Below are 72089 nucleotides of genomic sequence, written 5' to 3' on the forward strand. Positions count from 1 at the left end.
CTCACAGAGTTACATCTGTATTTCGTGGATCTCTTTGCTAGCCTTATTTCTGTGGAATCTGAGAACAGATATTTCGGATCCCTTTGAAGACTATAGGGCCAAAGGAAATATCCTCCGATAACAAAGAGAAAGAAGCTTTCGGAGAAACTTCTTTGTGTTCTGTGAAATCATCTCACAGAGTTACAGCTTTCCCCTCAAGAAGCCTTTCGCTAAGACAGTTCTTGTGGAATTGGCAAAGTGATATTTGGAAGGCCATAGAGGGCTATGGTGAAAAAGGAAATATCCTCAGATGAAATCTGGAAAGAAGCTTTCTGAGAAACTGCTCTGTGATATGTGACTTCCACTCACAGAGTTACATCAGTATTTCGTGGATCTCTTTGCTAGCCTTATTTCTGTGGAATCTGAGAACACATATTTCGGATCCCTTGAAGACTATAGGGCCAATGGAAATATCCTCCGATAACAAAGAGAAAGAAGCTTTCTGAGAAACTTCTTTGTGTTCTGTGAAATCATCTCACAGAGTTACAGCTTTCCCCTCAAGAAGCCTTTCGCTAAGACAGTTCTTGTGGAATTGGCAAAGTGATAAATGGAACGCCATAGAGGGCTATGGTGAAAAAGGAAATATCCTCAGATGAAATCTGGAAAGAAGCTTTCTGAGAAACTGCTTAGTGTTCTGTTAATTCATCTCACAGAGTTACATCTGTATTTCGTGGATCTCTTTGCTAGCCTTATTTCTGTGGAATCTGAGAACAGATATTTCGGATCCCTTTGAAGACTATAGGGCCAAAGGAAATATCCTCCGATAACAAGGAGAAAGAAGCTTTCTGAGAAACTTCTTTGTGTTTTGTGAAATCATCTCACAGAGTTACAGCTTTCCCCTCAAGAAGCCTTTCGCTAAGACAGTTCTTGTGGAATTGGCAAAGTGATATTTGGAAGGCCATAGAGGGCTATGGTGAAAAAGGAAATATCCTCAAATGAAATCTGGAAAGAAGCTTTCTGAGAAACTGCTCTGTTATAGGTGACTTCCACTCACAGAGTTACATCTGTATTTCGTGGTTCTCTTTGCTAGCCTTATTTCTGTGGAATCTGAGAACAGATATTTCGGATCCCTTTGAAGACTATAGGGCCAAAGGAAATATCCTCCGATAACAAAGAGAAAGAAGCTTTCTGAGAAACTTCTTTGTGTTCTGTGAAATCATCTCACAGAGTTACAGCTTTCCCCTCAAGAAGCCTTTCGCTAAGACAGTTCTTGTGGAATTGGCAAAGTGATATTTGGAACGCCATAGAGGGCTATGGTGAAAAAGGAAATATCCTCAGATGAAATCTGGACAGAAGCTTTCTGAGAAACTGCTCTGTTATATGTGACTTCCACTCACAGAGTTACATCTGTATTTCGTGGATCTCTTTGCTAGCCTTATTTCTGTGGAATCTGAGAACAGATATTTCGGATCCCTTTGAAGACTATAGGGCCAAAGGAAATATCCTCCGATAACAAAGAGAAAGAAGCTTTCTGAGAAACTTCTTTGTGTTCTGTGAAATCATCTCACAGAGTTACAACTTTCCCCTCAAGAAGCCTTTCGCTAAGACAGTTGTTGTGGAATTGGCAAAGTGATATTTGGAAGGCCATAGAGGGCTACGGTGAAAAAGAAAATATCCTCAAATGAAATCTGAAAAGAAGCTTTCTGAGAAACTGCTCTGTTATATGTGACTTCCACTCACAAAGTTACATCTGTATTTCGTGGATCTCTTTGCTAGCCTTATTTCTGTGGAATCTGAGAACAGATATTTCTCATCCCTTTGAAGACTATAGGGCCAAAGGAAATATCCTCCGATAACAAAGAGAAAGAAGCTTTCTGAGAAACTTCTTTGTGTTCTGTGAAATCATCTCACAGAGTTACAACTTTCCCCTCAAGAAGCCTTTCGCTAAGACAGTTCTTGTGGAATTGGCAAAGTGATATTTGGAAGGCCATAGAGGGCTATGGTGAAAAAGGAAATATCCTCAGATGAAATCTGGAAAGAAGCTTTCTGAGAAACTGCTTAGTGTTCTGTTAATTCATCTCACGGAATTACATCTGTATTTCGTGGATCTATTTGCTAGCCTTATTTCTGTGGAATCTGAGAACAGATATTTCGGATCCCTTTGAAGACTATAGGGCCAAAGGAAATATCCTCCCATAACAAAGAGAAAGAAGCTTTCTGAGAAACTTCTTTGTGTTCTGTGAAATCATCTCACAGAGTTGCAGCTTTCCCCTCAAGAAGCCTTTCGCTAAGACAGTTCTTGTGGAATTGGCAAAGTGATATTTGGAACGCCATAGAGGGCTATGGTGAAAAAGGAAATATCCTCAGATGAAATCTGGAAAGAAGCTTTCTGAGAAACTGCTTAGTGTTCTTTTAATTCATCTCACAGAGTTACATCTGTATTTCGTGGATCTCTTTGCTAGCCTTATTTCTGTGGAATCTGAGAACAGATATTTCGGATCCCTTTGAAGACTATAGGGCCAAAGGAAATATCCTCCGATAACAAAGAGAAAGAAGCTTTCTGAGAAACTTCTTTGTGTTCTGTGAAATCATCTCACAGAGTTACAGCTTTCCCCTCAAGAAGCCTTTCGCTAAGACAGTTCTTGTGGAATTGGCAAAGTGATATTTGGAAGGCCTTAGAGGGCTATGGTGAAAAAGGAAATATCCTCAGATGAAATCTGGAAAGAAGCTTTCTGAGAAACTGCTCTGTGATATGTGACTTCCACTCACAGAGTTACATCAGTATTTCGTGGATCTCTTTGCTAGCCTTATTTCTGTGGAATCTGAGAACACATATTTCGGATCCCTTGAAGACTATAGGGCCAAAGGAAATATCCTCCGATAACAAAGAGAAAGAAGCTTTCTGAGAAACTTCTTTGTGTTCTGTGAAATCATCTCACAGAGTTACAGCTTTCCCCTCAAGAAGCCTTTCGCTAAGACAGTTCTTGTGGAATTGGCAAAGTGATAAATGGAACGCCATAGAGGGCTATGGTGAAAAAGGAAATATCCTCAGATGAAATCTGGAAAGAAGCTTTCTGAGAAACTGCTTAGTGTTCTGTTAATTCATCTCACAGAGTTACATCTGTATTTCGTGGATCTCTTTGCTAACCTTATTTCTGTGGAATCTGAGAACAGATATTTCGGATCCCTTTGAAGACTATAGGGCCAAAGGAAATATCCTCCGATAACAAAGAGAAAGAAGCTTTCTGAGAAACTTCTTTGTGTTCTGTGAAATCATCTCACAGAGTTACAGCTTTCCCCTCAAGAAGCCTTTCGTTAAGACAGTTCTGGTGGAATTGGCAAAGTGATATTTGGAACGCCATAGAGGGCTATGGTGAAAAAGGAAATATCCTCAAAGGAAATCTGGAAAGAAGCTTTCTGAGAAACTGCTCTGTTATATGTGACTTCCACTCACAGAGTTACATCTGTATTTCGTGGATCTCTTTGCTAGCCTTTTTTCTGTGGAATCTGAGAACAGATATTTCGGATCCCTTTGAAGACTATAGGGCCAAAGGAAATATCCTCCGATAACAAAGAGAAAGAAGCTTTCTGAAAAACTTCTTTGTGTTCTGTGAAATCATCTCTCAGAGTTACAGCTTTCCCCTCAAGAAGCCTTTTGCTAAGACAGTTCTTGTGGAATTGGCAAAGTGATATTTGGAAGGCCATAGAGGGCTATGGTGAAAAAGGAAATATCCTCAGATGAAATCTGGAAAGAAGCTTTCTGAGAAACTGCTTAGTGTTCTGTTAATTCATCTCACAGAGTTACATCTGTATTTCGTGGATCTCTTTGCTAGCCTTATTTCTGTGAAATCTGAGAACAGATATTTCGGATCCCTTTGAAGACTGTAGGGCCAAAGGAAATATCCTCCGATAACAAAGAGAAAGAAGCTTTCTGAGAAACTTCTTTGTGTTCTGTGAAATCATCTCACAGAGTTACAGCTTTCCCCTCAAGAAGCCTTTCGCTAAGACAGTTCCTGTGGAATTGGCAAAGTGATATTTGGAACGCCATAGAGGGCAATGATGAAAAAGGAAATATCCTCAGATGAAATCTGGACAGAAGCTTTCTGAGAAACTGCTCTGTTATATGTGACTTCCACTCACAGAGTTACATCTGTATTTCGTGGATCTCTTTGCTAGCCTTATTTCTGTGCAATCTGAGAACAGATATTTCGGATCCCTTTGAAGACTATAGGGCCAAAGGAAATATTCTCCGATAACAAAGAGAAAGAAGCTTTCTGAGAAACTTCTTTGTGTTCTGTGAAATCATCTCACAGAATTACAGCTTTCCCCTCAAGAAGCCTTTCGCTAAGACAGTTGTTGTGGAATTGGCAAAGTGATATTTGGAAGCCCATAGAGGGCTATGGTGAAAAAGGAAATATCCTCAGATGAAATCTGGAAAGAAGCTTTCTGAGAAACTGCTTAGTGTTCTGTTAATTCATCTCACAGAGTTACATCTGTATTTCGTGGAACTCTTTGCTAGCCTTATTTCTGTGGAATCTGAGAACAGATATTTCGGATCCCTTTGAAGACTATAGGGCCAAAGGAAATATCCTCCGATAACAAAGAGAAAGAAGCTTTCTGAGAAACTTCTTTGTGTTCTGTGAAATCATCTCACAGAGTTACAGCTTTTCCCTCAAGAAGCCTTTCGCTAAGACAGTTCTTGTGGAATTGGCAAAGTGATATTTGGAACGCTATAGAGGGCTAGGGTGAAAAAGGAAATATCCTCAGATGAAATCTGGACAGAAGATTTCTGAGAAACTGCTCTGTTATATGTGACTTCCACTCACAGAGTTACATCTGTATTTCGTGGATCTCTTTGCTAGCCTTATTTCTGTGCAATCTGAGAACAGATATTTCGGATCCCTTTGAAGACTATAGGGAAAAAGGAAATATCCTCCGATAACAAAGAGAAAGAAGCTTTCTGAGAAACTTCTTTGTGTTCTGTGAAATCATCTCACAGAGTTACAGCTTTCCCCTCAAGAAGCTTTTCGCTTAGACAGTTCTTGTGGAATTGGCAAAGTGATATTTGGAACGCCATAGAGGGCTACGGTGAAAAAGGAAATATCCTCAGAAGAAATCTGGACAGAAGCTTTCTGAGAAACTGCTCTGTTATATGTGACTTCCACTCACAGAGTTACATCTGTATTTCGTGGATCTCTTTGCTAGCCTTATTTCTGTGGAATCTGAGAACAGATATTTCGGATCCCTTTGAAGACTATAGGGCCAAAGGAAATATCCTCAGATAACAAAGAGAAAGAAGCTTTCTGAGAAACTTCTTTGTGTTCTGTGAAATCATCTCACAGAGTTACAGCTTTCCCCTCAAGAAGCCTTTCGCTAAGACAGTTCTTATGAAATTGGCAAAGTGATATTTGGAACGCCATAGAGGGCTATGGTGAAAAAGGAAATATCCTCAGATGAAATCTGGAAAGAAGCTTTCTGAGAAACTGCTTAGTGTGCTGTTCATTCATCTCACAGAGTTTCATCTGTATTTCGTGGATCTCTTTGCTAGCCTTATTTCTGTGGAATCTGAGAACAGATATTTCAGATCCCTTTGAAGACTACAGGGCCAAAGGAAATATCCTCCGATAACAAAGAGAAAGAAGCTTTCTGAGAAACTTCTTTGTGTTCTGTGAAATCATCTCACAGAGTTACAGATTTCCCCTCAAGAAGCCTTTCGCTAAGACAGTTCTTGTGGATTTGGCAAAGTGATACGTGGAAGCCCATAGAGGGCTATGGTGAAAAAGGAAATATCCTCAGATGAAATCTGGAAAGAACTTTCTGAGAAACTGCTTAGTGTTCTGTTAATTCATCTCAAAGAGTTACATCTGTATTTCGTGGATCTCTTTGCTAGCCTTATTTCTGTGGAATCTGAGAACAGATATTGCGGATCCCTTTGAAGACTATAGGCCCAAAGGAAATATCCTCCGATAACAAAGAGAAAGATGCTTTCTGAGAAACTTCTTTGTGTTCTGTGAAATCATCTCACAGAGTTACAGCTTTCCCCTCAAGAAAGCTTTCGCTAAGACAGTTCTTGTGGAATTGGCAAATGGATATTTGGAAGGCCATAGAGGGCTACGGTGAAAAAGAAAATATCCTCAAATGAAATCTGAAAAGAAGCTTTCTGAGAAACTGCTCTGTTATATGTGACTTCCACTCACAAAGTTACATCTGTATTTCGTGGATCTCTTTGCTAGCCTTATTTCTGTGGAATCTGAGAACAGATATTTCTGATCCCTTTGAAGACTATAGGGCCAAAGGAAATATCCTCCGATAACAAAGAGAAAGAAGCTTTCTGAGAAACTTCTTTGTGTTCTGTGAAATCATCTCACAGAGTTACAGCTTTCCTCTCAAGAAGCCTTTCGCTAAGACAGTTCTTGTGGAATTGGCAAAGTGATATTTGGAAGGCCATAGAGGGCTATGGTGAAAAAGGAAATATCCTCAGATGAAATCTGGAAAGAAGCTTTCTGAGAAACTGCTTAGTGTTCTGTTAATTCATCTCACAGAGTTACATCTGTATTTCGTGGATCTCTTTGCTAGCCTTATTTCTGTGGAATCTGAGAACAGATATTTCGGATCCCTTTGAAGACTATAGGGCCAAAGGAAATGTCCTCCGATAACAAAGAGAAAGAAGCTTTCTGAGAAACTTCTTTGTGTTCTGTGAAATCATCTCACAGAGTTACAGCTTTCCCCTCAAGAAGCCTTTCGCTAAGACAGTTCTTGTGGAATTGGCAAAGTGATATTTGGAACGCCATAGAGGGCTATGGTGAAAAAGGAAATATCCTCAGATGAAATCTGGACAGAAGCTTTCTGAGAAACTGCTCTGTTATATGTGACTTCCACTCACAGAGTTACATCTGTATTTCGTGGATCTCTTTGCTAGCCTTATTTCTGTGGAATCTGAGAACAGATATTTCGGATCCCTTTGAAGACTATAGGGAAAAAGGAAATATCCTCCGATAACAAAGAGAAAGAAGCTTTCGGAGAAACTTCTTTGTGTTCTGTGAAATCATCTCACAGAGTTACAGCTTTCCCCTCAAGAAGCCTTTCGCTAAGACAGTTCTTGTGGAATTGGCAAAGTGATATTTGGAAGGCCATAGAGGGCTATGGTGAAAAAGGAAATATCCTCAGATGAAATCTGGAAAGAAGCTTTCTGAGAAACTGCTTAGTGTTCTGTTAATTCATCTCACAGAATTACATCTGTATTTCGTGGATCTCTTTGTTAGCCTTATTTCTGTGGAATCTGAGAACAGATATTTCGGATCCCTTTGAAGACTATAGGGCCAAAGGAAATATCCTCCCATAACAAAGAGAAAGAAGCTTTCTGAGAAACTTCTTTGTGTTCTGTGAAATCATCTCACAGAGTTGCAGCTTTCCCCTCAAGAAGCCTTTCGCTAAGACAGTTCTTGTGGAATTGGCAAAGTGATATTTGGAAGGCCATAGAGGGCTATGGTGAAAAAGGAAATATCCTCAGATGAAATCTGGAAAGAAGCTTTCTGAGAAACTGCTTAGTGTTCTTTTAATTCATCTCACAGAGTTACATCTGTATTTCGTGGATCTCTTTGCTAGCCTTATTTCTGTGGAATCTGAGAACAGATATTTCGGATCCCTTTGAAGACTATAGGGCCAAAGGAAATATCCTACGATAACAAAGAGAAAGAAGCTTTCGGAGAAACTTCTTTGTGTTCTGTGAAATCATCTCACAGAGTTACAGCTTTCCCCTCAAGAAGCCTTTCGCTAAGACAGTTCTTGTGGAATTGGCAAAGTGATATTTGGAAGGCCATAGAGGGCTATGGTGAAAAAGGAAATATCCTCAGATGAAATCTGGAAAGAAGCTTTCTGAGAAACTGCTTAGTGTTCTGTTAATTCATCTCACAGAGTTACATCTGTATTTCGTGGATCTCTTTGCTAGCCTTATTTCTGTGGAATCTGAGAACAGATATTTCGGATCCCTTTGAAGACTATAGGGCCAAAGGAAATATCCTCCGATAACAAAGAGAAAGAAGCTTTCTGAGAAACTTCTTTGTGTTCTGTGAAATCATCTCAGAGAGTTACAGCTTTCCCCTCAAGAAGCCTTTCGTTAAGACAGTTCTTGTGGAATTGGCAAAGTGATATTTGGAACGCCATAGAGGGCTATGGTGAAAAAGGAAATATCCTCAAATGAAATCTGGAAAGAAGCTTTCTGAGAAACTGCTCTGTTATATGTGACTTCCAATCACAGAGTTACATCTGTATTTCGTGGATCTCTTTGCTAGCCTTATTTCTGTGGAATCTGAGAACAGATATTTCGGATCCCTTTGAAGACTATAGGGCCAAAGGAAATATCCTCCGATAACAAAGAGAAAGAAGCTTTCTGAGAAACTTCTTTGTGTTCTGTGAAATCATATCACAGAGTTACAGCTTTCCCCTCAAGAAGCCTTTTGCTAAGACAGTTCTTGTGGAATTGGCAAAGTGATATTTGGAAGGCCATAGAGAGCTATGGTGAAAAAGGAAATATCCTCAGATGAAATCTGGAAAGAAGCTTTCTGAGAAACTGCTTAGTGTTCTGTTAATTCATCTCACAGAGTTACATCTGTATTTCGTGGATCTCTTTGCTAGCCTTATTTCTGTGGAATCTGAGAACAGATATTTCGGATCCCTTTGAAGACTATAGGGCCAAAGGAAATATCCTCCGATAACAAAGAGAAAGAAGCTTTCTGAGAAACTTCTTTGTGTTCTGTGAAATCATCTCACAGAGTTACAGCTTTCCCCTCAAGAAGCCTTTCGCTAAGACAGTTCTTGTGGAATTGGCAAAGTGATATTTTGAACGCCATAGAGGGCTATGGTGAAAAAGGAAATATCCTCAGATGAAATCTGGACAGAAGCTTTCTGAGAAACTGCTCTGTTATATGTGACTTCCACTCACAGAGTTACATCTGTATTTCCTGGATCTCTTTGCTAGCCTTATTTCTGTAGAATCTGAGAACAGATATTTCGGATCCCTTTGAAGACTATAGGGCCAAAGGAAATATCCTCCGATAACAAAGAGAAAGAAGCTTTCTGAGAAACTTCTTTGTGTTCTGTGAAATCATCTCACAGAGTTACAGCTTTCCCCTCAAGAAGCCTTTCGCTAAGACAGTTGTTGTGGAATTGGCAAAGTGATATTTGGAAGCCCATAGAGGGCTATGGTGAAAAAGGAAATATCCTCAGATGAAATCTGGAAAGAAGCTTTCTGAGAATCTGCTTAGTGTTCTTTTAATTCATCTCACAGAGTTACATCTGTATTTCGTGGATCTCTTTGCTAGCCTTATTTCTGTGGAATCTGAGAACAGATATTTCGGATCCCTTTGAAGACTATAGGGCCAAAGGAAATATCCTCCGATAACAAAGAGAAAGAAGCTTTCGGAGAAACTTCTTTGTGTTCTGTGAAATCATCTCACAGAGTTACAGCTTTCCCCTCAAGAAGCCTTTCGCTAAGACAGTTCTTGTGGAATTGGCAAAGTGATATTTGGAAGGCCATAGAGGGCTATGGTGAAAAAGGAAATATCCTCAGATGAAATCTGGAAACAAGCTTTCTGAGAAACTGCTTTGTGATATGTGACTTCCACTCACAGAGTTACATCAGTATTTCGTGGATCTCTTTGCTAGCCTTATTTCTGTGGAATCTGAGAACACATATTTCGGATCCCTTGAAGACTATAGGGCCAAAGGAAATATCCTCCGATAACAAAGAGAAAGAAGCTTTCTGAGAAACTTCTTTGTGTTCTGTGAAATCATCTCACAGAGTTACAGCTTTCCCCTCAAGAAGCCTTTCGCTAAGACAGTTCTTGTGGAATTGGCAAAGTGGTAAATGGAACGCCATAGAGGGCTATGGTGAAAAGGAAATATCCTCAGATGAAATCTGGAAAGAAGCTTTCTGAGAAACTGCTTAGTGTTCTGTTAATTCATCTCACAGAGTTACATCTGTATTTCGTGGATCTCTTTGCTAGCCTTATTTCTGTGGAATCTGAGAACAGATTTTTCGGATCCCTTTGAAGACTATAGGGCCAAAGGAAATATCCTCCGATAACAAAGAGAAAGAAGCTTTCTGAGAAACTTCTTTGTGTTCTGTGAAATCATCTCACAGAGTTACAGCTTTCCCCTCAAGAAGCCTTTCGCTAAGACAGTTCTTGTGGAATTGGCAAAGTGATATTTGGAACGCCATAGAGGGCTATGGTGAAAAAGGAAATATCCTCAAATGAAATCTGGAAAGAAGCTTTCTGAGAAACTGCTCTGTTATATGTGACTTCCACTCACAGAGTTACATCTGTATTTCGCGGATCTCTTTGCTAGCCTTATTTCTGTGGTTCTGAGAACAGATATTTCGGATCCCTTTGAAGACTATAGGGCCAAAGGAAATATCCTCCGATAACAAAGAGAAAGAAGCTTTCTGAGGAACTTCTTTGTGTTCTGTGAAATCATATCACAGAGTTACAGCTTTCCCCTCAAGAAGCCTTTCGCTTAGACAGTTCTTGTGGAATTGGCAAAGTGATATTTGGAAGGCCATAGAGGGCTATGGTGAAAAAGGAAATATCCTCAGATGAAATCTGGAAAGAAGCTTTCTGAGAAACTGCTTAGTGTGCTTTTAATTCATCTCACAGAGTTACATCTGTAATTCGTGGATCTCTTTGCTAGCCTTATTTCTGTGGAATCTGAGAACAGATATTTCGGATCCCTTTGAAGACTATGGGGCCAAAGGAAATATCCTCCGATAACAAAGAGAAAGAAGCTTTCTGAGAAACTTCTTTGTGTTCTGTGAAATCATCTCACAGAGTTACAGCTTTCCCCTCAAGAAGCCTTTCGCTAAGACAGTTCTTGTGGAATTGGCAAAGTGATATTTGGAAGCCCATAGAGGGCTATGGTGAAAAAGGATATATCCTCAGATGAAATCTGGAAAGAAGCTTTCTGAGAAACTGCTCTGTTATATGTGACTTCCACTCACAGAGTTACATCTGTATTTCGTGGATCTCTTTGCTAGCCTTATTTCTGTGCAATCTGAGAACAGATATTTCGGATACCTTTGAAGACTATAGGGCCAAAGGAAATATCCTCCGATAACAAAGAGAAAGAAGCTTTCTGAGAAACTTCTTTGTGTTCTGTGAAATCATCTCACAGAGTTACAGCTTTCCCCTCAAGAAGCCTTTCACTAAGACAGTTGTTGTGGAATTGGCAAAGTGATATTTGGAAGCCCATAGAGGGCTATGGTGAAAAAGGAAATATCCTCAGATGAAATCTGGAAAGAAGCTTTCTGAGAAACTGCTTAGTGTTCTGTTAATTCATCTCACAGAGTTATATCTGTATTTCGTGGATCTCTTTGCTAGCCTAATTTCTGTGGAATCTGAGAAGAGATATTTCGGATCCCTTTGAAGACTATAGGGCCAAAGGAAATATCCTCCGATAACAAAGAGAAAGAAGTATTCTGAGAAACTTCTTTGTGTTCTGTGAAATCATCTCACAGAGTTACAGCTTTCCCCTCAAGAAGCCTTTCGCTAATACAGTTCTTGTGGAATTGGCAAAGTGATATTTGGAAGACCATAGAGGGCTATGGTGAAAAAGGAAATATCCTCAGATGAAATCTGGAAAGAAGCTTTCTGAAAAACTGCTTAGTGTTCTGTTAATTCACCTCACAGAGTTACATCTGTATTTCGTGGATCTCTTTGCTAGCCTAATTTCTGTGGAATCTGAGAACAGATATTTCGGATCCCTTAGGACAATAGGGCCAAAGGAAATATCCTCCGATAACAAAGAGAAAAAAGCTTTCTGAGAAACTTCTTTGTGTTCTGTGAAATCATCTCACAGAGTTACAGCTTTCCCCTCAAGAAGCCTTTCGCTAAGACAGTTCTTGTGGAATTGGCAAAGTGATATTTGGAAGGCCATAGAGGGCTATGGTGAAAAAGGAAATATCCTCAGATGAAATCTGGAAAGAAGCTTTCTGAGAAACTGCTTAGTGTTCTGTTAATTCATCTCACAGAGTTACATCTGTATTTCGTGGATCTCTTTGCTAGCCTTATTTCTGTGGAATCTGAGAACAGATATTTCGGATCCCTTTGAAGACTATAGGGCCAAAGGAAATATCCTCCGATAACAAAGAGAAGGAAGTTTTATGAGAAACTTCTTTGTGTTCTGTGAAATCATCTCACAGAGTTACAGCTTTCCCCTCAAGAAGCCTTTCGCTAAGACAGTTCTTGTGGAATTGGCAAAGTGATATTTGGAACGCCATAGAGGGCTATGGTGAAAAAGGAAATATCCTCAGATGAAATCTGGAAAGAAGCTTTCTGAGAAACTGCTTAGTGTTCTGTTAATTTATCTCACAGAGTTACATCTGTATTTCGTGGATCTCTTTGCTAGTCTTATTTCTGTGGTATCTGAGAACCGATATTTCGGATCCCTTTGAACACTATAGGGCCTAAGGAAATATCCTCCGATAACAAAGAGAAAGAAGCTTTCTGAGAAACTTCTTTGTGTTCTGTGAAATCATCTCACAGAGTTACAGCTTTCCCCTCAAGAAGCCTTTCACTAAGACAGTTCTTGTGGAATTGGCAAAGTGATATTTGGAAGCCCATAGAGGGCTATGGTGAAAAAGGAAATATCCTCAGATGAAATCTGGAAAGAAGCTTTCTGAGAAACTGATTAGTGTTCTGTTAATTCATCTCACCGAGTTACATCTGTATTTCGTGGATCTCTTTGCTAGCCTTATTTCTGTGGAATCTGAGTACAGATATTTCGGATCCCTTTGAAGACTATAGGGCCAAAGGAAATATCCTCCGATAACAAAGAGAAAGAAGCTTTCTGAGAAACTTCTTTGTGTTCTGTGAAATCATCTCACAGAGTTACAGCTTTCCCCTCAAGAAGCCTTTCACTAAGACAGTTCTTGTGGAATTGGCAAAGTGATATTTGGAAGGCCATAGAGGCCTATGGTGAAAAAGGAAATATCCTCAGATGAAATCTGGAAAGAAGCTTTCTGAGAAACTGCTCTGTTATATGTGACTTCCACTCACAGAGTTACATCAGTATTTCGTGGATCTCCTTGCTAGCCTTATTTCTGTGGAATCTGAGAACAGATATTTCGGATACCTTTGAAGACTATAGGGCCAAAGGAAATATCCTCCGATAACAAAGAGAAAGAAGCTTTCTGAGAAACTTCTTTGTGTTCTGTGAAATCATCTCACAGAGTTACAGCTTTGGCCTCAAGAAGCCTTTCGCTAAGACAGTTCTTGTGGAATTGGCAAAGTGATATTTGGAAGCCCATAGAGGGCTATGGTGAAAAAGGAAATATCCTCAGATGAAATCTGGAAAGAAGCTTTCTGAGAAACTGCTTAGTGTTCTGTTAATTCATCTCACCGAGTTACATCAGTATTTCGTGGATCTCTTTGCTAGCCTTATTTCTGTGGAATCTGAGTACAGATATTTCGGATCCCTTTGAGGACTATAGGGCCAAAGGAAATATCCTCCGATAACAAAGAGAAAGAAGCTTTCTGAGAAATTTCTTTGTGTTCTGTGAAATCATCTCACAGAGTTACAGCTTTCCCCTCAAGAAGCCTTTCGCTAAGACAGTTCTTGTGGATTTGGCAAAGTGATATTTGGAAGCCCATAGAGGGCTATGGTGAAAAAGGAAATATCCTCAGATGAAATCTGGAAAGAAGCTTTCTGAGAAACTGCTTAGTGTTCTGTTAATTCATCTCACAGAGTTACATCTGTATTTCGTGGATCTCCTTGCTAGCCTTATTTCTGTGGAATCTGAGAACAGATATTTCGGATCCCTTTGACGACTATAGGGCCAAAGGAAATATCCTCCGATAACAAAGAGAAAGAAGCTTTCTGAGAAACTTCTTTGTGTTCTGTGAAATCATCTCACAGAGTTACAGCTTTCCCCTCAAGAACCCTTTCGCTAAGACAGTTCTTATGAAATTGGCAAAGTGATATTTGGAACGCCATAGAGGGCTATGGTGAAAAAGGAAATATCCTCAGATGAAATCTGGAAAGAAGCTTTCTGAGAAACTGCTTAGTGTGCTGTTCATTCATCGCACAGAGTTACATCTGTATTTCGTGGATCTCTTTGCTAGCCTTATTTCTGTGGAATCTGAGAACAGATATTTCAGATCCCTTTGAAGACTATAGGGCCAAAGGAAATATCCTCCGATAACAAAGAGAAAGAAGCTTTCTGAGAAACTTCTTTGTGTTCTGTGAAATCATCTCACAGAGTTACAGATTTCCCCTTAAGAAGCCTTTCGATAAGACAGTTCTTGTGGATTTGGCAAAGTGATATGTGGAAGCCCATAGAGGGCTATGGTGAAAAAGGAAATATCCTCAGATGAAATCTGGAAAGAAGCTTTCTGAGAAACTGCTTAGTGTTCTGTAAATTCATCTCAAAGAGTTACATCTGTATTTCGTGGATCCCTTTGCTAGCCTTATTTCTGTGGAATCTGAGAACAGATATTTCGGATCCCTTTGAAGACTATAGGGCCAAAGGAAATATCCTCCGATAACAAAGAGAAAGAAGCTTTCTGAGAAACTTCTTTGTGTTCTGTGAAATCATCTCACAGAGTTACAGCTTTCTCCTCAAGAAACCTTTCGCTAAGACAGTTCTTGTGGAATTGGCAAAGTGATATTTGGAAGGCCAAAGAGGGCTACGGTGAAAAAGAAAATATCCTCAAATGAAATCTGAAAAGAAGCTTTCTGAGAAACTGCTCTGTTATATGTGACTTCCACTCACAAAGTTACATCTGTATTTCGTGGATCTCTTTGCTAGCCTTATTTCTGTGGAATCTGAGAACAGATATTTCGGATCCCTTTGAAGACTATAGGGCCAAAGGAAATATCCTCCGATAACAAAGAGAAAGAAGCTTTCTGAGAAACTTCTTTGTGTTCTGTGAAATCATCTCACAGAGTTACAGCTTTCCCCTCAAGAAGCCTTTCGCTAAGACAGTTCTTGTGGAATTGGCAAAGTGATATTTGGAAGGCCATAGAGGGCTATGGTGAAAAAGGAAATATCCTCAGATGAAATCTGGAAAGAAGCTTTCTGAGAAACTGCTTAGTGTGCTGTTCATTCATCTCACAGAGTTACATCTGTATTTCGTGGATCTCTTTGCTAGCCTTATTTCTGTGGAATCTGAGAACAGATATTTCAGATCCCTTTGAAGACTATAGGGCCAAAGGAAATATCCTCCGATAACAAAGAGAAAGAAGCTTTCTGAGAAACTTCTTTGTGTTCTTTGAAATCATCTCACAGAGTTACAGCTGTCCCCTCAAGAAGCCTTTCGCTAAGACAGTTCTTGTGGAATTGGCAAAGTGATATTTGGAACGCCATAGAGGGCTACGGTGAAAAAGGAAATATCCTCAAATGAAATCTGAAAAGAAGCTTTCTGAGAAACTGCTCTGTTATATGTGACTTCCACTCACAGAGTTACATCAGTATTTCGTGGATCTCTTTGCTAGCCTTATTTCTGTGCAATCTGAGAACAGGTATTCCGGATCCCTTTGAAGACTATAGGGCCAAAGGAAATATCCTCCGATAACAAAGAGAAAGAAGCTTTCTGAGAAACTTCTTTGTGTTCTGTGAAATCATCTCACAGAGTTACAGGTTTCCCCTCAAGAAGCCTTTCGCTACGACAGTTGTTGTGGAATTGGCAAAGTGATATATGGAAGGCCATAGAGGGCTATGGTGAAAAAGGAAATATCCTCAGATGAAATCTGGAAAGAAGCTTTCTGAGAAACTGCTTAGTGTTCTGTTAATTCATCTCACAGAGTTACATCTGTATTTCGTGGATCTCTTTGCTAGCCTTATTTCTGTGGAATCTGAGAACAGATATTTCGGATCCCTTTGAAGACTATAGGGCCAAAGGATATATGCTCCGATAACAAAGAGAAAGAAGCTTTCTGAGAAGCTTCTTTGTGATCTGTGAAATCATCTCACAGAGTTACAGCTATGCCCTCAAGAAGCCTTTCGCTAAGACAGTTCTTGTGGAATTTGCAAAGTGATATTTGGAAGCCCATAGAGGGCTATGGTGAAAAAGGAAATATCCTCAGATGAAATCTGGAAAGAAGCTTTCTGAGAAACTGCTTAGTGTTCTGTTAATTCATCTCACAGAGTTACATCTGTATTTCGTGGATCTCTTTGCTAGCCTTATTTCTGTGGAATCTGAGAACAGATATTTCGGATCCCCTTGAAGACTATAGGGCCAAAGGAAATATCCTCCGATAACAAAGAGAAAGAAGCTTTCTGAGAAACTTCCTTGTGTTCTGTGAAATCATCTCACAGAGTTACAGCTTTCCCCTCAAGAAGCCTTTCGCTAAGACAGTTGTTGTGGAATTGGCAAAGTGATATTTGGAAGCCCATAGAGGGCTATGGTGAAAAAGGAAATATCCTCAGATGAAATCTGGAAAGAAGCTTTCTGAGAAACTGCTTAGTGTTCTGTTAATTCATCTCACAGAGTTATATCTGTATTTCGTGGATCTCTTTGCTAGCCTAATTTCTGTGGAATCTGAGAACAGATATTTCGGATCCCTTAGGACAATAGGGCCAAAGGAAATATCCTCCGATAACAAAGAGAAAAAAGCTTTCTGAGAAACTTCTTTGTGTTCTGTGAAATCATCTCACAGAGTTACAGCTTTCCCCTCAAGAAGCCTTTCGCTAAGACAGTTCTTGTGGAATTGGCAAAGTGATATTTGGAAGCCCTTAGAGGGCTATGGTGAAAAAGGAAATATCCTCAGATGAAATCTGGAAAGAAGCTTTCTGAGAAACTGCTTAGTGTTCTGTTAATTCATCTCACAGAGTTACATCTGTATTTCGTGGATCTCTTTGCTAGCCTTATTTCTGTGGAATCTGAGAACAGATATTTCTGATCCCTGTGAAGACTATAGGGCCAAAGGAAATATCCTCCGATAACAAAGAGAAAGAAGTTTTCTGAGAAACTTCTTTGTGTTCTGTGAAATCATCTCACAGAGTTACAGCTTTCCCCTCAAGAAGCCTTTCGCTAAGACAGTTCTTGTGGAATTGGCAAAGTGATATTTGGAACGCCCTAGAGGGCTATGGTGAAAAAGGAAATATCCTCAGATGAAATCTGGAAAGAAGCTTTCTGAGAAACTGCTTAGTGTTCTGTTAATTTATCTCACAGAGTTACATCTGTATTTCGTGGATCTCTTTGCTAGTCTTATTTCTGTGGTATCTGAGAACCGATATTTCGGATCCCTTTGAACACTATAGGGCCAAAGGAAATATCCTCCGATAACAAAGAGAAAGAAGCTTTCTGAGAAACTTCTTTGTGTTCTGTGAAATCATCTCACAGAGTTACAGCTTTCCCCTCAAGAAGCCTTTCACTAAGACAGTTCTTGTGGAATTGGCAAAGTGATATTTGGAAGCCCATAGAGGGCTATGGTGAAAAAGGAAATATCCTCAGATGAAATCTGGAAAGAAGCTTTCTGAGAAACTGCTTAGTGTTCTGTTAATTCATCTCACCGAGTTACATCTGTATTTCGTGGATCTCTTTGCTAGCCTTATTTCTGTGGAATCTGAGTACAGATATTTCGGATCCCTTTGAAGACTATAGGGCCAAAGGAAATATCCTCCGATAACAAAGAGAAAGAAGCTTTCTGAGAAACTTCTTTGTGTTCTGTGAAATCATCTCACAGAGTTACAGCTTTCCCCTCAAGAAGCCTTTCGCTAAGACAGTTCTTGTGGAATTGGCAAAGTGATATTTGGAAGGCCATAGAGGCCTATGGTGAAAAAGGAAATATCCTCAGATGAAATCTGGAAAGAAGCTTTCTGAGAAACTGCTCTGTTATATTTGACTTCCACTCACAGAGTTACATCAGTATTTCGTGGATCTCTTTGCTAGCCTTATTTCTGTGGAATCTGAGAACAGATATTTCGGATCCCTTTGTAGACTATAGGGCCAAAGGAAATATCCTCCGATAACAAAGAGAAAGAAGCTTTCTGAGAAACTTCTTTGTGTTCTGTGAAATCATCTCACAGAGTTACAGCTTTCCCCTCAAGAAGCCTTTCGCTAAGACAGTTGTTGTGGAATTGGCAAAGTGATATTTGGAAGCCCCTAGAGGGCTATGGTAAAAAAGGAAATATCCTCAGATGAAATCTGGAAAGAAGCTTTCTGAGAAACTGCTTAGTGTTCTGTTAATTCATCTCACCGAGTTACATCAGTATTTCGTGGATCTCTTTGCTAGCCTTATTTCTGTGGAATCTGAGTACAGATATTTCGGATCCCTTTGAGGACTATAGGGCCAAAGGAAATATCCTCCGATAACAAAGAGAAAGAAGCTTTCTGAGAAACTTCTTTGTGTTCTGTGAAATCATCTCACAGAGTTACAGCTTTCCCCTCAAGAAGCCTTTCGCTAAGACAGTTCTTGTGGAATTGGCAAAGTGATATTTGGAAGGCCATAGAGGGCTATGGTGAAAAAGGAAATATCCTCAGATGAAATCTGGACAGAAGATTTCTGAGAAACTGCTCTGTTATATGTGACTTCCACTCACAGAGTTCCATCTGTATTTCGTGGAACTCTTTGCTAGCCTTATTTCTTTGCAATCTGAGAACAGAAATTTCGGATCCCTTTGAAGACTATAGGGCCAAAGGAAATATCCTCCGATAACAAAGAGAAAGAAGCTTTCTGAGAAACTTCTTTGTGTTCTGTCAAATCATCTCACAGAGTTACAGCTTTCCCCTCAAGAAGCCTTTCGCTAAGACAGTTGTTGTGGAATTGGCAAACTGATATTTGGAAGCCCATAGAGGGCTATGGTGAAAAAGGAAATATCCTCAGATGAAATCTGGAAAGAAGCTTTCTGAGAAACTGCTTAGTGTTCTGTTAATTCATCTCACAGAGTTATATCTGTATTTCGTGGATCTCTTTGCTAGCCTAATTTCTGTGGAATCTGAGAACAGATATTTCGGATCCCCTTGAAGACTATAGGGCCATAGGAAATATCCTCCGATAACAAAGAGAAAGAAGCTTTCTGAGAAACTTCTTTGTGTTCTGTGAAATCATCTCACAGAGTTACAGCTTTCCCCTCAAGAAGCCTTTCGCTAGGACAGTTCTTGTGGAATTGGCAAAGTGATATTTGGAAGCCCATAGAGGGCTATGGTGAAAAAGGAAATATCCTCAGATGAAATCTGGAAAGAAGCTTTCTGAGAAACTGCTTAGTGTTGTGTTAATTCATCTCACAGAGTTACATCTGTATTTCGTGGATCTCTTTGCTAGCCTTTTTTCTGTGGAATCTGAGAACAGATATTTCGGATCCCTTTGAAGACTATAGGGCCAAAGGAAATATCCTCCGATAACAAAGAGAAAGAAGCTTTCTGAGAAACTTCTTTGTGTTCTGTGAAATCATCTCACAGAGTTACAGCTATCCCCTCAAGAAGCCTTTCGCTAAGACAGTTCTTGTGGAATTGGCAAAGTGATATTTGGAAGCCCATAGAGGGCTATGGTGAAAAAGGAAATATCCTCAGATGAAATCTGGAAGGAAGCTTTCTGAGAAACTGCTTAGTGTTCTGTTAATTCATCTCCCCGAGTTACATCTGTATTTCGTGGATCTCTTTGCTAGCCTTATTTCTGTGGAATCTGAGTACGGATATTTCGGATCCCTTTGAAGACTATAGGGCCAAAGGAAATATCCTCCGATAACAAAGAGAAAGAAGCTTTCTGAGAAACTTCTTTGTCTTCTGTGAAATCATCTCACAGAGTTACAGCTTTCCCCTCAAGAAGCCTTTCGCTAAGACAGTTCTTGTGGAATTGGCAAAGTGATATTTGGAAGGCCATAGAGGGCTATGGTGAAAAAGGAAATATCCTCAGATGAAATCTGGAAAGAAGCTTTCTGAGAAACTGCTTAGTGTTCTGTTAATTCATCTCACAGAGTTACATCTGTATTTCGTGGATCTCTTTGCTAGCCTTATTCCTGTGGAATCTGAGAACAGATATTTCGGATCCCTTTGAAGACTATAGGGCCAAAGGAAATATCCTCCGATAACAAAGAGAAAGAAGCTTTCTGAGAAACTTCTTTGTGTTCTGTGAAATCATCTCACAGAGTTACAGCTTTCCCCTCAAAATGCCTTTCGCTAAGACAGTTGTTGTGGAATTGGCAAAGTGATATTTGGAAGCCCATAGAGGGCTATGGTGAAAAAGGAAATATCCTCAGATGAAATCTGGAAAGAAGCTTTCTGAGAAACTGCTTAGTGTTCTGTTAATTCATCTCCCCGAGTTACATCTGTATTTCGTGGATCTCTTTGCTAGACTTATTTCTGTGGAATCTGAGTACAGATATTTCGGATCCCTTTGAAGACTATAGGGCCAAAGGAAATATCCTCCGATAACAAAGAGAAAGAAGCTTTCTGAGAAACTTCTTTGTGTTCTGTGAAATCATCTCACAGAGTTACACCTTTCCCCTCAAGAAGCCTTTCGCTAAGACAGTTCTTGTGGAATTGGCAAAGTGATATTTGGAAGGCCATAGAGGCCTATGGTGAAAAAGGAAATATCCTCAGATGAAATCTGGAAAGAAGCTTTCTGAGAAACTGCTTAGTGTTCTGTTAATTCATCTCACAGAATTACATCTGTATTTCGTGGATCTCTTTGCTAGCCTTATTTCTGTGGAATCTGAGAACAGATATTTCGGATCCCTTTGAAGACTCTAGAGCCAAAGGAAACATCCTCCGATAACAAAGAGAAATAAGCTTTCTGAGAAACTTCTTTGTGTTCTGTGAAATCATCTCACAGAGTTACAGCTTTCCCCTCAAGAAGCCTTTCGCTAAAACAGTTCTTGTGGAATTGGCAAAGTGATATTTGGAACGCTATGGAGGGTTATGGTGAAAAAGGAAATATCCTCAGATGAAATCTGGACAGAAGCTTTCTGAGAAACTGCTCTGTTATATGTGACTTCCACTCACAGAGTTACAACTGTATTTCGTGGATCTCTTTGCTAGCCTTATTTCTGTGCAATCTGAGAACAGATATTTCGGATCCCTTTGAAGACTATAGGGCCAAAGGAAATATCCTCCGATAACAAAGAGAAAGAAGCTTTCTGAGAAACTTCTTTGTGTTCTGTCAAATCATCTCACAGAGTTACAGCTTTCCCCTCAAGAAGCCTTTCGCTAAGACAGTTCTTGTGGAATTGGCAAAGTGATATTTGGAAGCCCATAGAGGGCTATGGTGAAAAAGGAAATATCCTCAGATGAAATCTGGAAAGAAGCTTTCTGAGAAACTGCTTAGTGTTCTGTTAATTCATCTCACAGAGTTATATCTGTATTTCGTGGATCTCTTTGCTAGCCTAATTTCTGTGGAATCTGAGAACAGATATTTCGGATCCCTTTGAAGACTATAGGGCCATAGGAAATATCCTCCGATAACAAAGAGAAAGAAGCTTTCTGAGAAACTTCTTTGTGTTCTGTGAAATCATCTCACAGAGTTACAGCTTTCCCCTCAAGAAGCCTTTCGCTAGGACAGTTCTTGTGGAATTGGCAAAGTGATATTTGGAAGCCCATAGAGGGCTATGGTGAAAAAGGAAATATCCTCAGATGAAATCTGGAAAGAAGCTTTCTGAGAAACTGCTTAGTGTTGTGTTAATTCATCTCACAGAGTTACATCTGTATTTCGTGGATCTCTTTGCTAGCCTTATTTCTGTGGAATCTGAGAACAGATATTTCGGATCCCTTTGAAGACTATAGGGCCAAAGGAAATATCCTCCGATAACAAAGAGAAAGAAGCTTTCTGAGAAACTTCTTTGTGTTCTGTGAAATCATCTCACAGAGTTACAGCTATCCCCTCAAGAAGCCTTTCGCTAAGACAGTTCTTGTGGAATTGGCAAAGTGATATTTGGAAGCCCATAGAGGGCTATGGTGAAAAAGGAAATATCCTCAGATGAAATCTGGAAGGAAGCTTTCTGAGAAACTGCTTAGTGTTCTCTTAATTCATCTCCCCGAGTTACATCTGTATTTCGTGGATCTCTTTGCTAGCCTTATTTCTGTGGAATCTGAGTACGGATATTTCGGATCCCTTTGAAGACTATAGGGCCAAAGGAAATATCCTCCGATAACAAAGAGAAAGAAGCTTTCTGAGAAACTTCTTTGTCTTCTGTGAAATCATCTCACAGAGTTACAGCTTTCCCCTCAAGAAGCCTTTCGCTAAGACAGTTCTTGTGGAATTGGCAAAGTGATATTTGGAAGGCCATAGAGGCCTATGGTGAAAAAGAAAATATCCTGAGATGAAATCTGGAAAGAAGCTTTCTGAGAAACTGCTTAGTGTTCTGTTAATTCATCTCACAGAATTACATCTGTATTTCGTGGATCTCTTTGCTAGCCTTATTTCTGTGGAATCTGAGAACAGATATTTCGGATCCCTTTGAAGACTATAGAGCCAAAGGAAATATCCTCCGATAACAAAGAGAAAGAAGCTTTCTGAGAAACTTCTTTGTGTTCTGTGAAATCATCTCACAGAGTTACACCTTTCCCCTCAAGAAGCCTTTCGCTAAGACAGTTCTTGTGGAATTGGCAAAGTGATATTTGGAACGCTATAGAGGGCTATGGTGAAAAAGGAAATATCCTCAGATGAAATCTGGAAAGAAGCTTTCTGAGAAACTGCTCTGTTATATGTGACTTCCACTCACAGAGTTACATCTGTATTTCGTGGATCTCTTTGCTAGCCTTATTTCTGTGGAATCTGAGAACAGATATTTCGGATCCCTTTGAATACTATAGGGCCAAAGGGAATATCCTCCGATAACAAAGAGAAAGAAGCTTTCGGAGAAACTTCTTTGTGTTCTGTGAAATCATCTCACAGAGTTACAGCTTTCCCCTCAAGAAGCCTTTCGCTAAGACAGTTCTTGTGGAATTGGCAAAGTGATATTTGGAAGGCCATAGAGGGCTATGGTGAAAAAGGAAATATCCTCAGATGAAATCTGGAAAGAAGCTTTCTGAGAAACTGCTTAGTGTTCTGTTAATTCATCTCACAGAGTTACATCTGTATTTCGTGGATCTCTTTGCTAGCCTAATTTCTGTGGAATCTGAGAACAGATATTTCGGATCCCTTAGGACTCTAGGGCCAAAGGAAATATCCTCCGATAACAAAGAGAAAGAAGCTTTCTGAGAAACTTCTTTGTGTTCTGTGTAATCATCTCACAGAGTTACAGCTTTCCCCTGAAGAAGCCTTTCGCTAAGACAGTTCTTGTGTAATTGGCAAAGTGATATTTGGAAGGCCATAGAGAGCTATGGTGAAAAAGGAAATATCCTCAGATGAAATCTGGAAAGAAGCTTTCTGAGAAACTGCTTAGTGTTCTGTTAATTCATCTCACAGAGTTACATCTGTATTTCGTGGATCTCTTTGCTAGCCTTATTTCTGTGGAATCTGAGAACAGATATTTCGGATCCCTTTGAGGACTATAGGGCCAAAGGAAATATCCTCCGATAACAAAGAGAAAGAAGTTTTCTGAGAAACTTCTTTGTGTTCTGTGAAATCATCTCACAGAGTTACAGCTTTCCCCTCAAGAAGCCTTTCGCTAAGACAGTTCTTGTGGAATTGGCAAAGTGATATTTGGAACGCCATAGAGGGCTATGGTGAAAAAGGAAATATCCTCAGATGAAATCGGGAAAGAAGCTTTCTGAGAAACTGCTTAGTGTTCTGTTAAATCATCTCACAGAGTTACATCTGTATTTCGTGGATCTCTTTGCTAGCCTTATTTCTGTGGTATCTGAGAACAGATATTTCGGATCCCTTTGAAGACTATAGGGCCAAAGGAAATATCCTCCGATAACAAAGAGAAAGAAGCTTTCTGAGATACTTCTTTGTGTTCTGTGAAATCATCTCACAGAGTTACAGCTTTCCCCTCAAGAAGCCTTTCGCTACGACAGTTCTTGTGGAATTGGCAAAGTGATATTTGGAAGCCCATAGAGGGCTATGGTGAAAAAGGAAATATCCTCAGATGAAATCTGGAAAGAAGCTTTCTAAGAAACTGCTTAGTGTTCTGTTAATTCATCTCACCGAGTAACATCTGTATTTCGTGGATCTCTTTGCTAGCCTTATTTCTGTGGAATCTGAGTACAGATATTTCGGATCCCTTTGAAGACTATAGGGCCAAAGGAAATATCCTCCGATAACAAAGAGAAAGAATCTTTCTGAGAAACTTCTTTGTGTTCTGTGAAATCATCTCACAGAGTTACAGCTTTCCCCTCAAGAAGCCTTTCGCTAAGACAGTTCTTGTGGAATTGGCAAAGTGATATTTGGAAGGCCATAGAGGCCTATGGTGAAAAAGGAAATATCCTCAGATGAAATCTGGAAAGAAGCTTTCTGAGAAACTGCTTAGTGTTCTGTTAATTCATCTCACAGAATTACATCTGTATTTCGTGGATCTCTTTGCTAGCCTTATTTCTGTGGAATCTGAGAACAGATATTTCGGATCCCTTTGAAGACTATAGGGCCAAAGGAAATATCCTCCGATAACAAAGAGAAAGAAGCTTTCTGAGAAACTTCTTTGTGTTCTGTGAAATCATCTCACAGAGTTACAGCTTTCCCCTCAAGAAGCCTTTCGCTAAGACAGTTCTTGTGGAATTGGCAAAGTGATATTTGGAACGCTATAGAGGGCTATGGTGAAAAAGGAAATATCCTCAGATGAAATCTGGAAAGAAGCTTTCTGAGAAACTGCTCTGTTATATGTGACTTCCACTCACAGAGTTACATCAGTATTTCGTGGATCTCTTTGCTAGCCTTATTTCTGTGGAATCTGAGAACAGATATTTCGGATCCCTTTGAAGACTATAGGGCCAAAGGAAATATCCTCCGATAACAAAGAGAAAGAAGCTTTCTGAGAAACTTCTTTGTGTTCTGTGAAATCATCTCACAGAGTTACAGCTTTCCCCTCAAGAAGCCTTTCGCTAAGACAGTTCTTGTGGAATTGGCAAAGTGATATTTGGAACGCCATAGATCGCTATGGTGAAAAAGGAAATATCCTCAGATGAAATCTGGACAGAAGCTTTCTGAGAAACTGCTCTGTTATATGTGACTTCCACTCACAGAGTTACATCTGTATTTCGTGGATCTCTTTGCTAGCCTTATTTCTGTGCAATCTAAGAACAGATATTTCGGATCCCTTTGAAGACTATAGGGCCAAAGGAAATATCCTCCGATAACAAAGAGAAAGAAGCTTTCTGAGAAACTTCTTTGTGTTCTGTGAAATCATCTCACAGAGTTACAGCTTTCCCCTCAAGAAGCCTTTCGCTAAGACAGTTCTTGTGGAATTGGCAAAGTGATATTTGGAAGGCCATAGAGGGCTATGGTGAAAAAGGAAATATCCTCAGATGAAATCTGGAAAGAAGCTTTCTGAGAAACTGCTTAGTGTTCTGTTAACTCATCTCACAGAGTTACATCTGTATTTCGTGGATCTCTTTGCTAGCCTTATTTCTGTGGAATCTGAGAACAGATATTTCGGATCCCTTTGAAGACTATAGGGCCAAAGGAAATATCCTCCGATAACAAAGAGAAAGAAGCTTTCTGAGAAACTTCTTTGTGTTCTGTGAAATCATCTCACAGAGTTACAGCTTTCCCCTCAAGAAGCCTTTCGCTAAGACAGTTCTTGTGGAATTGGCAAAGTGATATTTGGAACGCCATAGAGGGCTATGGTGAAAAAGGAAATATCCTCAGATGAAATCTGGAAAGAAGCTTTCTGAGAAACTGCTTAGTGTGCTGTTCATTCATCTAACAGAGTTCCATCTGTATTTCGTGGATCTCTTTGCTAGCCTTATTTCTGTGGAATCTGAGAACAGATATTTCAGATCCCTTTGAAGACTATAGGGCCAAAGGAAATATCCTCCGATAACAAAGAAAAAGAAGATTTCTGAGAAACTTCTTTGTGTTCTGTGAAATCATCTCACAGAGTTACAGCTTTCCCCTCAAGAAGCCTTTCGCTAAGACAGTTCTTGTGGATTTGGCAAAGTGATATGTGGAAGCCCATAGAGGGCTATGGTGAAAAAGGAAATATCCTCAGATGAAATCTGGAAAGAAGCTTTTTGAGAAACTGCTTAGTGTTCTGTTAATTCATCTCACAGAGTTATATCTGTATTTCGTGGATCTCTTTGCTAGCCTAATTTCTGTGGAATCTGAGAACAGATATTTCGGAACCCTTTGAAGACTATAGGGCCAAAGGAAATATCCTCCGATAACAAAGAGAAAGAAGTTTTCTGAGAAACTTCTTTGTGTTCTGTGAAATCATCTCACAGAGTTACAGCTTTCCCCTCAAGAAGCCTTTCGCTAAGACAGTTCTTGTGGAATTGGCAAAGTGATATTTGGAACGCCATAGAGGGCTATGGTGAAAAAGGAAATATCCTCAGATGAAATCTGGAAAGAAGCTTTCTGAGAAACTGCTTAGTGTTCTGTTAATTCATCTCACAGAATTACATCTGCATTTCGTGGATCTCTTTGCTAGCCTTATTTCTGTGGAATCTGAGAACAGATATTTCGGATCCCTTTGAAGACTATAGGGCCAAAGGAAATATCCCCCGATAACAAAGAGAAAGAAGCTTTCTGAGAAACTTCTTTGTGTTCTGTGAAATCATCTCACAGAGTTACAGCTTTCCCCTCAAGAAGCCTTTCGCTAAGACAGTTCTTGTGGAATTGGCAAAGTGATATTTGGAACGCCATAGAGGGCTACGGTAAAAAAGGAAATATCCTCAGATGAAATCTGGACAGAAGCTTTCTGAGAAACTGCTCTGTTATATGTGACTTCCACTCACAGAGTTACATCTGTATTTCGTGGATCTCTTTGCTAGCCTTATTTCTGTGGAATCTGAGTACAGATATTTCGGATCCCTTTGAAGACTATAGGGCCAAAGGAAATATCCTCCGATAACAAAGAGAAAGAAGCTTTCTGAGAAACTTCTTTGTGTTCTGTGAAATCATCTCACAGAGTTACAGCTTTCCCCTCAAGAAGCCTTTCGCTAAGACAGTTCTTGTGGAATTGGCAAAGTGATATTTGGAACGCCATAGAGGGCTATGGTGAAAAAGGAAATATCCTCAGATGAAATCTGGACAGAAGCTTTCTGAGAAACTGCTCTGTTATATGTGACTTCCACTCACAGAGTTACATCTGTATTTCGTGGATCTCTTTGCTAGCCTTATTTCTCTGCAATCTGAGAACAGATATTTCGGATCCCTTTGAAGACTATAGGGCCAAAGGAAATATCCTCCGATAACAAAGAGAAAGAAGCTTTCTGAGAAACTTCTTTGTGTTCTGTGAAATCATCTCACAGAGTTACAGCTTTCCCCTCAAGAAGCCTTTCGCTAAGACAGTTGTTGTGGAATTGGCAAAGTGATATTTGGAAGCCCATAGAGGGCTATGGTGAAAAAGGAAATATCCTCAGATGAAATCTGGAAAGAAGCTTTCTGAGAAACTGCTTAGTGTTCTGTTAATTCATCTCACAGAGTTATATCTGTATTTCGTGGATCTCTTTGCTAGCCTAATTTCTGTGGAATCTGAGAACAGATATTTCGGATCCCTTAGGACTATAGGGCCAAAGGAAATATCCTCCGATAACAAAGAGAAAGAAGCTTTCTGAGAAACTTCTTTGTGTTCTGTGAAATCATCTCACAGAGTTACAGCTTTGCCCTCAAGAAGCCTTTCGCTAAGACAGTTCTTGTGGAATTGGCAAAGTGATATTTGGAAGCCCATAGAGGGCTATGGTGAAAAAGGAAATATCCTCAGATGAAATCTGGAAAGAAGCTTTCTGAGAAACTGCTTAGTGTTCTGTTAATTCATCTCACCGAGTTACATCAGTATTTTGTGGATCTCTTTGCTAGCCTTATTTCTGTGGAATCTGAGTACAGATATTTCGGATCCCTTTGAAGACTATAGGGCCAAAGGAAATATCCTCCGATAACAAAGAGAAAGAAGCTTTCTGAGAAACTTCTTTGTGTTCTGTGAAATCATCTCACAGAGTTACAGCTTTCCCCTCAAGAAGCCTTTCGCTAAGACAGTTCTTGTGGAATTGGCAAAGTGATATTTGGAAAGCCATAGACGGCTATGGTGAAAAAGGAAATATCCTCAGATGAAATCTGGAAAGAAGCTTTCTGAGAAACTGCTCTGTTATATGTGACTTCCACTCACAGAGTTACATCTGTATTTCGTGGATCTCTTTGCTAGCCTTATTTGTGTGGAATCTGAGAACAGATATTTCGGATCCGATTGAAGACTTTAGGGCCAAAGGAAATATCCTCCGATAACAAAGAGAAAGAAGCTTTCTGAGAAACTTCTTTGTGTTCTGTGAAATCATCTCACAGAGTTACAGCTTTCCCCTCAGGAAGCCTTTCGCTAAGACAGTTCTTATGAAATTGGCAAAGTGATATTTGGAACGCCATAGAGGGCTATGGTGAAAAAGGAAATATCCTCAGATGAAATCTGGAAAGAAGATTTCTGAGTAACTGCTTAGTGTGCTGTTCATTCATCGCACAGAGTTACATCTGTATTTCGTGGATCTCTTTGCTAGCCTTATTTCTGTGGAATCTGAGAACAGATATTTCGGATCCCTTTGAAGACTATAGGGCCAAAGGAAATATCCTCCGATAACAAAGAGAAAGAAGCTTTCTGAGAAACTTCTTTGTGTTCTGTGAAATCATCTCACAGAGTTACAGCTTTCTCCTCAAGAAACCTTTCGCTAAGACAGTTCTTGTAGAATTGGCAAAGTGATATTTGGAAGGCCATAGAGGGCTACGGTGAAAAAGAAAATATCCTCAAATGAAATCTGAAAAGAAGCTTTCTGAGAAACTGCTCTGTTATATGTGACTTCCACTCACAAAGTTACATCTGTATTTCGTGGATCTCTTTGCTAGCCTTATTTCTGTGGAATCTGAGAACAGATATTTCGGATCCCTTTGAAGACTATAGGGCCAAAGGAAATATCCTCCGATAACAAAGAGAAAGAAGCTTTCTGAGAAACTTCTTTGTGTTCTGTGAAATCATCTCACAGAGTTACAGCTTTCCCCTCAAGAAGCCTTTCGCTAAGACAGTTCTTGTGGAATTGGCAAAGTGATATTTGGAAGGCCATAGAGGGCTATGGTGAAAAAGGAAATATCCTCAGATGAAATCTGGACAGAAGCTTTCTGAGAAACTGCTCTGTGATATGTGACTTCCACTCACAGAGTTACATCTGTATTTCGTGGATCTCTTTGCTAGCCTTATTTCTGTGGAATCTGAGAACAGATATTTCGGATCCCTTTGAAGACTATAGGGCCAAAGGAAATATCCTCCGATAACAAAGAGAAAGAAGCTTTCTGAGAAACTTCTTTGTGTTCTGTGAAATCATCTCACAGAGTTACAGCTTTCCCCTCAAGAAGCCTTTCGCTAAGACTGTTCTTGTGGAATTGGCAAAGTGATATTTGGAACGCCATAGAGGGCTATGGTGAAAAAGGAAATATCCTCAGATGAAATCTGGACAGAAGGTTTCTGAGAAACTGCTCTGTTATATGTGACTTCCACTCACAGAGTTACATCTGTATTTCGTGGATCTCTTTGCTAGCCTTATTTCTGTGCAATCTGAGAACAGATATTTCGGATCCCTTTGAAGACTATAGGGCCAAAGGCAATATCCTCCGATAACAAAGAGAAAGAAGCTTTCTGAGAAACTTCTTTGTGTTCTGTGAAATCATCTCACAGAGTTACAGCTTTCCCCTCAAGAAGCCTTTCGCTAAGACAGTTGTTGTGGAATTGGCAAAGTGATATGTGGAAGCCCATAGAGTTCTATGGTGAAAAAGGAAATATCCTCAGATGAAATCTGGAAAGAAGCTTTCTGAGAAACTGCTTAGTGTTCTGTTAATTCATCTCACAGAGTTACATCTGTATTTCGTGGATCTCTTTGCTAGCCTTATTTCTGTGGTATCTGAGAACAGATATTTCGGATCCCTTTGAAGACTATAGTGCCAAAGGAAATATCCTCCGATAACAAAGAGAAAGAAGCTTTCTGAGAAACTTCTTTGTGTTCTGTGAAATCATCTCACAGAGTTACAGCTTTCTCCTCAAGAAGCCTTTCGCTAAGACAGTTCTTGTGGAATTGGCAAAGTGATATTTGGAAGGCCATAGAGGGCTATGGTGAAAAAGGAAATATCCTCAGATGAAATCTGGAAAGAAGCTTTCTGAGAAACTGCTTAGTGTTCTGTTAATTCACCTCACAGAGTTACATCTGTATTTCGTGGATCTCTTTGCTAGCCTTATTTCTGTGGAATCTGAGTACAGATATTTCGGATCCCTTTGAAGACTATAGGGCCAAAGGAAATATCCTCCGATAACAAAGAGAAAGAAGCTTTCTGAGAAACTTCTTTGTGTTCTGTGAAATCATCTCACAGAGTTACAGCTTTCCCCTCAAGAAGCCTTTCGCTAAGACAGTTCTTGTGGAATTGGCAAAGTGATATTTGGAAGGCCATAGAGGCCTATGGTGAAAAAGGAAATATCCTCAGATGAAATCTGGAAAGAAGCTTTCTGAGAAACTGCTTAGTGTTCTGTTAATTCATCTCACAGAGTTACATCTGTATTTCGTGGATCTCTTTGCTAGCCTTATTTCTGTGAAATCTGAGAACAGATATTTCGGATCCCTTTGAAGACTATAGGGCCAAAGGAAATATCCTCCGATAACAAAGAGAAAGAAGCTTTCTGAGAAACTTCTTTGTGTTCTGTGAAATCATCTCACAGAGTTACAGCTTTCCCCTCAAGAAGCCTTTCGCTAAGACAGTTCTTGTGGAATTGGCAAAGTGATATTTGGAACGCCATAGAGGGCTATGGTGAAAAAGGAAATATCCTCAGATGAAATCTGGACAGAAGCTTTCTGAGAAACTGCTCTGTTATATGTGACTTCCACTCACAGAGTTACATCTGTATTTCGTGGATCTCTTTGCTAGCCTTATTTCTGTGCAATCTGAGAACAGATATTTCGGATCCCTTTGAAGACTATAGGGCCAAAGGAAATATCCTCCGATAACAAAGAGAAAGAAGCTTTCTGAGAAACTTCTTTGTGTTCTGTGAAATCATCTCACAGAGTTACAGCTTTCCCCTCAAGAAGCCTTTCGCTAAGACAGTTGTTGTGGAATTGGCAAAGTGATATTTGGAAGCCCATAGAGGGCTATGGTGAAAAAGGAAATATCCTCAGATGAAATCTGGAAAGAAGCTTTCTGAGAAACTGCTTAGTGTTCTGTTAATTCATCTCACAGAGTTATATCTGTATTTCGTGGATCTCTTTGCTAGCCTAATTTCTGTGGAATCTGAGAACAGATATTTCGGATCCCTTTGAAGACTATAGGGCCATAGGAAATATCCTCCGATAACAAAGAGAAAGGAGCTTTCTGAGAAACTTCTTTGTGTTCTGTGAAATCATCTCACAGAGTTACAGCTTTCCCCTCAAGAAGCCTTTCGCTAAGACAGTTCTTGTGGAATTGGCAAAGTGATATTTGGAAGCCCTTAGAGGGCTATGGTGAAAAAGGAAATATCCTCAGATGAAATCTGGAAAGAAGCTTTCTGAGAAACTGCTTAGTGTTGTGTTAATTCATCTCACAGAGTTACATCTGTATTTCGTGGATCTCTTTGCTAGCCTTATTTCTGTGGAATCTGAGAACAGATATTTCGGATCCCTTTGAAGACTATAGGGCCAAAGGAAATATCCTCCGATAACAAAGAGAAAGAAGCTTTCTGAGAAACTTCTTTGTGTTCTGTGAAATCATCTCACAGAGTTACAGCTATCCCCTCAAGAAGCCTTTCGCTAAGACAGTTCTTGTGGAATTGGCAAAGTGATATTTGGAAGCCCATAGAGGGCTATGGTGAAAAAGGAAATATCCTCAGATGAAATCTGGAAGGAAGCTTTCTGAGAAACTGCTTAGTGTTCTGTTAATTCATCTCCCCGAGTTACATCTGTATTTCGTGGATCTCTTTGCTAGCCTTATTTCTGTGGAATCTGAGTACAGATATTTCGGATCCCTTTGAAGACTATAGGGCCAAAGGAAATATCCTCCGATAACAAAGAGAAAGAAGCTTTCTGAGAAACTTCTTTGTCTTCTGTGAAATCATCTCACAGAGTTACAGCTTTCCCCTCAAGAAGCCTTTCGCTAAGACAGTTCTTGTGGAATTGGCAAAGTGATATTTGGAAGGCCATAGAGGCCTATGGTGAAAAAGGAAATATCCTCAGATGAAATCTGGAAAGAAGCTTTCTGAGAAACTGCTTAGTGTTCTGTTAATTCATCTCACAGAATTACATCTGTATTTCGTGGATCTCTTTGCTAGCCTTATTTCTGTGGAATCTGAGAACAGATATTTCGGATCCCTTTGAAGACTATAGGGCCAAAGGAAATATCCTCCGATAACAAAGAGAAAGAAGCTTTCTGAGAAACTTCTTTGTGTTCTGTGAAATCATCTCACAGAGTTACAGCTTTCCCCTCAAGAAGCCTTTCGCTAAGACAGTTCTTGTGGAATTGGCAAAGTGATATTTGGAACGCTATAGAGGGCTATGGTGAAAAAGGAAATATCCTCAGATGAAATCTGGAAAGAAGCTTTCTGAGAAACTGCTCTGTTATATGTGACTTCCACTCACAGAGTTACATCTGTATTTCGTGGATCTCTTTGCTAGCCTTATTTCTGTGGAATCTGAGAACAGATATTTCGGATCCCTTTGAAGACTATAGGGCCAAAGGGAATATCCTCCGATAACAAAGAGAAAGAAGCTTTCGGAGAAACTTCTTTGTGTTCTGTGAAATCATCTCACAGAGTTACAGCTTTCCCCTCAAGAAGCCTTTCGCTAAGACAGTTCTTGTGGAATTGGCAAAGTGATATTTGGAACGCCATAGAGGGCTATGGTGAAAAAGGAAATATCCTCAGATGAAATCTGGACAGAAGCTTTCTGAGAAACTGCTCTGTTATATGTGACTTCCACTCACAGAGTTACATCTGTATTTCGTGGATCTTTTTGCTAGCCTTATTTCTCTGCAATCTGAGAACAGATATTTCGGATCCCTTTGAAGACTATAGGGCCAAAGGAAATATCCTCCGATAACAAAGAGAAAGAAGCTTTCTGAGAAACTTCTTTGTGTTCTGTGAAATCATCTCACGGAGTTACAGCTTTCCCCTCAAGAAGCCTTTCACTAAGACAGTTGTTGTGGAATTGGCAAAGTGATATTTGGAAGCCCATAGAGGGCTATGGTGAAAAAGGAAATATCCTCAGATGAAATCTGGAAAGAAGCTTTCTGAGAAACTGCTTAGTGTTCTGTTAATTCATCTCACAGAGTTATATCTGTATTTCGTGGATCTCTTTGCTAGCCTAATTTCTGTGGAATCTGAGAACAGATATTTCGGATCCCTTAGGACTCTAGGGCCAAAGGAAATATCCTCCGATAACAAAGAGAAAGAAGCTTTCTGAGAAACTTCTTTGTGTTCTGTGAAATCATCTCACAGAGTTACAGCTTTCCCCTGAAGAAGCCTTTCGCTAAGACAGGTCTTGTGGAATTGGCAAAGTGATATTTGGAAGGCCATAGAGGGCTATGGTGAAAAAGGAAATATCCTCAGATGAAATCTGGAAAGAAGCTTTCTGAGAAACTGCTTAGTGTTCTGTTAATTCATCTCACAGAGTTACATCTGTATTTCGTGGATCTCTTTGCTAGCCTTATTTCTGTGGAATCTGAGAACAGATATTTCGGATCCCTTTGAGGACTATAGGGCCAAAGGAAATATCCTCCGATAACAAAGAGAAAGAAGTTTTCTGAGAAACTTCTTTGTGTTCTGTGAAATCATCTCACAGAGTTACAGCTTTCCCCTCAAGAAGCCTTTCGCTAAGACAGTTCTTGTGGAATTGGCAAAGTGATATTTGGAACGCCATAGAGGGCTATGGTGAAAAAGGAAATATCCTCAGATGAAATCTGGAAAGAAGCTTTCTGAGAAACTGCTTAGTGTTCTGTTAATTCATCTCACAGAGTTACATCTGTATTTCGTGGATCTCTTTGCTAGCCTTATTTCTGTGGTATCTGAGAACAGATATTTCGGATCCCTTTGAAGACTATAGGGCCAAAGGAAATATCCTCCGATAACAAAGAGAAAGAAGCTTTCTGAGATACTTCTTTGTGTTCTGTGAAATCATCTCACAGAGTTACAGCTTTCCCCTCAAGAAGCCTTTCGCTACGACAGTTCTTGTGGAATTGGCAAAGTGATATTTGGAAGCCCATAGAGGGCTATGGTGAAAAAGGAAACATCCTCAGATGAAATCTGGAAAGAAGCTTTCTAAGAAACTGCTTAGTGTTCTGTTAATTCATCTCACCGAGTAACATCTGTATTTCGTGGATCTCTTGGCTAGCCTTATTTCTGTGGAATCTGAGTACAGATATTTCGGATCCCTTTGAAGACTATAGGGCCAAAGGAAATATCCTCCGATAACAAAGAGAAAGAAGCTTTCTGAGAAACTTCTTTGTGTTCTGTGAAATCATCTCACAGAGTTACAGCTTTCCCCTCAAGAAGCCTTTCGCTAAGACAGTTCTTGTGGAATTGGCAAAGTGATATTTGGAAGGCCATAGAGGCCTATGGTGAAAAAGGAAATATCCTCAGATGAAATCTGGAAAGAAGCTTTCTGAGAAACTGCTTAGTGTTCTGTTAATTCATCTCACAGAATTACATCTGTATTTCGTGGATCTCTTTGCTAGCCTTATTTCTGTGGAATCTGAGAACAGATATTTCGGATCCCTTTGAAGACTATAGGGCCAAAGGAAATATCCTCCGATAACAAAGAGAAAGAAGCTTTCTGAGAAACTTCTTTGTGTTCTGTGAAATCATCTCACAGAGTTACAGCTTTCCCCTCAAGAAGCCTTTCGCTAAGACAGTTCTTGTGGAATTGGCAAAGTGATATTTGGAACGCTATAGAGGGCTATGGTGAAAAAGGAAATATCCTCAGATGAAATCTGGAAAGAAGCTTTCTGAGAAACTGCTCTGTTATATGTGACTTCCACTCACAGAGTTACATCAGTATTTCGTGGATCTCTTTGCTAGCCTTATTTCTGTGGAATCTGAGAAAAGATATTTCGGATCCCTTTGAAGACTACAGGGCCAAAGGAAATATCCTCCGATAACAAAGAGAAAGAAGCTTTCTGAGAAACTTCTTTGTGTTCTGTGAAATCATCTCACAGAGTTACAGCTTTCCCCTCAAGAAGCCTTTCGCTAAGACAGTTCTTGTGGAATTGGCAAAGTGATATTTGGAACGCCATAGATGGCTATGGTGAAAAAGGAAATATCCTCAGATGAAATCTGGACAGAAGCTTTCTGAGAAACTGCTCTGTTATATGTGACTTCCACTCACAGAGTTACATCTGTATTTCGTGGATCTCTTTGCTAGCCTTATTTCTGTGCAATCTGAGAACAGATATTTCGGATCCCTTTGAAGACTATAGGGCCAAAGGAAATATCCTCCGATAACAAAGAGAAAGAAGCTTTCTGAGAAACTTCTTTGTGTTCTGTGAAATCATCTCACAGAGTTACAGCTTTCCCTCAAGAAGCCTTTCGCTAAGACAGTTCTTGTGGAATTGGCAAAGTGATATTTGGAAGGCCATAGAGGGCTATGGTGAAAAAGGAAATATCCTCAGATGAAATCTGGAAAGAAGCTTTCTGAGAAACTGCTTAGTGTTCTGTTAATTCAACTCACAGAGTTACATCTGTATTTCGTGGATCTCTTTGCTAGCCTTATTTCTGTGGAATCTGAGAACAGATATTTCGGATCCCTTTGAAGACTATAGGGCCAAAGGAAATATCCTCCGATAACAAAGAGAAAGAAGCTTTCTGGGAAACTTCTTTGTGTTCTGTGAAATCATCTCACAGAGTTACAGCTTTCCCCTCAAGAAGCCTTTCGCTATGACAGTTCTTATGAAATTGGCAAAGTGATATTTGGAACGCCATAGAGGGCTATGGTGAAAAAGGAAATATCCTCAGATGAAATCTGGAAAGAAGCTTTCTGAGAAACTGCTTAGTGTGCTGTTCATTCATCTAACAGAGTTCCATCTGTATTTCGTGGATCTCTTTGCTAACCTTATTTCTGTGGAATCTGAGAACAGATATTTCAGATCCCTTTGAAGACTACAGGGCCAAAGGAAATATCCTCCGATAACAAAGAGAAAGAAGCTTTCTGAGAAACTTCTTTGTGTTCTGTGAAATCATCTCACAGAGTTACAGCTTTCCCCTCAAGAAGCCTTTCGCTAAGACAGTTCTTGTGGATTTGGCCAAGTGATATGTGGAAGCCCATAGAGGGCTAAGGTGAAAAAGGAAATATCCTCAGATGAAATCTGGAAAGAAGCTTTTTGAGAAACTGCTTAGTGTTCTGTTAATTCATCTCACAGAGTTATATCTGTATTTCGTGGATCTCTTTGCTAGCCTAATTTCTGTGGAATCTGAGAACAGATATTTCGGAACCCTTTGAAGACTATAGGGCCAAAGGAAATATCCTCCGATAACAAAGAGAAAGAAGTTTTCTGAGAAACTTCTTTGTGTTCTGTGAAATCATCTCACAGAGTTACAGCTTTCCCCTGAAGAAGCCTTTCGCTAAGACAGTTCTTGTGGAATTGGCAAAGTGATATTTGGAACGCCATAGAGGGCTATGGTGAAAAAGGAAATATCCTCAGATGAAATCTGGAAAGAAGCTTTCTGAGAAACTGCTTAGTGTTCTGTTAATTCATCTCACAGAATTACATCTGCATTTCGTGGATCTCTTTGCTAGCCTTATTTCTGTGGAATCTGAGAACAGATATTTCGGATCCCTTTGAAGACTATAGGGCCAAAGGAAATATCCCCCGATAACAAAGAGAAAGAAGCTTTCTGAGAAACTTCTTTGTGTTCTGTGAAATCATCTCACAGAGTTACAGCTTTCCCCTCAAGAAGCCTTTCGCTAAGACAGTTCTTGTGGAATTGGCAAAGTGATATTTGGAACGCTATAGAGGGCTATGGTGAAAAAGGAAATATCCTCAGATGAAATCTGGAAAGAAGCTTTCTGAGAAACTGCTCTGTTATATGTGACTTCCACTCACAGAGTTACATCAGTATTTCGTGGATCTCTTTGCTAGCCTTATTTCTGTGGAATCTGAGTACAGATATTTCGGATCCCTTTGAAGACTATAGGGCCAAAGGAAATATCCTCCGATAACAAAGAGAAAGAAGCTTTCTGAGAAACTTCTTTGTGTTCTCTGAAATCATCTCACAGAGTTACAGCTTTCCCCTCAAGAAGCCTTTCGCTAAGACAGTTCTTGTGGAATTGGCAAAGTGATATTTGGAAGGCCATAGAGGCCTATGGTGAAAAAAGAAATATCCTCAGATGAAATCTCGAAAGAAGCTTTCTGAGAAACTGCTTAGTGTTCTGTTAATTCATCTCACAGAATTACATCTGTATTTCGTGGATCTCTTTGCTAGCCTTATTTCTGTGGAATCTGAGAACAGATATTTCGGATCCCTTTGAAGACTATAGGGCCAAAGGAAATATCCTCCGATAACAAAGAGAAAGAAGCTTTCTGAGAAACTTCTTTGCGTTCTGTGAGATCATCTCACAGAGTTACAGCTTTCCCCTCAAGAAGCCTTTCGCTAAGACAGTTCTTGTGGAATTGGCAAAGTGATATTTGGAACGCTATAGAGGGCTATGGTGAAAAAGGAAATATCCTCAGATGAAATCTGGAAAGAAGCTTTCTGAGAAACTGCTCTGTTATATGTGACTTCCACTCACCGAGTTACATCTGTATTTCGTGGATCTCTTTGCTAGCCTTATTTCTGTGGAATCTGAGAACAGATATTTCGGATCCCTTTGAAGACTATAGGGCCAAAGGGAATATCCTCCGATAACAAAGAGAAAGAAGCTTTCGGAGAAACTTCTTTGTGTTCTGTGAAATCATCTCACAGAGATACAGCTTTCCCCTCAAGAAGCCTTTCGCTATGACAGTTCTTGTGGAATTGGCAAAGTGATATTTGGAACGCCATAGAGGGCTATGGTGAAAAAGGAAATATCCTCAGATGAAATCTGGACAGAAGCTTTCTGAGAAACTGCTCTGTTATATGTGACTTCCACTCACAGAGTTACATCTGTATTTCGTGAATCTCTTTGCTAGCCTTATTTCTCTGCAATCTGAGAACAGATATTTCGGATCCCTTTGAAGACTATAGGGCCAAAGGAAATATCCTCCGATAACAAAGAGAAAGAAGCTTTCTGAGAAACTTCTTTGTGTTCTGTGAAATCATCTCACAGAGTTACAGCTTTCCCCTCAAGAAGCCTTTCGCTAAGACAGTTCTTGTGGAATTGGCAAAGTGATATTTGGAAGCCCATAGAGGGCTATGGTGAAAAAGGAAATATCCTCAGATGAAATCTGGAAAGAAGCTTTCTGAGAAACTGCTTAGTGTTCTGTTAATTCATCTCACAGAGTTATATCTGTATTTCGTGGATCTCTTTGCTAGCCTAATTTTTGTGGAATCTGAGAACAGATATTTCGGATCCCTTAGGACTATAGGGCCAAAGGAAATATCCTCCGATAACAAAGAGAAAGAAGCTTTCTGAGAAACTTCTTTGTGTTCTGTGAAATCATCTCACAGAGTTACAGCTTTCCCCTGAAGAAGCCTTTCGCTAAGACAGTTCTTGTGGAATTGGCAAAGTGATATTTGGAAGGCCATAGAGGGCTATGGTGAAAAAGGAAATATCCTCAGATGAAATCTGGAAAGAAGCTTTCTGAGAAACTGCTTAGTGTTCTGTTAATTCATCTCACAGAGTTACATCTGTATTTCGTGGATCTCTTTGCTAGCCTTATTTCTGTGGAATCTGAGAACAGATATTTCGGATCCCTTTGAGGACTATAGGGCCAAAGGAAATATCCTCCGATAACAAAGAGAAAGAAGTTTTCTGAGAAACTTCTTTGTGTTCTGTGAAATCATCTCACAGAGTTACAGCTTTCCCCTCAAGAAGCCTTTCGCTAAGACAGTTCTTGTGGAATTGGCAAAGTGATATTTGGAACGCCATAGAGGGCTATGGTGAAAAAGGAAATATCCTCAGATGAAATCTGGAAAGAAGCTTTCTGAGAAACTGCTTAGTGTTCTGTTAATTCATCTCACAGAGTTACATCTGTATTTCGTGGATCTCTTTGCTAGCCTTATTTCTGTGGTATCTGAGAACAGATATTTCGGATCCCTTTGAAGACTATAGGGCCAAAGGAAATATCCTCCGATAACAAAGACAAAGAAGCTTTCTGAGAAACTTCTTTGTGTTCTGTGAAATCATCTCACAGAGTTACAGCTTTCCCCTCAAGAAGCCTTTCGCTAAGACAGTTCTTGTGGAATTGGCAAAGTGATATTTGGAAGCCCATAGAGGGCTATGGTGAAAAAGGAAATGTCCTCAGATGAAATCTGGAAAGAAGCTTTCTGAGAAACTGCTTAGTGTTCTGTTAATTCATCTCACCGAGTTACATCTGTATTTCGTGGATCTCTTTGCTAGCCTTATTTCTGTGGAATCTGAGTACAGATATTTCGGATCCCTTTGAAGACTATAGGGCCAAAGGAAATATCCTCCGATAACAAAGAGAAAGAAGCTTTCTGAGAAACTTCTTCGTGTTCTTTGAAATCATCTCACAGAGTTACAGCTTTCCCCTCAAGAAGCCTTTCGCTAAGACACTTCTTGTGGAATTGGCAAAGTGATATTTGGAAGGCCTTAGAGGCCTATGGTGAAAAAGGAAATATCCTCAGATGAAATCTGGAAAGAAGCTTTCTGAGAAACTGCTTAGTGTTCTGTTAATTCATCTCACAGAGTTACATCTGTATTTCGTGGATCTCTTTGCTAGCCTTATTTCTGTGGAATCTGAGAACAGATATTTCGGATCCCTTTGAAGACTATAGGGCCAAAGGAAATATCCTCCGATAACAAAGAGAAAGAAGCTTTCTGAGAAACTTCTTTGTGTTCTGTGAAATCATCTCACAGAGTTACAGCTTTCCCCTCAAGAAGCCTTTCGCTAAGACAGTTCTTGTGGAATTGGCAAAGTGATATTCGGAACGCTATAGAGGGCTATGGTGAAAAAGGAAATATCCTCAGATGAAATCTGGAAAGAAGCTTTCTGAAAAACTGCTCTGTTACATGTGACTTCCACTCACAGAGTTACATCAGTATTTCGTGGATCTCTTTGCTAGCCTTATTTCTGTGGAATCTGAGAACAGATATTTCGGATCCCTTTGAAGTCTATAGGGCCAAAGGAAATATCCTCCGATAACAAAGAGAAAGAAGCTTTCTGAGAAACTTCTTTGTGTTCTGTGAAATCATCTCACAGAGTTACAGCTTTCCCCTCAAGAAGCCTTTCGCTAAGACAGTTCTTGTGGAATTGGCAAAGTGATATTTGGAACGCCCTAGATGGCTATGGTGAAAAAGGAAATATCCTCAGATGAAATCTGGACAGAAGCTTTCTGAGAAACTGCTCTGTTATATGTGACTTCCACTCACAGAGTTACATCTGTATTTCGTGGATCTCTTTGCTAGCCTTATTTCTGTGCAATCTGAGAACAGATATTTCGGATCCCTTTGAAGACTATAGGGCCAAAGGAAATATCCCCCGATAACAAAGAGAAAGAAGCTTTCTGAGAAACTTCTTTGTGTTCTGTGAAATCATCTCACAGAGTTACAGCTTTCCCCTCAAGAAGCCTTTCGCTAAGACAGTTCTTGTGGATTTGGCAAAGTGATATGTGGAAGCCCATAGAGGGCTATGGTGAAAAAGGAAATATCCTCAGATGAAATCTGGAAAGAAGCTTTTTGAGAAACTGCTTAGTGTTCTGTTAATTCATCTCACAGAGTTATATCTGTATTTCGTGGATCTCTTTGCTAGCCTAATTTCTGTGGAATCTGAGAACAGATATTTCGGAACCCTTTGAAGACTATAGGGCCAAAGGAAATATCCTCCGATAACAAAGAGAAAGAAGTTTTCTGAGAAACTTCTTTGTGTTCTGTGAAATCATCTCACAGAGTTACAGCTTTCCCCTCAAGAAGCCTTTCGCTAAGACAGTTGTTGTGGAATTGGCAAAGTGATATTTGGAAGGCCATAGAGGGCTATGGTGAAAAAGGAAATATCCTCAGATGAAATCTGGAAAGAAGCTTTCTGAGAAACTGCTTAGTGTTCTGTTAATTCATCTCACAGAATTACATCTGCAGTTCGTGGATCTCTTTGCTAGCCTTATTTCTGTGGAATCTGAGAACAGATATTTCGGATCCCTTTGAAGACTATAGGGCCAAAGGAAATATCCCCCGATAACAAAGAGAAAGAAGCTTTCTGAGAAACTTCTTTGTGTTCTGTGAAATCATCTCACAGAGTTACAGCTTTCCCCTCAAGAAGCCTTTCGCTAAGACAGTTCTTGTAGAATTGGCAAAGTGATATTTGGAACGCTATAGAGGGCTATGGTGAAAAAGGAAATATCCTCAGATGAAATCTGGAAAGAAGCTTTCTGAGAAACTGCTCTGTTATATGTGACTTCCACTCACAGTGTTACATCAGTATTTCGTGGATCTCTTTGCTAGCCTTATTTCTGTGGAATCTGAGTACAGATATTTCGGATCCCTTTGAAGACTATAGGGCCAAAGGAAATATCCTCCGATAACAAAGAGAAAGAAGCTTTCTGAGAAACTTCTTTGTGTTCTGTGAAATCATCTCACAGAGTTACAGCATTCCCCTCAAGAAGTCTTTCGCTAAGACAGTTCTTGTGGAATTGGCAAAGTGATATTTGGAAGCCCATAGAGGGCTATGGTGAAAAAGGAAATATCCTCAGATGAAATCTGGAAAGAAGCTTTCTGAGAAACTGCTTAGTGTTCTGTTAATTCATCTCACAGAGTTACATCTGTATTTCGTGGATCTCTTTGCTAGCCTTATTTCTGTGGAATCTGAGAACAGATATTTCGGATCCCTTTGAAGACTATAGGGCCAAAGGAAATATCCTCCGATAACAAAGAGAAAGAAGCTTTCTGAGAAACTTCTTTGTGTTCTGTGAAATCATCTCACAGAGTTACAGCTTTCCCCTCAAGAAGCCTTTCGCTAAGACAGTTCTTATGAAATTGGCAAAGTGATATTTGGAACGCCATAGAGGGCTATGGTGAAAAAGGAAATATCCTCAGATGAAATCTGGAAAGAAGCTTTCTGAGAAACTGCTTAGTGTGCTGTTCATTCATCTAACAGAGTTCCATCTGTATTTCTTGGATCTCTTTGCTAGCCTTATTTCTGTGGAATCTGAGAACAGATATTTCAGATCCCTTTGAAGACTATAGGGCCAAAGGAAATATCCTCCGATAACAAAGAGAAAGAAGCTTTCGGAGAAACTTCTTTGTGTTCTGTGAAATCATCTCACAGAGTTACAGCTTTCCCCTCAAGAAGCCTTTCGCTAAGACAGTTCTTGTGGAATTGGCAAAGTGATATTTGGAACGCCATAGAGGGCTATGGTGAAAAAGGAAATATCCTCAGATGAAATCTGGACAGAAGCTTTCTGAGAAACTGCTCTGTTATATGTGACTTCCACTCACAGAGTTACATCTGTATTTCGTGGATCTTTTTGCTAGCCTTATTTCTCTGCAATCTGAGAACAGATATTTCGGATCCCTTTGAAGACTATAGGGCCAAAGGAAATATCCTCCGATAACAAAGAGAAAGAAGCTTTCTGAGAAACTTCTTTGTGTTCTGTGAAATCATCTCACGGAGTTACAGCTTTCCCCTCAAGAAGCCTTTCACTAAGACAGTTGTTGTGGAATTGGCAAAGTGATATTTGGAAGCCCATAGAGGGCTATGGTGAAAAAGGAAATATCCTCAGATGAAATCTGGAAAGAAGCTTTCTGAGAAACTGCTTAGTGTTCTGTTAATTCATCTCACAGAGTTATATCTGTATTTCGTGGATCTCTTTGCTAGCCTAATTTCTGTGGAATCTGAGAACAGATATTTCGGATCCCTTAGGACTCTAGGGCCAAAGGAAATATCCTCCGATAACAAAGAGAAAGAAGCTTTCTGAGAAACTTCTTTGTGTTCTGTGAAATCATCTCACAGAGTTACAGCTTTCCCCTGAAGAAGCCTTTCGCTAAGACAGGTCTTGTGGAATTGGCAAAGTGATATTTGGAAGGCCATAGAGGGCTATGGTGAAAAAGGAAATATCCTCAGATGAAATCTGGAAAGAAGCTTTCTGAGAAACTGCTTAGTGTTCTGTTAATTCATCTCACAGAGTTACATCTGTATTTCGTGGATCTCTTTGCTAGCCTTATTTCTGTGGAATCTGAGAACAGATATTTCGGATCCCTTTGAGGACTATAGGGCCAAAGGAAATATCCTCCGATAACAAAGAGAAAGAAGTTTTCTGAGAAACTTCTTTGTGTTCTGTGAAATCATCTCACAGAGTTACAGCTTTCCCCTCAAGAAGCCTTTCGCTAAGACAGTTCTTGTGGAATTGGCAAAGTGATATTTGGAACGCCATAGAGGGCTATGGTGAAAAAGGAAATATCCTCAGATGAAATCTGGAAAGAAGCTTTCTGAGAAACTGCTTAGTGTTCTGTTAATTCATCTCACAGAGTTACATCTGTATTTCGTGGATCTCTTTGCTAGCCTTATTTCTGTGGTATCTGAGAACAGATATTTCGGATCCCTTTGAAGACTATAGGGCCAAAGGAAATATCCTCCGATAACAAAGAGAAAGAAGCTTTCTGAGATACTTCTTTGTGTTCTGTGAAATCATCTCACAGAGTTACAGCTTTCCCCTCAAGAAGCCTTTCGCTACGACAGTTCTTGTGGAATTGGCAAAGTGATATTTGGAAGCCCATAGAGGGCTATGGTGAAAAAGGAAACATCCTCAGATGAAATCTGGAAAGAAGCTTTCTAAGAAACTGCTTAGTGTTCTGTTAATTCATCTCACCGAGTAACATCTGTATTTCGTGGATCTCTTGGCTAGCCTTATTTCTGTGGAATCTGAGTACAGATATTTCGGATCCCTTTGAAGACTATAGGGCCAAAGGAAATATCCTCCGATAACAAAGAGAAAGAAGCTTTCTGAGAAACTTCTTTGTGTTCTGTGAAATCATCTCACAGAGTTACAGCTTTCCCCTCAAGAAGCCTTTCGCTAAGACAGTTCTTGTGGAATTGGCAAAGTGATATTTGGAAGGCCATAGAGGCCTATGGTGAAAAAGGAAATATCCTCAGATGAAATCTGGAAAGAAGCTTTCTGAGAAACTGCTTAGTGTTCTGTTAATTCATCTCACAGAATTACATCTGTATTTCGTGGATCTCTTTGCTAGCCTTATTTCTGTGGAATCTGAGAACAGATATTTCGGATCCCTTTGAAGACTATAGGGCCAAAGGAAATATCCTCCGATAACAAAGAGAAAGAAGCTTTCTGAGAAACTTCTTTGTGTTCTGTGAAATCATCTCACAGAGTTACAGCTTTCCCCTCAAGAAGCCTTTCGCTAAGACAGTTCTTGTGGAATTGGCAAAGTGATATTTGGAACGCTATAGAGGGCTATGGTGAAAAAGGAAATATCCTCAGATGAAATCTGGAAAGAAGCTTTCTGAGAAACTGCTCTGTTATATGTGACTTCCACTCACAGAGTTACATCAGTATTTCGAGGATCTCTTTGCTAGCCTTATTTCTGTGGAATCTGAGAAAAGATATTTCGGATCCCTTTGAAGACTACAGGGCCAAAGGAAATATCCTCCGATAACAAAGAGAAAGAAGCTTTCTGAGAAACTTCTTTGTGTTCTGTGAAATCATCTCACAGAGTTACAGCTTTCCCCTCAAGAAGCCTTTCGCTAAGACAGTTCTTGTGGAATTGGCAAAGTGATATTTGGAACGCCATAGATGGCTATGGTGAAAAAGGAAATATCCTCAGATGAAATCTGGACAGAAGCTTTCTGAGAAACTGCTCTGTTATATGTGACTTCCACTCACAGAGTTACATCTGTATTTCGTGGATCTCTTTGCTAGCCTTATTTCTGTGCAATCTGAGAACAGATATTTCGGATCCCTTTGAAGACTATAGGGCCAAAGGAAATATCCTCCGATAACAAAGAGAAAGAAGCTTTCTGAGAAACTTCTTTGTGTTCTGTGAAATCATCTCACAGAGTTACAGCTTTCCCTCAAGAAGCCTTTCGCTAAGACAGTTCTTGTGGAATTGGCAAAGTGATATTTGGAAGGCCATAGAGGGCTATGGTGAAAAAGGAAATATCCTCAGATGAAATCTGGAAAGAAGCTTTCTGAGAAACTGCTTAGTGTTCTGTTAATTCAACTCACAGAGTTACATCTGTATTTCGTGGATCTCTTTGCTAGCCTTATTTCTGTGGAATCTGAGAACAGATATTTCGGATCCCTTTGAAGACTATAGGGCCAAAGGAAATATCCTCCGATAACAAAGAGAAAGAAGCTTTCTGGGAAACTTCTTTGTGTTCTGTGAAATCATCTCACAGAGTTACAGCTTTCCCCTCAAGAAGCCTTTCGCTATGACAGTTCTTATGAAATTGGCAAAGTGATATTTGGAACGCCATAGAGGGCTATGGTGAAAAAGGAAATATCCTCAGATGAAATCTGGAAAGAAGCTTTCTGAGAAACTGCTTAGTGTGCTGTTCATTCATCTAACAGAGTTCCATCTGTATTTCGTGGATCTCTTTGCTAACCTTATTTCTGTGGAATCTGAGAACAGATATTTCAGATCCCTTTGAAGACTACAGGGCCAAAGGAAATATCCTCCGATAACAAAGAGAAAGAAGCTTTCTGAGAAACTTCTTTGTGTTCTGTGAAATCATCTCACAGAGTTACAGCTTTCCCCTCAAGAAGCCTTTCGCTAAGACAGTTCTTGTGGATTTGGCCAAGTGATATGTGGAAGCCCATAGAGGGCTAAGGTGAAAAAGGAAATATCCTCAGATGAAATCTGGAAAGAAGCTTTTTGAGAAACTGCTTAGTGTTCTGTTAATTCATCTCACAGAGTTATATCTGTATTTCGTGGATCTCTTTGCTAGCCTAATTTCTGTGGAATCTGAGAACAGATATTTCGGAACCCTTTGAAGACTATAGGGCCAAAGGAAATATCCTCCGATAACAAAGAGAAAGAAGTTTTCTGAGAAACTTCTTTGTGTTCTGTGAAATCATCTCACAGAGTTACAGCTTTCCCCTGAAGAAGCCTTTCGCTAAGACAGTTCTTGTGGAATTGGCAAAGTGATATTTGGAACGCCATAGAGGGCTATGGTGAAAAAGGAAATATCCTCAGATGAAATCTGGAAAGAAGCTTTCTGAGAAACTGCTTAGTGTTCTGTTAATTCATCTCACAGAATTACATCTGCATTTCGTGGATCTCTTTGCTAGCCTTATTTCTGTGGAATCTGAGAACAGATATTTCGGATCCCTTTGAAGACTATAGGGCCAAAGGAAATATCCCCCGATAACAAAGAGAAAGAAGCTTTCTGAGAAACTTCTTTGTGTTCTGTGAAATCATCTCACAGAGTTACAGCTTTCCCCTCAAGAAGCCTTTCGCTAAGACAGTTCTTGTGGAATTGGCAAAGTGATATTTGGAACGCTATAGAGGGCTATGGTGAAAAAGGAAATATCCTCAGATGAAATCTGGAAAGAAGCTTTCTGAGAAACTGCTCTGTTATATGTGACTTCCACTCACAGAGTTACATCAGTATTTCGTGGATCTCTTTGCTAGCCTTATTTCTGTGGAATCTGAGTACAGATATTTCGGATCCCTTTGAAGACTATAGGGCCAAAGGAAATATCCTCCGATAACAAAGAGAAAGAAGCTTTCTGAGAAACTTCTTTGTGTTCTCTGAAATCATCTCACAGAGTTACAGCTTTCCCCTCAAGAAGCCTTTCGCTAAGACAGTTCTTGTGGAATTGGCAAAGTGATATTTGGAAGGCCATAGAGGCCTATGGTGAAAAAAGAAATATCCTCAGATGAAATCTCGAAAGAAGCTTTCTGAGAAACTGCTTAGTGTTCTGTTAATTCATCTCACAGAATTACATCTGTATTTCGTGGATCTCTTTGCTAGCCTTATTTCTGTGGAATCTGAGAACAGATATTTCGGATCCCTTTGAAGACTATAGGGCCAAAGGAAATATCCTCCGATAACAAAGAGAAAGAAGCTTTCTGAGAAACTTCTTTGCGTTCTGTGAGATCATCTCACAGAGTTACAGCTTTCCCCTCAAGAAGCCTTTCGCTAAGACAGTTCTTGTGGAATTGGCAAAGTGATATTTGGAACGCTATAGAGGGCTATGGTGAAAAAGGAAATATCCTCAGATGAAATCTGGAAAGAAGCTTTCTGAGAAACTGCTCTGTTATATGTGACTTCCACTCACCGAGTTACATCTGTATTTCGTGGATCTCTTTGCTAGCCTTATTTCTGTGGAATCTGAGAACAGATATTTCGGATCCCTTTGAAGACTATAGGGCCAAAGGGAATATCCTCCGATAACAAAGAGAAAGAAGCTTTCGGAGAAACTTCTTTGTGTTCTGTGAAATCATCTCACAGAGATACAGCTTTCCCCTCAAGAAGCCTTTCGCTATGACAGTTCTTGTGGAATTGGCAAAGTGATATTTGGAACGCCATAGAGGGCTATGGTGAAAAAGGAAATATCCTCAGATGAAATCTGGACAGAAGCTTTCTGAGAAACTGCTCTGTTATATGTGACTTCCACTCACAGAGTTACATCTGTATTTCGTGAATCTCTTTGCTAGCCTTATTTCTCTGCAATCTGAGAACAGATATTTCGGATCCCTTTGAAGACTATAGGGCCAAAGGAAATATCCTCCGATAACAAAGAGAAAGAAGCTTTCTGAGAAACTTCTTTGTGTTCTGTGAAATCATCTCACAGAGTTACAGCTTTCCCCTCAAGAAGCCTTTCGCTAAGACAGTTCTTGTGGAATTGGCAAAGTGATATTTGGAAGCCCATAGAGGGCTATGGTGAAAAAGGAAATATCCTCAGATGAAATCTGGAAAGAAGCTTTCTGAGAAACTGCTTAGTGTTCTGTTAATTCATCTCACAGAGTTATATCTGTATTTCGTGGATCTCTTTGCTAGCCTAATTTTTGTGGAATCTGAGAACAGATATTTCGGATCCCTTAGGACTATAGGGCCAAAGGAAATATCCTCCGATAACAAAGAGAAAGAAGCTTTCTGAGAAACTTCTTTGTGTTCTGTGAAATCATCTCACAGAGTTACAGCTTTCCCCTGAAGAAGCCTTTCGCTAAGACAGTTCTTGTGGAATTGGCAAAGTGATATTTGGAAGGCCATAGAGGGCTATGGTGAAAAAGGAAATATCCTCAGATGAAATCTGGAAAGAAGCTTTCTGAGAAACTGCTTAGTGTTCTGTTAATTCATCTCACAGAGTTACATCTGTATTTCGTGGATCTCTTTGCTAGCCTTATTTCTGTGGAATCTGAGAACAGATATTTCGGATCCCTTTGAGGACTATAGGGCCAAAGGAAATATCCTCCGATAACAAAGAGAAAGAAGTTTTCTGAGAAACTTCTTTGTGTTCTGTGAAATCATCTCACAGAGTTACAGCTTTCCCCTCAAGAAGCCTTTCGCTAAGACAGTTCTTGTGGAATTGGCAAAGTGATATTTGGAACGCCATAGAGGGCTATGGTGAAAAAGGAAATATCCTCAGATGAAATCTGGAAAGAAGCTTTCTGAGAAACTGCTTAGTGTTCTGTTAATTCATCTCACAGAGTTACATCTGTATTTCGTGGATCTCTTTGCTAGCCTTATTTCTGTGGTATCTGAGAACAGATATTTCGGATCCCTTTGAAGACTATAGGGCCAAAGGAAATATCCTCCGATAACAAAGACAAAGAAGCTTTCTGAGAAACTTCTTTGTGTTCTGTGAAATCATCTCACAGAGTTACAGCTTTCCCCTCAAGAAGCCTTTCGCTAAGACAGTTCTTGTGGAATTGGCAAAGTGATATTTGGAAGCCCATAGAGGGCTATGGTGAAAAAGGAAATGTCCTCAGATGAAATCTGGAAAGAAGCTTTCTGAGAAACTGCTTAGTGTTCTGTTAATTCATCTCACCGAGTTACATCTGTATTTCGTGGATCTCTTTGCTAGCCTTATTTCTGTGGAATCTGAGTACAGATATTTCGGATCCCTTTGAAGACTATAGGGCCAAAGGAAATATCCTCCGATAACAAAGAGAAAGAAGCTTTCTGAGAAACTTCTTCGTGTTCTTTGAAATCATCTCACAGAGTTACAGCTTTCCCCTCAAGAAGCCTTTCGCTAAGACACTTCTTGTGGAATTGGCAAAGTGATATTTGGAAGGCCTTAGAGGCCTATGGTGAAAAAGGAAATATCCTCAGATGAAATCTGGAAAGAAGCTTTCTGAGAAACTGCTTAGTGTTCTGTTAATTCATCTCACAGAGTTACATCTGTATTTCGTGGATCTCTTTGCTAGCCTTATTTCTGTGGAATCTGAGAACAGATATTTCGGATCCCTTTGAAGACTATAGGGCCAAAGGAAATATCCTCCGATAACAAAGAGAAAGAAGCTTTCTGAGAAACTTCTTTGTGTTCTGTGAAATCATCTCACAGAGTTACAGCTTTCCCCTCAAGAAGCCTTTCGCTAAGACAGTTCTTGTGGAATTGGCAAAGTGATATTCGGAACGCTATAGAGGGCTATGGTGAAAAAGGAAATATCCTCAGATGAAATCTGGAAAGAAGCTTTCTGAAAAACTGCTCTGTTACATGTGACTTCCACTCACAGAGTTACATCAGTATTTCGTGGATCTCTTTGCTAGCCTTATTTCTGTGGAATCTGAGAACAGATATTTCGGATCCCTTTGAAGTCTATAGGGCCAAAGGAAATATCCTCCGATAACAAAGAGAAAGAAGCTTTCTGAGAAACTTCTTTGTGTTCTGTGAAATCATCTCACAGAGTTACAGCTTTCCCCTCAAGAAGCCTTTCGCTAAGACAGTTCTTGTGGAATTGGCAAAGTGATATTTGGAACGCCCTAGATGGCTATGGTGAAAAAGGAAATATCCTCAGATGAAATCTGGACAGAAGCTTTCTGAGAAACTGCTCTGTTATATGTGACTTCCACTCACAGAGTTACATCTGTATTTCGTGGATCTCTTTGCTAGCCTTATTTCTGTGCAATCTGAGAACAGATATTTCGGATCCCTTTGAAGACTATAGGGCCAAAGGAAATATCCCCCGATAACAAAGAGAAAGAAGCTTTCTGAGAAACTTCTTTGTGTTCTGTGAAATCATCTCACAGAGTTACAGCTTTCCCCTCAAGAAGCCTTTCGCTAAGACAGTTCTTGTGGATTTGGCAAAGTGATATGTGGAAGCCCATAGAGGGCTATGGTGAAAAAGGAAATATCCTCAGATGAAATCTGGAAAGAAGCTTTTTGAGAAACTGCTTAGTGTTCTGTTAATTCATCTCACAGAGTTATATCTGTATTTCGTGGATCTCTTTGCTAGCCTAATTTCTGTGGAATCTGAGAACAGATATTTCGGAACCCTTTGAAGACTATAGGGCCAAAGGAAATATCCTCCGATAACAAAGAGAAAGAAGTTTTCTGAGAAACTTCTTTGTGTTCTGTGAAATCATCTCACAGAGTTACAGCTTTCCCCTCAAGAAGCCTTTCGCTAAGACAGTTGTTGTGGAATTGGCAAAGTGATATTTGGAAGGCCATAGAGGGCTATGGTGAAAAAGGAAATATCCTCAGATGAAATCTGGAAAGAAGCTTTCTGAGAAACTGCTTAGTGTTCTGTTAATTCATCTCACAGAATTACATCTGCAGTTCGTGGATCTCTTTGCTAGCCTTATTTCTGTGGAATCTGAGAACAGATATTTCGGATCCCTTTGAAGACTATAGGGCCAAAGGAAATATCCCCCGATAACAAAGAGAAAGAAGCTTTCTGAGAAACTTCTTTGTGTTCTGTGAAATCATCTCACAGAGTTACAGCTTTCCCCTCAAGAAGCCTTTCGCTAAGACAGTTCTTGTAGAATTGGCAAAGTGATATTTGGAACGCTATAGAGGGCTATGGTGAAAAAGGAAATATCCTCAGATGAAATCTGGAAAGAAGCTTTCTGAGAAACTGCTCTGTTATATGTGACTTCCACTCACAGTGTTACATCAGTATTTCGTGGATCTCTTTGCTAGCCTTATTTCTGTGGAATCTGAGTACAGATATTTCGGATCCCTTTGAAGACTATAGGGCCAAAGGAAATATCCTCCGATAACAAAGAGAAAGAAGCTTTCTGAGAAACTTCTTTGTGTTCTGTGAAATCATCTCACAGAGTTACAGCATTCCCCTCAAGAAGTCTTTCGCTAAGACAGTTCTTGTGGAATTGGCAAAGTGATATTTGGAAGCCCATAGAGGGCTATGGTGAAAAAGGAAATATCCTCAGATGAAATCTGGAAAGAAGCTTTCTGAGAAACTGCTTAGTGTTCTGTTAATTCATCTCACAGAGTTACATCTGTATTTCGTGGATCTCTTTGCTAGCCTTATTTCTGTGGAATCTGAGAACAGATATTTCGGATCCCTTTGAAGACTATAGGGCCAAAGGAAATATCCTCCGATAACAAAGAGAAAGAAGCTTTCTGAGAAACTTCTTTGTGTTCTGTGAAATCATCTCACAGAGTTACAGCTTTCCCCTCAAGAAGCCTTTCGCTAAGACAGTTCTTATGAAATTGGCAAAGTGATATTTGGAACGCCATAGAGGGCTATGGTGAAAAAGGAAATATCCTCAGATGAAATCTGGAAAGAAGCTTTCTGAGAAACTGCTTAGTGTGCTGTTCATTCATCTAACAGAGTTCCATCTGTATTTCTTGGATCTCTTTGCTAGCCTTATTTCTGTGGAATCTGAGAACAGATATTTCAGATCCCTTTGAAGACTATAGGGCCAAAGGAAATATCCTCCGATAACAAAGAGAAAGAAGCTTTCTGAGAAACTTCTTTGTGTTCTGTGAAATCATCTCACAGAGTTACAGCTTTCCTCTCAAGAAGCCTTTCGCTAAGACAGTTCTTGTGGATTTGGCAAAGTGATATGTGGAAGCCCATAGAGGGCTATGGTGAAAAAGGAAATATCCTCAGATGAAATCTGGAAAGAAGCTTTTTGAGAAACTGCTTAGTGTTCTGTTAATTCATCTCACAGAGTTATATCTGTATTTCGTGGATCTCTTTGCTAGCCTAATTTCTGTGGAATCTGAGAACAGATATTTCGGAACCCTTTGAAGACTATAGGGCCAAAGGAAATATCCTCCGATAACAAAGAGAAAGAAGTTTTCTGAGAAACTTCTTGTGTTCTGTGAAATCATCTCACAGAGTTACAGCTTTCCCCTCAAGAAGCCTTTCGCGAAGACAGTTCTTGTGGAATTGGCAAAGTGATATTTGGAACGCCCTAGAGGGCTATGGTGAAAAAGGAAATATCCTCAGATGAAATCTGGAAAGAAGCTTTCTGAGAAACTGCTTAGTGTTCTGTTAATTCATCTCACAGAATTACATCTGGATTTCGTGGATCTCTTTGCTAGCCTTATTTCTGTGGAATCTGAGAACAGATATTTCGGATCCCATTGAAGACTATAGGGCCAAAGGAAATATCCCCCGATAACAAAGAGAAAGAAGCTTTCTGAGAAACTTCTTTGTGTTCTGTGAAATCATCTCACAGAGTTACAGCTTTCCAATCAAGAAGCCTTTCGCTAAGACAGTTCTTGTGGAATTGGCAAAGTGATATTTGGAACGCTATAGAGGGCTATGGTGAAAAAGGAAATATCCTCAGATGAAATCTGGAAAGAAGCTTTCTGAGAAACTGCTCTGTTATATGTGACTTCCACTCACAGAGTTACATCAGTATTTCGTGGATCTCTTTGCTAGCCTTATTTCTGTGGAATCTGAGTACAGATATTTCGGATCCCTTTGAAGACTATAGGGCCAAAGGAAATATCCTCCGATAACAAAGAGAAAGAAGCTTTCTGAGAAACTTCTTTGTGTTCTGTGAAATCATCTCACAGAGTTACAGCTTTCCCCTCAAGAAGCCTTTCGCTAAGACAGTTCTTGTGGAATTGGCAAAGTGATATTTGGAAGGCCATAGAGGCCTATGGTGGAAAAGGAAATATCCTCAGATGAAATCTGGAAAGAAGCTTTCTGAGAAACTGCTTAGTGTTCTGTTAATTCATCTCACAGAGTTATATCTGTATTTCGTGGATCTCTTTGCTAGCCTTATTTGTGTGGAATCTGAGAACAGATATTTCGGATCCCTTTGAAGACTATAGGGCCAAAGGAAATATCCTCCGATAACAAAGAGAAAGAAGCTTTCTGAGAAACTTCTTTGCGTTCTGTGAGATCATCTCACAGAGTTACAGCTTTCCCCTCAAGAAGCCTTTCGCTAAGACAGTTCTTGTGGAATTGGCAAAGTGATATTTGGAACGCTATAGAGGGCTATGGTGAAAAAGGAAATATCCTCAGATGATATCTGGAAAGAAGCTTTCTGAGAAACTGCTCTGTTATATGTGACTTCCACTCACCGAGTTACATCTGTATTTCGTGGATCTCTTTGCTAGCCTTATTTCTGTGGAATCTGAGAACAGATATTTCGGATCCCTTTGAAGAATATAGGGCCAAAGGGAATATCCTCCGATAACAAAGAGAAAGAAGCTTTCGGAGAAACTTCTTTGTGTTCTGTGAAATCATCTCACAGAGATACAGCTTTCCCCTCAAGAAGCCTTTCCCTAAGACAGTTCTTGTGGAATTGGCAAAGTGATATTTGGAACGCCATAGAGGGCTATGGTGAAAAAGGAAATATCCTCAGATGAAATCTGGACAGAAGCTTTCTGAGAAACTGCTCTGTTATATGTGACTTCCACTCACAGAGTTACATCTGTATTTCGTGGATCTCTTTGCTAGCCTTATTTCTGTGGAATCTGAGAACAGATATTTCGGATCCCTTTGAGGACTATAGGGCCAAAGGAAATATCCTCCGATAACAAAGAGAAAGAAGTTTTCTGAGAAACTTCTTTGTGTTCTGTGAAATCATCTCACAGAGTTACAGCTTTCCCCTCAAGAAGCCTTTCGCTAAGACAGTTCTTGTGGAATTGGCAAAGTGATATTTGGAACGCCATAGAGGGCTATGGTGAAAAAGGAAATATCCTCAGATGAAATCTGGAAAGAAGCTTTCTGAGAAACTGCTTAGTGTTCTGTTAATTCATCTCACAGAGTTACATCTGTATTTCGTGGATCTCTTTGCTAGCCTTATTTCTGTGGTATCTGAGAACAGATATTTCGGATCCCTTTGAAGACTATAGGGCCAAAGGAAATATCCTCCGATAACAAAGACAAAGAAGCTTTCTGAGAAACTTCTTTGTGTTCTGTGAAATCATCTCACAGAGTTACAGCTTTCCCCTCAAGAAGCCTTTCGCTAAGACAGTTCTTGTGGAATTGGCAAAGTGATATTTGGAAGCCCATAGAGGGCTACGGTGAAAAAGGAAATATCCTCAGATGAAATCTGGAAAGAAGCTTTCTGAGAAACTGCTCTGTTACATGTGACTTCCACTCACAGAGTTACATCAGTATTTCGTGGATCTCTTTGCTAGCCTTATTTCTGTGGAATCTGAGAACAGATATTTCGGATCCCTTTGAAGTCTATAGGGCCAAAGGAAATATCCTCCGATAACAAAGAGAAAGAAGCTTTCTGAGAAACTTCTTTGTGTTCTGTGAAATCATCTCACAGAGTTACAGCTTTCCCCTCAAGAAGCCTTTCGCTAAGACAGTTCTTGTGGAATTGGCAAAGTGATATTTGGAACGCCCTAGATGGCTATGGTGAAAAAGGAAATATCCTCAGATGAAATCTGGACAGAAGCTTTCTGAGAAACTGCTCTGTTATATGTGACTTCCACTCACAGAGTTACATCTGTATTTCGTGGATCTCTTTGCTAGCCTTATTTCTGTGCAATCTGAGAACAGATATTTCGGATCCCTTTGAAGACTACAGGGCCAAAGGAAATATCCTCCGATAACAAAGAGAAAGAAGCCTTCTGAGAAACTTCTTTGTGTTCTGTGAAATCATCTCACAGAGTTACAGCTTTCCCCTCAAGAAGCCTTTCGCTAAGACAGTTCTTGTGGATTTGGCAAAGTGATATGTGGAAGCCCATAGAGGGCTATGGTGAAAAAGGAAATATCCTCAGATGAAATCTGGAAAGAAGCTTTTTGAGAAACTGCTTAGTGTTCTGTTAATTCATCTCACAGAGTTATATCTGTATTTCGTGGATCTCTTTGCTAGCCTAATTTCTGTGGAATCTGAGAACAGATATTTCGGAACCCTTTGAAGACTATAGGGCCAAAGGAAATATCCTCCGATAACAAAGAGAAAGAAGTTTTCTGAGAAACTTCTTTGTGTTCTGTGAAATCATCTCACAGAGTTACAGCTTTCCCCTCAAGAAGCCTTTCGCTAAGACAGTTCTTGTGGAATTGGCAAAGTGATATTTGGAACGCCATAGAGGGCTATGGTGAAAAAGGAAATATCCTCAGATGAAATCTGGAAAGAAGCTTTCTGAGAAACTGCTTAGTGTTCTGTTAATTCATCTCACAGAATTACATCTGCATTTCGTGGATCTCTTTGCTAGCCTTATTTCTGTGGAATCTGAGAACAGATATTTCGGATCCCTTTGAAGACTATAGGGCCAAAGGAAATATCCCCCGATAACAAAGAGAAAGAAGCTTTCTGAGAAACTTCTTTGTGTTCTGTGAAATCATCTCACAGAGTTACAGCTTTCCCCTCAAGAAGCCTTTCGCTAAGACAGTTCTTGTGGAATTGGCAAAGTGATATTTGGAACGCTATAGAGGGCTATGGTGAAAAAGGAAATATCCTCAGATGAAATCTGGAAAGAAGCTTTCTGAGAAACTGCTCTGTTATATGTGACTTCCACTCACAGAGTTACATCTGTATTTCGTGGATCTCTTTGCTAGCCTTATTTCTGTGGAATCTGAGTACAGATATTTCGGATCCCTTTGAAGACTATAGGGCCAAAGGAAATATCCTCCGATAACAAAGAGAAAGAAGCTTTCTGAGAAACTTCTTTGTGTTCTGTGAAATCATCTCACAGAGTTACAGCTTTCCCCTCAAGAAGCCTTTCGCTAAGACAGTTCTTGTGGAATTGGCAAAGTGATATTTGGAAGGCCATAGAGGCCTATGGTGAAAAAGGAAATATCCTCAGATGAAATCTGGAAAGAAGCTTTCTGAGAAACTGCTTAGTGTTCTGTTAATTCATCTCACAGAATTACATCTGTATTTCGTGGATCTCTTTGCTAGCCTTATTTCTGTGGAATCTGAGAACAGATATTTCGGATCCCTTTGAAGACTATACGGCCAAAGGAAATATCCTCCGATAACAAAGAGAAAGAAGCTTTCTGAGAAACTTCTTTGCGTTCTGTGAGATCATCTCACAGAGTGACAGCTTTCCCCTCAAGAAGCCTTTCGCTAAGACAGTTCTTGTGGAATTGGCAAAGTGATATTTGGAACGCTATAGAGGGCTATGGTGAAAAAGGAAATATCCTCAGATGAAATCTGGAAAGAAGCTTTCTGAGAAACTGCTCTGTTATATGTGACTTCCACTCACCGAGTTACATCTGTATTTCGTGGATCTCTTTGCTAGCCTTATTTCTGTGGAATCTGAGAACAGATATTTCGGATCCCTTTGAAGACTATAGGGCCAAAGGGAATATCCTCCGATAACAAAGAGAAAGAAGCTTTCGGAGAAACTTCTTTGTGTTCTGTGAAATCATCTCACAGAGATACAGCTTTCCCCTCAAGAAGCCTTTCGCTAAGACAGTTCTTGTGGAATTGGCAAAGTGATATTTGGAACGCCATAGAGGGCTATGGTGAAAAAGGAAATATCCTCAGATGAAATCTGGACAGAAGCTTTCTGAGAAACTGCTCTGTTATATGTGACTTCCACTCACAGAGTTACATCTGTATTTCGTGGATCTCTTTGCTAGCCTTATTTCTCTGCAATCTGAGAACAGATATTTCGGATCCCTTTGAAGACTATAGGGCCAAAGGAAATATCCTCCGATAACAAAGAGAAAGAAGCTTTCTGAGAAACTTCTTTGTGTTCTTTGAAATCATCTCACAGAGTTACAGCTTTCCCCTCAAGAAGCCTTTCGCTAAGACAGTTCTTGTGGAATTGGCAAAGTGATATTTGGAAGGCCATAGAGGCCTATGGTGAAAAAGGAAATATCCTCAGATGAAATCTGGAAAGAAGCTTTCTGAGAAACTGCTTAGTGTTCTGTTAATTCATCTCACAGAGTTACATCTGTATTTCGTGGATCTCTTTGCTAGCCTTATTTCTGTGGAATCTGAGAACAGATATTTCGGATCCCTTTGAAGACTATAGGGCCAAAGGAAATATCCTCCGATAACAAAGAGAAAGAAGCTTTCTGAGAAACTTCTTTGTGTTCTGTGAAATCATCTCACAGAGTTACAGCTTTCCCCTCAAGAAGCCTTTCGCTAAGACAGTTCTTGTGGAATTGGCAAATTGATATTTGGAACGCTATAGAGGGCTATGGTGAAAAAGGAAATATCCTCAGATGAAATCTGGAAAGAAGCTTTCTGAGAAACTGCTCTGTTACATTTGACTTCCACTCACAGAGTTACATCAGTATTTCGTGGATCTCTTTGCTAGCCTTATTTCTGTGGAATCTGAGAACAGATATTTCGGATCCCTTTGAAGTCTATAGGGCCAAAGGAAATATCCTCCGATAACAAAGAGAAAGAAGCTTTCTGAGAAACTTCTTTGTGTTCTGTGAAATCATCTCACAGAGTTACAGCTTTCCCCTCAAGAAGCCTTTCGCTAAGACAGTTCTTGTGGAATTGGCAAAGTGATATTTGGAACGCCCTAGATGGCTATGGTGAAAAAGGAAATATCCTCAGATGAAATCTGGACAGAAGCTTTCTGAGAAACTGCTCTGTTATATGTGACTTCCACTCACAGAGTTATATCTGTATTTCGTGGATCTCTTTGCTAGCCTTATTTCTGTGCAATCTGAGAACAGATATTTCGGATCCCTTTGAAGACTATAGGGCCAAAGGAAATATCCTCCGATAACAAAGAGAAAGAAGCTTTCTGAGAAACTTCTTTGTGTTCTGTGAAATCATCTCACAGAGTTACAGCTTTCCCCTCAAGAAGTCTTTCGCTAAGACAGTTGTTGTGGAATTGGCAAAGTGATATTTGGAAGCCCATAGAGGGCTACGGTGAAAAAGGAAATATCCTCAGATGAAATCTGGAAAGAAGCTTTCTGAGAAACTGCTCTGTTACATGTGACTTCCACTCACAGAGTTACATCAGTATTTCGTGGATCTCTTTGCTAGCCTTATTTCTGTGGAATCTGAGAACAGATATTTCGGATCCCTTTGAAGTCTATAGGGCCAAAGGAAATATCCTCCGATAACAAAGAGAAAGAAGCTTTCTGAGAAACTTCTTTGTGTTCTGTGAAATCATCTCACAGAGTTACAGCTTTCCCCTCAAGAAGCCTTTCGCTAAGACAGTTCTTGTGGAATTGGCAAAGTGATATTTGGAACGCCCTAGATGGCTATGGTGAAAAAGGAAATATCCTCAGATGAAATCTGGACAGAAGCTTTCTGAGAAACTGCTCTGTTATATGTGACTTCCACTCACAGAGTTACATCTGTATTTCGTGGATCTCTTTGCTAGCCTTATTTCTGTGCAATCTGAGAACAGATATTTCGGATCCCTTTGAAGACTATAGGGCCAAAGGAAATATCCTCCGATAACAAAGAGAAAGAAGCCTTCTGAGAAACTTCTTTGTGTTCTGTGAAATCATCTCACAGAGTTACAGCTTTCCCCTCAAGAAGCCTTTCGCTAAGACAGTTCTTGTGGATTTGGCAAAGTGATATGTGGAAGCCCATAGAGGGCTATGGTGAAAAAGGAAATATCCTCAGATGAAATCTGGAAAGAAGCTTTTTGAGAAACTGCTTAGTGTTCTGTTAATTCATCTCACAGAGTTATATCTGTATTTCGTGGATCTCTTTGCTAGCCTAATTTCTGTGGAATCTGAGAACAGATATTTCGGAACCCTTTGAAGACTATAGGGCCAAAGGAAATATCCTCCGATAACAAAGAGAAAGAAGTTTTCTGAGAAACTTCTTTGTGTTCTGTGAAATCATCTCACAGAGTTACAGCTTTCCCCTCAAGAAGCCTTTCGCTAAGACAGTTCTTGTGGAATTGGCAAAGTGGTATTTGGAACGCCATAGAGGGCTATGGTGAAAAAGGAAATATCCTCAGATGAAATCTGGAAAGAAGCTTTCTGAGAAACTGCTTAGTGTTCTGTTAATTCATCTCACAGAATTACATCTGCATTTCGTGGATCTCTTTGCTAGCCTTATTTCTGTGGAATCTGAGAACAGATATTTCGGATCCCTTTGAAGACTATAGGGCCAAAGGAAATATCCCCCGATAACAAAGAGAAAGAAGCTTTCTGAGAAACTTCTTTTTGTTCTGTGAAATCATCTCACAGAGTTACAGCTTTCCCCTCAAGAAGCCTTTCGCTAAGACAGTTCTTGTGGAATTGGCAAAGTGATATTTGGAACGCTATAGAGGGCTATGGTGAAAAAGGAAATATCCTCAGATGAAATCTGGAAAGAAGCTTTCTGAGAAACTGCTCTGTTATATGTGACTTCCACTCACAGAGTTACATCTGTATTTCGTGGATCTCTTTGCTAGCCTTATTTCTGTGGAATCTGAGTACAGATATTTCGGATCCCTTTGAAGACTATAGGGCCAAAGGAAATATCCTCCGATAACAAAGAGAAAGAAGCTTTCTGAGAAACTTCTTTGTGTTCTGTGAAATCATCTCACAGAGTTACAGCTTTCCCCTCAAGAAGCCTTTCGCTAAGACAGTTCTTGTGGAATTGGCAAAGTGATATTTGGAAGGCCATAGAGGCCTATGGTGAAAAAGGAAATATCCTCAGATGAAATCTGGAAAGAAGCTTTCTGAGAAACTGCTTAGTGTTCTGTTAATTCATCTCACAGAATTACATCTGTATTTCGTGGATCTCTTTGCTAGCCTTATTTCTGTGGAATCTGAGAACAGATATTTCGGATCCCTTTGAAGACTATAGGGCCAAAGGAAATATCCTCCGATAACAAAGAGAAAGAAGCTTTCTGAGAAACTTCTTTGCGTTCTGTGAGATCATCTCACAGAGTTACAGCTTTCCCCTCAAGAAGCCTTTCGCTAAGACAGTTCTTGTGGAATTGGCAAAGTGATATTTGGAACGCTATAGAGGGCTATGGTGAAAAAGGAAATATCCTCAGATGAAATCTGGAAAGAAGCTTTCTGAGAAACTGCTCTGTTATATGTGACTTCCACTCACCGAGTTACATCTGTATTTCGTGGATCTCTTTGCTAGCCTTATTTCTGTGGAATCTGAGAACAGATATTTCGGATCCCTTTGAAGACTATAGGGCCAAAGGGAATATCCTCCGATAACAAAGAGAAAGAAGCTTTCGGAGAAACTTCTTTGTGTTCTGTGAAATCATCTCACAGAGATACAGCTTTCCCCTCAAGAAGCCTTTCGCTAAGACAGTTCTTGTGGAATTGGCAAAGTGATATTTGGAACGCCATAGAGGGCTATGGTGAAAAAGGAAATATCCTCAGATGAAATCTGGACAGAAGCTTTCTGAGAAACTGCTCTGTTATATGTGACTTCCACTCACAGAGTTACATCTGTATTTCGTGGATCTCTTTGCTAGCCTTATTTCTCTGCAATCTGAGAACAGATATTTCGGATCCCTTTGAAGACTATAGGGCCAAAGGAAATATCCTCCGATAACAAAGAGAAAGAAGCTTTCTGAGAAACTTCTTTGTGTTCTTTGAAATCATCTCACAGAGTTACAGCTTTCCCCTCAAGAAGCCTTTCGCTAAGACAGTTCTTGTGGAATTGGCAAAGTGATATTTGGAAGGCCATAGAGGCCTATGGTGAAAAAGGAAATATCCTCAGATGAAATCTGGAAAGAAGCTTTCTGAGAAACTGCTTAGTGTTCTGTTAATTCATCTCACAGAGTTACATCTGTATTTCGTGGATCTCTTTGCTAGCCTTATTTCTGTGGAATCTGAGAACAGATATTTCGGATCCCTTTGAAGACTATAGGGCCAAAGGAAATATCCTCCGATAACAAAGAGAAAGAAGCTTTCTGAGAAACTTCTTTGTGTTCTGTGAAATCATCTCACAGAGTTACAGCTTTCCCCTCAAGAAGCCTTTCGCTAAGACAGTTCTTGTGGAATTGGCAAATTGATATTTGGAACGCTATAGAGGGCTATGGTGAAAAAGGAAATATCCTCAGATGAAATCTGGAAAGAAGCTTTCTGAGAAACTGCTCTGTTACATTTGACTTCCACTCACAGAGTTACATCAGTATTTCGTGGATCTCTTTGCTAGCCTTATTTCTGTGGAATCTGAGAACAGATATTTCGGATCCCTTTGAAGTCTATAGGGCCAAAGGAAATATCCTCCGATAACAAAGAGAAAGAAGCTTTCTGAGAAACTTCTTTGTGTTCTGTGAAATCATCTCACAGAGTTACAGCTTTCCCCTCAAGAAGCCTTTCGCTAAGACAGTTCTTGTGGAATTGGCAAAGTGATATTTGGAACGCCCTAGATGGCTATGGTGAAAAAGGAAATATCCTCAGATGAAATCTGGACAGAAGCTTTCTGAGAAACTGCTCTGTTATATGTGACTTCCACTCACAGAGTTACATCTGTATTTCGTGGATCTCTTTGCTAGCCTTATTTCTGTGCAATCTGAGAACAGATATTTCGGATCCCTTTGAAGACTATAGGGCCAAAGGAAATATCCTCCGATAACAAAGAGAAAGAAGCTTTCTGAGAAACTTCTTTGTGTTCTGTGAAATCATCTCACAGAGTTACAGCTTTCCCCTCAAGAAGCCTTTCGCTAAGACAGTTCTTGTGGAATTGGCAAAGTGATATTTGGAAGCCCCTAGAGGGCTGTGGTGAAAAAGGAAATATCCTCAGATGAAATCTGGAAAGAAGCTTTCTGAGAAACTGCTTAGTGTTCTGTTAATTCATCGCACAGAGTTACATCTGTATTTCGTGGATCTCTTTGCTAGCCTTATTTCTGTGGAATCTGAGAACAGATATTTCGGATCCCTTTGAAGACTATAGGGCCAAAGGAAATATCCTCCGATAACAAAGAGAAAGAAGCTTTCTGAGAAACTTCTTTGTGTTCTGTGAAATCATCTCACAGAGTTACAGCTTTCTCCTCAAGAAACCTTTCGCTAAGACAGTTCTTGTGGAATTGGCAAAGTGATATTTGGAAGGCCATAGAGGGCTACGGTGAAAAAGAAAATATCCTCAAATGAAATCTGAAAAGAAGCTTTCTGAGAAACTGCTCTGTTATATGTGACTTCCACTCACAAAGTTACATCTGTATTTCGTGGATCCCTTTGCTAGCCTTATTTCTGAGGAATCTGAGGACAGATATTTCGGATCCCTTTGAAGACTATAGGGCCAAAGGAAATATCCTCCGATAACAAAGAGAAAGAAGCTTTCTGAGAAACTTCTTTGTGTTCTGTGAAATCATCTCACAGAGTTACAGCTTTCCCCTCAAGAAGCCTTTCGCTAAGACAGTTCTTGTGGAATTGGCAAAGTGATATTTGGAAGGCCATAGAGGGCTATGGTGAAAAAGGAAATATCCTCAGATGAAATCTGGACAGAAGCTTTCTGAGAAACTGCTCTGTTATATGTGACTTCCACTCACAGAGTTACATCTGTATTTCGTGGATCTCTTTGCTAGCCTTATTTCTGTGCAATCTGAGAACAGATATTTCGTATCCCTTTGAAGTCTATAGGGCCAAAGGAAATATCCTCCGATAACAAAGAGAAAGAAGCTTTCTGAGAAACTTCTTTGTGTTCTGTGAAATCATCTCACAGAGTTACAGCTTTCCCCTCAAGAAGCCTTTCGCTAAGACAGTTGTTGTGGAATTGGCAAAGTGATATTTGGAAGCCCATAGAGGGCTATGGTGAAAAAGGAAATATCCTCAGATGAAATCTGGAAAGAAGCTTTCTGAGAAACTGCTTAGTGTTCTGTTAATTCATCTCACCGAGTTACATCTGTATTTCGTGGATCTCTTTGCTAGCCTTATTTCTGTGGAATCTGAGTACAGATATTTCAGATCCCTTTGAAGACTATAGGGCCAAAGGAAATATCCTCCGATAACAAAGAGAAAGAATCTTTCTGAGAAACTTCTTTGTGTTCTGTGAAATCATCTCACAGAGTTACAGCTTTCCCCTCAAGAAGCCTTTCGCTAAGACAGTTCTGGTGGAATTGGCAAAGTGATATTTGGAACGCTATAGAGGGCTATGGTGAAAAAGGAAATATCCTCAGATGAAATCTGGAAAGAAGCTTTCTGAGAAACTGCTCTGTTATATGTGACTTCCACTCACAGAGTTACATCAGTATTTCGTGGATCTCTTTGCTAGCCTTATTTCTGTGGAATCTGAGAACAGACATTTCGGATCCCTTTGAAGACTATAGGGCCAAAGGAAATATCCTCCGATAACAAAGAGAAAGAAGCTTTCTGAGAAACTTCTTTGTGTTCTGTGAAATCATCTCACAGAGTTACAGCTTTCCCCTCAAGAAGCCTTTCGCTAAGACAGTTCTTGTGGAATTTGCAAAGTGATATATGGAACGCCATAGAGGGCTATGGTGAAAAAGGAAATATCCTCAGATGAAATCTGGACAGAAGCTTTCTGAGAAACTGCTCTGTTATATGTGACTTCCACTCACAGAGTTACATCTGTATTTCGTGGATCTCTTTGCTAGCCTTATTTCTGTGGAATCTGAGAACAGATATTTCGGATCCCTTTGAAGAGTATAGGGCCAAAGGAAATATCCTCCGATAACAAAGAGAAAGAAGCTTTCTGAGAAACTTCTTTGTGTTCTGTGAAATCATCTCACAGAGTTACAGCTTTCCCCTCAAGAAGCCTTTCGCTAAGACAGTTCTTATGAAATTGGCAAAGTGATATTTGGAACGCCATAGAGGGCTATGGTGAAAAAGGAAATATCCTCAGATGAAATCTGGAAAGAAGCTTTCTGAGAAACTGCTTAGTGTGCTGTTCATTCATCGCACAGAGTTGCATCTGTATTTCGTGGATCTCTTTGCTAGCCTTATTTCTGTGGAATCTGAGAACAGATATTTCAGATCCCTTTGAAGACTACAGGGCCAAAGGAAATATCCTCCGAAAACAAAGAGAAAGAAGCTTTCTGAGAAACTTCTTTGTGTTCTGTGAAATCATCTCACAGAGTTACAGATTTCCCCTTAAGAAGCCTTTCGCTAAGACAGTTCTTGTGGATTTGGCAAAGTGATATGTGGAAGCCCATAGAGGGCTATGGTGAAAAAGGAAATATCCTCAGGTGAAATCTGGAAAGAAGCTTTCTGAGAAACTGCTTAGTGTTCTGTTAATTCATCTCAAAGAGTTACATCTGTATTTCGTGGATCTCTTTGCTAGCCTTATTTCTGTGGAATCTGAGAACAGATATTTCGGATCCCTTTGACGACTATAGGGCCAAAGGAAATATCCTCCGATAACAAAGAGAAAGAAGCTTTCTGAGAAACTTCTTTGTGTTCTGTGAAATCATCTCACAGAGTTACAGCTTTCTCCTCAAGAAACCTTTCACTAAGACAGTTCTTGTGGAATTGGCAAAGTGACATTTCGAAGGCCATAGAGGGCTACGGTGAAAAAGAAAATATCCTCAAATGAAATATGAAAAGAAGCTTTCTGAGAAACTGCTCTGTTATATGTGACTTCCACTCACAAAGTTACATCTGTATTTCGTGGATCTCTTTGCTAGCCTTATTTCTGTGGAATCTGAGATCAGATATTTCGGATCCCTTTGAAGACTATAGGGCCAAAGGAAATATCCTCCGATAACAAAGAGAAAGAAGCTTTCTGAGAAACTTCTTTGTGTTCTGTGAAATCATCTCACAGAGTTAGAGCTTTCCCCTCAAGAAGCCTTTCGCTAAGACAGTTCTTGTGGAATTGGCAAAGGGATATTTGGAACGCCATAGAGGGCTATGGTGAAAAAGGAAATATCCTCAGATGAAATCTGGAAAGAAGCTTTCTGAGAAACTGCTCTGTTATATGTGACTTCCACTCACAGAGTTACATCTGTATTTCATGGATCTCTTTGCTAGCCTTATTTCTGTGGAATCTGAGAACAGATATTTCGGATCCCTTTGAAGACTATAGGGCCAAAGGAAATATCCTCCGATAACAAAGAGAAAGAAGCTTTCTGAGAAACTTCTTTGTGTTCTGTGAAATCATCTCACAGAGTTACAGCTTTCCCCTCAAGAAGCCTTTCGCTAAGACAGTTCTTATGAAATTGGCAAAGTGATATTTGGAACGCCATAGAGGGCTATGGTGAAAAAGGAAATATCCTCAGATGAAATCGGGAAAGAAGCTTTCTGAGAAACTGCTTAGTGTGCTGTTCATTCATCTCACAGAGTTACATCTGTATTTCGTGGATCTCTTTGCTAGCCTTATTTCTGTGGAATCTGAGAACAGATATTTCAGATCCCTTTGAAGACTATAGGGCCAAAGGAAATATCCTCCGATAACAAAGAGAAAGAAGCTTTCTGAGAAACTTCTTTGTGTTCTGTGAAATCAGCTCACAGAGTTACAGATTTCCCCTCAAGAAGCCTTTCGCTAAGACAGTTCTTGTGGAATTGGCAAAGTGATATGTGGAAGCCCATAGAGGGCTATAGTGAAAAAGGAAATATCCTCAGATGAAATCTGGAAAGGAGCTTTCTGAGAAACTGCTTAGTGTTCTGTTAATTCATCTCAAAGAGTTACATCTGTATTTCGTGGATCTCTTTGCTAGCCTTATTTCTGTGGAATCTGATTACAGATATTTCGGATCCCTTTGAAGACTATAGGGCCAAAGGAAATATCCTCCGATAACAAAGAGAAAGAAGCTTTCTGAGAAACTTCTTTGTGTTCCGTTAAATCATCTCACAGAGTTACAGCTTTCCCCTCAAGAAACCTTTCGCTAAGACAGTTCTTGTGGAATTGGCAAAGTGATATTTGGAAGGCCTTAGAGGGCTACGGTGAAAAAGAAAATATCCTCAAATGAAATCTGAAAAGAAGCTTTCTGAGAAACAGCTCTGTTATATGTGACTTCCACTCACAAAGTTACATCTGTATTTCGTGGATCTCTTTGCTAGCCTTATTTCTGTGGAATCTGAGAACAGATATTTCGGATCCCTTTGAAGACTATAGGGCCAAAGGAAATATCCTCCGATAACAAAGAGAAAGAAGCTTTCTGAGAAACTTCTTTGTGTTCTGTGAAATCATCTCACAGGGTTACACCTTTCCCCTCAAGAAGCCTTTCGCTCAGACAGTTCTTGTGGAATTGGCAAAGTGATATTTGGAAGGCCATAGAGGGCTACGGTGAAAAAGGAAATATCCTCTGATGAAATCTGGAAAGAAGCTTTCTGAGAAACTGCTTAGTGTTCTGTTAATTCATCTCACAGAGTTATATCTGTATTTCGTGGATCTCTTTGCTAGCCTTATTTCTGTGGAATCTGAGAACAGATATTTCGGATCCCTTTGAAGACTATAGGGCCAAAGGAAATATCCTCCGATAACAAAGAGAAAGAAGCTTTCTGAGAAACTTCTTTGTGTTCTGTGAAATCATCTCACAGAGTTACAGCTTTCCCCTCAAGAAGCCTTTCGCTAAGACAGTTCTTGTGAAATTGGCAAAGTGATATTTGGAATGCCATAGAGGGCTATGGTGAAAAAGGAAATATCCTCAGATGAAATCTGGAAAGAAACTTTCTGAGAAACTGCTTAGTGTTCTGTTCATTCATCTCAAAGAGTTACATCTGTATTTCGTGGATCTCTTTGCTAGCCTTATTTCTGTGGAATCTGAGAACAGATATTTCGGATCCCTTTGAAGACTGTAGGGCCAAAGGAAATATCCTCCGATAACAAAGAGAAAGAAGCTTTCTGAGAAACTTCTTTGTGTTCTGTGAAATCATCTCACAGAGTTACAGCTTTCCCCTCAAGAAACCTTTCGCTAAGACAGTTCTTGTGGATTTGGGAAAGTGATATTTGGAAGGCCATAGAGGGCTACGGTGAAAAAGAAAATATCCTCAAATGAAATCTGGAAAGAAGCTTTCTGAGAAACTGCTCTGTTATATGTGACTTCCACTCACAAAGTTACATCTGTATTTCGTGGATCTCTTTGCTAGCCTTATTTCTGTGGAATCTGAGAACAGATATTTCGGATCCCTTTGAAGACTATAGGGCCAAAGGAAATATCCTCCGATAACAAAGAGAAAGAAGCTTTCTGAGAAACTTCTTTGTGTTCTGTGAAATCATCTCACAGAGTTACAGCTTTCCCCTCAAGAAGCCTTTCGCTAAGACAGTTCTTGTGGAATTGGCAAAGTGATATTTGGAAGGCCATAGAGGGCTATGGTGAAAAAGGAAATATCCTCAGATGAAATCTGGAAAGAAGCTTTCTGAGAAACTGCTTAGTGTTCTTCTAATTCATCTCACAGACTTACATCTGTATTTCGTGGATCTCTTTGCTAGCCTTATTTGTGTGGAATCTGAGAACAGATATTTCGGATCCCTTTGAAGACTATAGGGCCAAAGGAAATATCCTCTGATAACAAAGAGAAAGAAGCTTTCTGAGAAACTTCTTTGTGTTCTGTGAAATCATCTCACAGAGTTACAGCTTTCCCCTCAAGAAGCCTTTCGCTAAGACAGTTCTTGTGGAATTGGCAAAGTGATATTTGGAACGCCATAGAGGGCTATGGTGAAAAAGGAAATATCCTCAGATGAAATCTGGAAAGAAGCTTTCTGAGAAACTGCTCTGTTATATGTGACTTCCACTCACAGAGTTACATCTGTATTTCGTGGATCTCTTTGCTAGCCTTATTTCTGTGGAATCTGAGAACAGATATTTCGGATCCCTCTGAAGGCTATAGGGCCAAAGGAAATATCCTCCGATAACAAAGAGAAAGAAGCTTTCTGAGAAACTTCTTTGTGTTCTGTGAAATCATCTCACAGAGTTACAGCTTTCCCCTCAAGAAGCCTTTCGCTAAGACAGTTCTTATGAAATTGGCAAAGTGATATTTGGAACGCCATAGAGGGCTATGGTGAAAAAGGAAATATCCTCAGATGAAATCTGGAAAGAAGCTTTCTGAGAAACTGCTTAGTGTGCTGTTCATTCATCTCACAGAGTTACATCTGTATTTCGTGGATCTCTTTGCTAGCCTTATTTCTGTGGAATCTGAGAACAGATATTTCAGATCCCTTTGAAGACTATAGGGCCAAAGGAAATATCCTCCGATAACAAAGAGAAAGAAGCTTTCTGAGAAACTTCTTTGTGTTCTGTGAAATCATCTCACAGAGTTACAGATTTCCCCTCAAGAAGCCTTTCGCTAAGACAGTTCTTGTGGATTTGGCAAAGTGATATGTGGAAGCCCATAGAGGGCTATAGTGAAAAAGGAAATATCCTCAGATGAAATCTGGAAAGGAGCTTTCTGAGAAACTGCTTAGTGTTCTGTTAATTCATCGCAAAGAGTTACATCTGTATTTCGTGGATCTCTTTGCTAGCCTTATTTCTGTGGAATCTGAGAACAGATATTTCGGATCCCTTTGAAGACTATAGGGCCAAAGGAAATATCCTCCGATAACAAAGAGAAAGAAGCTTTCTGAGAAACTTCTTCGTGTTCCGTGAAATCATCTCACAGAGTTACAGCTTTCCCCTCAAGAAACCTTTCGCTAAGACAGTTCTTGTGGAATTGGCAAAGTGATATTTGGAAGGCCTTAGAGGGCTACGGTGAAAAAGAAAATATCCTCAAATGAAATCTGAAAAGAAGCTTTCTGAGAAACAGCTCTGTTATATGTGACTTCCACTCACAAAGTTACATCTGTATTTCGTGGATCTCTTTGCTAGCCTTATTTCTGTGGAATCTGAGAACAGATATTTCGGATCCCTTTGAAGACTATAGGGCCAAAGGAAATATCCTCCGATAACAAAGAGAAAGAAGCTTTCTGAGAAACTTCTTTGTGTTCTGTGAAATCATCTCACAGAGTTACACCATTCCCCTCAAGAAGCCTTTCGCTAAGACAGTTCTTGTGGAATTGGCAAAGTGATATTTGGAAGGCCATAGAGGGCTACGGTGAAAAAGGAAATATCCTCTGATGAAATCTGGAAAGAAGCTTTCTGAGAAACTGCTTAGTGTTCTGTTAATTCATCTCACAGAGTTATATCTGTATTTCGTGGATCTCTTTGCTAGCCTTATTTCTGTGGAGTCTGAGAACAGATATTTCGGATCCCTTTGAAGACTATAGGGCCAAAGGAAATATCCTCCGATAACAAAGAGAAAGAAGCTTTCTGAGACACTTCTTTGTGTTCTGTGAAATCATCTCACAGAGTTACAGCTTTCCCCTCAAGAAGCCTTTCGCTAAGACAGTTCTTGTGAAATTGGCAAAGTGATATTTGGAATGCCATAGAGGGCTATGGTGAAAAAGGAAATATCCTCAGATGAAATCTGGAAAGAAACTTTCTGAGAAACTGCTTAGTGTTCTGTTCATTCATCTCAAAGAGTTACATCTGTATTTCGTGGATCTCTTTGCTAGCCTTATTTCTGTGGAATCTGAGAACAGATATTTCGGATCCCTTTGAAGACTGTAGGGCCAAAGGAAATATCCTCCGATAACAAAGAGAAAGAAGCTTTCTGAGAAACTTCTTTGTGTTCTGTGAAATCATCTCACAGAGTTACAGCTTTCCCCTCAAGGAACCTTTCGCTAAGAGAGTTCTTGTGGATTTGGGAAAGTGATATTTGGAAGGCCATAGAGGGCTACGGTGAAAAAGAAAATATCCTCAAATGAAATCTGGAAAGAAGCTTTCTGAGAAACTGCTCTGTTATATGTGACTTCCACTCACAAAGTTACATCTGTATTTCGTGGATCTCTTTGCTAGCCTTATTTCTGTGGAATCTGAGAACAGATATTTCGGATCCCTTTGAAGACTATAGGGCCAAAGGAAATATCCTCCGATAACAAAGAGAAAGAAGCTTTCTGAGAATCTTCTTTGTGTTCTGTGAAATCATCTCACAGAGTTACAGCTTTCCCCTCAAGAAGCCTTTCGCTAAGACAGTTCTTGTGGAATTGGCAAAGTGATATTTGGAAGGCCATAGAGGGCTATGGTGAAAAAGGAAATATCCTCAGATGAAATCTGGAAAGAAGATTTCTGAGAAACTGCTTAGTGTTCTTCTAATTCATCTCACAGACTTACATCTGTATTTCGTGGATCTCTTTGCTAGCCTTATTTCTGTGGAATCTGAGAACAGATATTTCGGATCCCTTTGAAGACTATAGGGCCAAAGAAAATATCCTCTGATAACAAAGAGAAAGAAGCTTTCTGAGAAACTTCTTTGTGTTCTGTGAAATCATCTCACAGAGTTAGAGCTTTCCCCTCAAGAAGCCTTTCGCTAAGACAGTTCTTGTGGAATTGGCAAGCTGATATTTGGAACGCCATAGAGGGCTATGGTGAAAAAGGAAATATCCTCAGATGAAATCTGGAAAGAAGCTTCCTGAGAAACTGCTCTGTTATATGTGACTTCCACTCACAGAGTTACATCTGTATTTCGTGGATCTCTTTGCTAGCCTTATTTCTGTGGAATCTGAGAACAGATATTTCGGATCCCTCTGAAGGCTATAGGGCCAAAGGAAATATCCTCCGATAACAAAGAGAAAGAAGCTTTCTGAGAAACTTCTTTGTGTTCTGTGAAATCATCTCACAGAATTACAGCTTTCCCCTCAAGAAGCCTTTCGCTAAGACAGTTCTTATGAAATTGGCAAAGTGATATTTGGAACGCCATAGAGGGCTATGGTGAAAAAGGAAATATCCTCAGATGAAATCTGGAAAGAAGCTTTCTGAGAAACTGCTTAGTGTGCTGTTCATTCATCTCACAGAGTTACATCTGTATTTCGTGGATCTCTTTGCTAGCCTTATTTCTGTGGAATCTGAGAACAGATATTTCAGATCCCTTTGAAGACTATAGGGCCAAAGGAAATATCCTCCGATAACAAAGAGAAAGAAGCTTTCTGAGAAACTTCTTTGTGTTCTGTGAAATCATCTCACAGAGTTACAGATTTCCCCTCAAGAAGCCTTTTGCTAAGACAGTTCTTGTGGATTTGGCAAAGTGATATGTGGAAGCCCATAGAGGGCTATGGTGAAAAAGGAAATATCCTCAGATGAAATCTGGAAAGGAGCTTTCTGAGAAACTGCTTAGTGTTCTGTTAATTCATCGCAAAGAGTTACATCTGTATTTCGTGGATCTCTTTGCTAGCCTTATTTCTGTGGAATCTGAGAACAGATATTTCGGATCCCTTTGAAGACTATAGGGCCAAAGGAAATATCCTCCGATAACAAAGAGAAAGAAGCTTTCTGAGAAACTTCTTTGTGTTCCGAGAAATCATCTCACAGAGTTACAGCTTTCCCCTCAAGAAACCTTTCGCTAAGACAGTTCTTGTGGAATTGGCAAAGTGATATTTGGAAGGCCTTAGAGGGCTACGGTGAAAAAGAAAATATCCTCTGATGAAATCTGGAAAGAAGCTTTCTGAGAAACTGCTTAGTGTTCTGTTAATTCATCTCACAGAATTACATCTGTATTTCGTGGATCTCTTTGCTAGCCTTATTTCTGTGGAATCTGAGACCAGATATTTCGGATCCCTTTGAAGACTATAGGGACAAAGGAAATATCCTCCGATAACAAAGAGAAAGAAGCTTTCTGAGAAACTTCTTTGTGTTCTGTGAAATCATCTCACTGAGTTACAGCTTTCCCCTCAAGAAGCCTTTCGCTAAGACAGTTCTTGTGGAATTGGAAAAGTGATATTTGGAAGGCCATAGAGGGCTATGGTGAAAAAGGAAATATCCTCAGATGAAATCTGGAAAGAAGCTTTCTGAGAAACTGCTCTGTTATATGTGACTTCCACTCACAGAGTTACATCTGTATTTCGTGGATCTCTTTGCTAGCCTTATTTCTGTGGAATCTGAGAACAGATATTTCGGATCCCTT

Source organism: Macaca mulatta, chromosome 13 (genome assembly GCF_049350105.2).
Source record: "Macaca mulatta isolate MMU2019108-1 chromosome 13, T2T-MMU8v2.0, whole genome shotgun sequence".
NCBI lineage: Eukaryota > Metazoa > Chordata > Mammalia > Primates > Cercopithecidae > Macaca > Macaca mulatta.